Genomic DNA, 72,089 nt, shown 5'->3' on the forward strand with positions numbered 1-72,089 from the left:
CATGTACATTTTTACATTAAAAAAACACGATAATTTATGACAGTGCTGTGACGAGGGAGATATTAAAAGTCAAAATTAACAAATTACTGCATCCTGAAACAGCATGTGAGTTAAAATTACCCATCAATATACCCTCTTTCTCTGTGATTTTAATTTCTACCCATGTGTGTCTATGTGTGTGTGTTCCTACCAGTTCTGTAAACCTCAAACAAGTAGGAGGAAACTGGCCTGTTATACTGTATGAATAGTATAACTACTGTGGGATGGTAACCACACATGCACCTACAAGAGGAGCATTCTCTATTGTAACTGTATAGTATTGTATGTAGGGGTGTGGTCGCACATGCATGTTTACTTTGTTCATGGATTAAAGGCCCTAATTTAGCTATATTTTTATTTATTGAACTTAAAAAAACAGTGGTAGATAAACACAGAACGAGCTGAAAACACGGCCCTTGTGTGTGTGTGTGCCAGTGTTCTAGGTGTGGGTTTCCACCAGGACTCATCTGCCCAGGTTAATGCTGCTGAGATTTAGTTGCCCCTGGATACACCCCTGCCTGTCTGCATACATGTGTTGTGAAGCTTCTTTAGCAGAGCTTCAGACCACCCAGGGGAGAAAGCTTATTGTCTGCATTCAGCCTTTTGATGAGAGGAGCGGAAAGAGAACAGTCCACACCTTGATGTGCTTTCTCTGTCAAAGTAAGCTCTAATTTAGCTATTAAATCTAAAATGAAGCCTCTTTGAGAAATAGCGATGACAAGCATGATGGTCATTAAGAGGCAAACAAGCCTTAAAACAAGGAAAATTAAACAATTTCTCTATTTGTTATTTTAATTTTTTTGTTATAAATAGTACTTTACTCTTTTTATAGCTCTGATCAATTACCACATGATGATGACAAATACATGAGCCTATAAAAACTGCTGTAAAATGGCTGTAAAGGCGTTTGGTCTCATTCTGAATGTTCATCACTTATTATTTAGCTACATATATTTCCTAACAGTATTGGCTGTATCACATACATATTTCTTTATATAGTTGCAGGTAATTCTGCTGTGTGTTTTAATGCAGTAGAAATCAAATTAATGGGAATGACCTGTGAGAAGATTGACTTTTATGATCATTTTCATGCCCCTGCATTGATTTAGTAAAGTTAAATTCTCTAACTGTCCATATACCAACAGATAGACAAGCAGACAGGCAGATGGATGCACACATTCACCACTCGTCAGTAGAGCGGGGACCATAAGTAGCACTATCTCACAGTATTAGCGAGAGATCACAGGAGAAATCAGATTAGAAAAAGAGGGAAAATGGCAACACAAATATTGCCTAATATGATCTCGTACATTTCATAAAACGAGTGACATTACATGAGGCTAAGCTCATAATGACCTTGCTTTTTATAGGCAGGTTGGGGTACAGTAATCTGATTTAGCATAATCTCCTACAATCTCTGATAAATGCTTACGGCATGTATCTCCCAGAGAGGTCAGACCCTATTGGTCCATTCTGAGGCATTACTGACATCTGCTGTCATACATATACACAGGGCCTAGTTCACGTACAGCAGGACATCCTTTGGAATTTCTCAAGTGAGCTCACATCCTTGGAAGAATTTAATGATTTAAATGTGATGGACTAATGCTGGAAAAAAAGTATGATTTGATGATAAAATATAAACAGATTGTTGTAATGCATTGAAAATAAGGATATGGGATATGGATAAAGTGTTGAAATAATTAGCCAAAGTCAATGTCTAAATGGTTGAACTAGCTAAGAGTAGTGGATAACGCAGACTTGACCAATCTGACCCAAAGGTCGTCCAATTGAACTGTATGAAAAAAAGTATTGTGACAGCAATGCTTTTTGTAGTGTTGCCAACATCTCCTTAAAATGAGTTCATCTGATAGAGAGGCTCTGTTGGGACATAAAAGGCTGGGAACCACTGCTCTACAGAAAGTCACACCTGTGATCTGCACTTCTGTGACTGACAAGTGAACCTGTGGAAGTAAACATGAATATGTCCGCCTGCTCTTCCAATTGCAGAAAATGTTATGGTAAAATAAAATACCAAAAAGTTTTAAGTTAATCAACAGGGCAACATGCAGAATACCCTTTTCTCTCCTGTTTGGGTTATTCACACAGAACATGCACAGAAAATTGGGAATGTGATGAGCAAAGAGCCTACTTATTTGGTGATTATCCAAAGGGCCAAAGTTAAACCATTGGCTTATCGGTTTCTGAAAGGTGACATCAACTCTAACATTTTTGGCCTGAATTGGCCAATAGATGTAGATAATATTAATAATCATCGTCCCGCTACTATCACTATTATTAATACCAACACTGTTACTATTTCATCCATTAGGCCCAAAGCTCCAGATACTGCTACTAATACTAACAGACCAATGTCTCAATCTATGCCTGATAACCAGACTATGATTTCAATTGCTTTTATATCAAACAATTGTTTTCTTTTTTTTTTTATCATTCATCTACATTAATCTGGTCACATTCTGGGTCAGATTTCACAGACTGCACCATACTTGACCTCAGTGTGAACTCTGCCTCCCTTCACTTCATGTGTACAGTACCAGCAGAGCTGAAGTATGTACCTTACACATCTGCTGGCTTACATCAGCTGACACACCATTAACCAGCTGCTTTCTTGGCATGACACAGGCCCCCTGGTGGTGAAATTGGGTTCATACAGTCAAATGCTTTACAAAGTTACAAATGGGCTACAGAGGGTTGATCGGGTGTGTTTCAGGTTGAAAAAGTCAGTTTTTCACAAATGGACTGAGTGAGTGGTGAACAGCTCTTCAGAGCTCTGCTCCTCTGCTCCTCTGCATCTCTCTCTCTAGTCTTTAGGAAAGGAAGGATTTCATTTCAACACAAATGTCACAAATCAACAAAGCTTTGTGCTTCAGTGAAGGGTCATGGTAGGTCAACACGGCTTTTTTAATGCATATTTCTAGACTCAATCAATGCAACATGTACTTCCAAAATTTTCCTCATTGCCACTATGGAAATTAATTCTTTTTGTTTTGTTTACTGCCTTTTCAAGTCATGAGTTGCTGTTATAGTACTGTCAATTGTTGTTACTGTTTTATGCTCTTCAGCATCACTCTAGTAGCTTATTGTATTTCAACTGCAACATACAAGTGACTGAAAGATCAAATGGTTGTTGTCCTGAGTGAGCCCAGCAACAGGACAGAAAAAGCAAGCTGATTAAAGAAAGTCATCATCATTATTTTGTATGAATGTAGGATTTACAAAGCCATTCTCTTGACTATATTACTTATATTTATAGTCACAAATTATAGCAAATAAACATTTTCAAAACATTTCCATGTGTAACATTCTCTGTCTTCTTGTAGTGAATGACCTCTACATACTGCATACTGTTTTGATGGGAATTAGTTTCTGTTTAACATTATTTGAAGGTGAGCACTTTATTTTAAAATGCATTTACGATTAAAATTCAATGATGAACTTACAGTACATGTATAATGATGACACACTGACAGTAAGTACTAACTTTGTGTTACAGTAAAATCCTTCCAGTTGAAGTAATATAACACATATATAACAGTATAGATCTAGTGTACACAGCTACTGTATGGCAGAATGACATGTTTAATTCAGTTCATAAGTAAATTAATTCGTTTGTTAATTCTGGTTCCATATACAGTATACACAGTATAACACGTCTTTGTGTATTGTGTCAGTGTGTGTGTGTGTGTGTGTGTGTGTGAGCAGATTTGCCTGCTGGCTGTCGTCCAGGTACCGCAGAGGTTAGTCATCAGTGGTGGAGACCAAAGCCATCAAGGTGACTCTATAAATGTTCCTCTCATCCCCCTTCAAAGTAAGAGTCACACACGTCTGCGCCACCTCGTAGGGCTGAAACACACGAACACACACGCACATTCTGTCATCAAACCCCAAGTGACACAACTTTAAGGTACTATTAATTCATTCAAACATTTCTTTATAGACTTTCTTCTGTAAATGATCCCTTTCCAGTTCAACAGTAACGAAAATCATCTCCTGCTCACCTTGTGTCCACTCTGAGGAGTCCACATGACAGTGATGGTGCATTTGTGGCCGGACTCCACAGTGCCTTTGCTGGGCTCCACACTGAAGCCTTGCTGCTGAAGGGATGCCACATTGTCCCAGTAAAACTCACCGCTCTGAGAGAAACAGAGATAAGATGACCAAACAGACACACAGCCAACACTACACCCTGTAAAGGTTGAATCCTTCACAGGGTAGCTGTACAATATAATGAAGATTTTAATAAACAAAATAATAATAACTTTGCATTTTATAAAGTTTGTATGATTTTTTTTATCCCTGTCTGAAATAAGCTATTAACCCTCTTATGATGCACCACAGTGCACTTGTTGAATCATGCATCAGCAGGCAGTCATGTATCTGTGCAAACCTATTGCCTCTGTTGTTCCTCATGGTATCACAGTACCTTCTTACTGGGCTGTGTGGAGCGGATGCAGCCAACCTGCAGCTCCCCCACTGCAGGTGTGATGGCACCCCCGCTGTAGCTAGCCCGCAGGGTCACTAGCACAGAGATGCTGGGTTTCTCCATCACCTCTGACTCTGCTAGATAGAGACAGGGTCATATCAGCAGCTTTATAAGTTTTATCCCATTTACTACAAATCATAAATACTTTCAATTCACTTTAAAACCCACAAGACCAGAGTCAGTGGAAATTTCTGGCAGTCCATTTGCATCCCAGCTAACCATTTTGCAGAAAACATATGGAGAGATTTAGAAATTTGAATGCATTTTTAGTAATGCTAGTGGCATGGCTCTAGGGATGACAATGTCCATCTGTCAGTCGGTTGGCTAGTCTACCACTTTGGTCCAGACTAAAATATCTCAACAACTATTAGATGGAAACTGGATGAAATTTTGTAGAGATATTAATTGTCCCCAGAGGATTAATCCTAATGTCTCTGACTTCATGTTCAGGTTCATATTTCAGACGGATTGTCATGAAATTGAGTACATACGTTTGGTACAGACTTTCGATACAGCTCCAATCATGCAAAATTATAATTTTTTACTTTAGATACTTGCAAAACCAGAATAAATTAAGATGGTGAACTTGGTAACATTATACTCACTAAAAATTTTAGCACTATCACTGTCATCATGGTAACATGTTGGCATGCCAGCACATTTTGCCAACACACCATACCACAACTACTTCCTTCTTCAACACACTCCAAATATACAGACTTCAATGCAAATTTTGCTGGCTGTCAATGGCAGTCCTTCAGGTTCAAGACATATTCTCCTGTCCCACAGGAGTCTTGTTTCTGTGACACAAGGTCTTATCCAGCTGCTAATGTCATTTTTATGCACCAACCAACACTTTCAATGAAATTTAGTAAAAAAAAAAAAAAAGGTGTGCCTACTTTCACATGTGGATTTTGTGGTGAAATATGATCTTACTGCTGGTGACAAGCACATGGGCTGTCAGCATGCTATAATTAGCATAAATGACTATTTCACATATTCTGCCCTTGCTTGCATAAATCATGGAATGTGTCTGGGAGTTATTAATCACATTTATAGTGTCAGTGTCTTTATTTTCTTTGCCAGACTCGCCTGTCGTGCTGGAGCTTTCACCATCTTAGGAGATGTGCTATAATAATAATATTATTATTATATAGTATATACATCATTTCCAATATACCAGCAGTGAAGGAAGAAGAGAGGAAGATGGAGGCTTTGCTACCTGTGAGGTGAGTTTGACTGGTCATCAGTGGAGGGAGGAGGGATTCAATGGGCACTGTCAACATGTCTCCTCCATACAGATACATGTTATGTGAAGAGGCAGCACCCTTTAGATCCATCACACACACTTTACTCTGAGAGACAGAAAAGACACGGCATTAAGGTAGTTATGTCATAAAGACCAGAGTGAAGAGAGGACATACAGGTCACACTAAGAACATATATGGAGGACACCATCTTGCCTGGACCACGTAATGACTTTTACAAGAAGTGATTAAGTCCAAGGTCAGGTTGAGTAAAGAAATGCAATTAAGGCTTAAAAGTGTGTGTGAGTCTATGTGAGTGTGTGTGTGTGTGCGTGTGCGTGTGTGTGCACATGGTGTTCTGCTGACCTTATTCATGAGCTCTATGGTGAGTTTGTCAGAATAGTTGACAGACGGGTGGTCAGGCTGAAAGGTGACAGTGATGTCCTGGCTCTGTCCTGGAGCAATGCTGCCCTCTACTGGCACCACACTGAACACACTCAGTCCACTGTAGTTCTGGGTTCCTGTACAGGATACAGAAGATATACTGTTATTATTACTATGTCTACTGCTGTTATAGCTCATACTAGAACAGCATGGGTTTTTATGTCCGATGCCACAGTTGATGTCCATAATATTGCTTATGAAGCCATACATATACTCAAACTACACTAATGACAGTACAAAGGAAGAACTTCTGAGTCACTGATAGCTGTGATGCTTTGATTATAATAAAGAGATGGTAACAGTATTAATCAATGCTGTCACTGAGAACAAAAGACCCTCTAAGGCAAAATTAACACTCAGTGGAGACCTCCTCACTGATTAGAATTACAAAAAATATACTACTGCCCGCTTGATATTGGATGACTATATTTAGGAGTTAAAACATCCAATAACTATATAGGTATCAGCTGACAATATTTTTTTAACATAAACACTGTAAACAATCTTGTTTTTTTTTTAAATTAATGTGACCATGATACATACAGAGGAGGACATTTTACAGTTGCAAAATCACCCTGCCAGTGCTCTCTGGTGGACAAACTGTGTAACGGTGACAGTGATTCCAAAATACCACAAACCTGTAGTCAAAATGACCCAGGGCTATGAGAGCTAAAGAGTGGACACAATGTTGAATGAACATGTTGAGCTCTATATCCTTTTTCATTTGGAGCTCTAGCAGCCAGAGGGTCCCCAATGAATTGGCGAAGTGAAAATTACATCTTACCCACAGTAGGTTGGACCCGAGAGTCTGTGTAACTGCCCAGCAGGATGTGCACCCTGTCAGCTCCACCCTGAGGCCTGGAGGGAGAGAGGCTGGCCAACAGCACCCTGAAACCTACTGCCACTGCCGAGCTGTTCTGCAGCTGCAGACAAAACAGGGCTTAATGTCATTACCATGGCTACCATCTCCCCAAAAGCATCAATGGAGTCAGTTCATGTTAACAGTCAACACACTTGCAGCTCTGGAATTAATTACAAGATTTCTTCAAAACCAACAAGATTAGTAATCTTGTTCTCGTACTCCTTCTTCTAGTCCTTTACCCACTGGTACACTCTTGACTGACCTTTAGGACCTGTGAGGTGGTCTCCTTTTCCAACACATAGCCAAAGTCAAGGAGTCCTCCAGGGTGGGACAAGGTGACAGCAGGGACCACACCCTCCCCACACAGAGCCACCTCTAAGGTCATTTTCTGGTTGTGGATCCCCAGAGTCTCACAAAACTAAAGAACAGTGGGAGATGAGTGGGTAAGGTTTTACTCATTCATTATATTACTGTTTACTAAATAATCTTTTATGCGGTTTCTTGTTTGAGAGGTACATTGACAAATCAGTGGATTAACATGGAATTTAACAATAATTATGGTTAATTTGCTAATTGACTTCCTGGGTCATTCATTGGGGGGAAAAGTGTGACACACTGGTGATAGGTGGATATGTTTCTTAAGATTAAGATTAGAAATAAGCCAGTGATTCATGATAAATTCAACACTGTTAACCCACCGTTTTCTCCAAAGTTGGACTGAAGGCCAGAACCAGAGTGTGTTTTTCTCCAGGTCTTATGCATCTGAGAGCATTAAGAAGGGAAAAGGGACCATGCACATCCAGCACTGATGACCTCAGCTTGCAAAAGGTCAAAGAAAAGCAGTGGTGAACAGTCTTTATTAGTATTTATTATTATTTTTGGTAGTAGCCATTTAAGACATATTTCATAGTGGTATTTAATATCTGGAGATGAAATAACTAGTGTAAAGAGATAAGATTAATAAGGTATGAATTCTATAAAATTTGAAATACGGTAAATCTGTTATTGACTATGACTTTTTCCTGGATTAACCTCACAGGCTACATGTAGTGTTTGGTTTTACAGCATACGATTGTTCAGAAAAGGACAATTGTGAAGTTTTAGAAATCATAACTTTTACTTTAACATATTTTATTTGTTGACATATCCACCCATGATCACAGGAAGATTTGTTCAAGTGACAGACAGGAACTGCGAGGAAAGCGAGACGGACGCTGACATGCAACAAAAGTGGCCCTCCCAGACTGTCACAATTACACCCTGAGCCCACCAGAGCACCTTGTCTCTGAGATTTCTGCCTCCATCTAAATACAATGATGATGAACAGAGTTTCATTGATGATGCTCACAGCACTGGAAGTTTTCATGTAACATTTTCAAATGCAACATCCATCTCCTGGGGCAGTGTCCTCATCACTCAAGATAATCCACAATACACACTGTGAAGAGTTTTCTGCAGAAATACTTTCAACAGAAGTCCATATATTCAAATTCAGACACCCCTGCTGCATGTCATTCCCCATTTCTCTTTTCAGTACTTGAAAAAAGAAGCACAGCAGTGGACTTTCAGCAGTCATTTGTCATTGCTGTGATAACCACAAACTCAATTCCACTCACCACAGTTGAACCGAGGTGGAGGCAGAAAGACTGTGTGATGGTGTAAACTTTTAGAGATTAGTGAGAATTCATTCATGAAATTAACATTACTCCTCGAAGTTGTGATTAATAACTAATCAGAATTAGATTGTAATGATTAATCATGATCAGGAAATGTTTTTTTACTGATGATAAGATGTTGGAGCAGACTTGCAGCACAAATAAATCACTCTAGAAACTATATTTAATATTATGACTATAGAATGTGCAGATGTGTAAATTAATCAGAAGATGTTAAATCTATTAGCACTGACAGTTTAAATCTGACCCTTGATTCTTTAGTTGCAGCATTTTTGTTTCATGTGTGTTGACTTAGAGAAGCTGAAGAAAGGATACATCCAAAGACTCCTTTGAAATATTCTGAACTGTAAACCTCTTAATCACTTTCTCCCCTAAAAATAGGAGACACAAACACAAAACAATAAATATATACAAAAAGGTGTGTGAGCTGAATGCATGAGTAAACACTTAAAGTATGTGAAGAACCATCAAACTACACAAACATTCAAAATAACTCACCCACTGCCACCTTATGGAAGTCTATGATACTGTGTCCATTGTTGGATATCACCACTAGAGAGGGCTGGACAGCAGGACACTGCAGCTTCAAGTGGAGTGTATTGAAGGGACTGAGGAGATATTGGACATGACAAGCTATGAAATAAGGAATCTGGTTAATAGCAGTTTGAGTCAGAAGAATATCATATAAACAGATTAAAAATGCACACCATTCTAAAAAACACAATGTTGGATTAAAGGAACTATAGGAACAAAAATGACAGACACCTAAAGTGGAAAACATTCTCAATTTAAATGCATGAATAGCCTCGAGGAATATTTAGAGACTTTCCATTAAACTGAACTTTACATACTGAAGAAACGAATGGGAGACAGTGTCCAGCCAATGTGTTCAGTGATACATTCTTTTCTACAGGGGACAGACGGCCAAATCAAACTGTAACAGAGAAAGTAAGCTGCTTTTCTGATGTGCTGGATGTGAACTGATGTGTATAATTGGACCATAGCTTTCTTTGAATATTTCTTGAGCTGCCTCAAAAATATGAACTGAGCTTTGTGAAGTTGTAAACTCTGCCCAGACATTTCCACCACAGCAGAAATCTTGAGTTTTGGATAAAGTAAGAACATGAGCTTGGCAGCAAACAAAAAGACAACTCCACACTTACTTCATTTAAGAAGATAGATAATGTTGCTAAATGGTGTACAGCTCCAAAATTCAGTGTTAATTAGCAAATTAACTGAAAAGCTAAAGGTCTTAAAGAAATAGTTTGACATTTTGGGAAATATAAGAAATCTTATTAACTTTCTTTTAAAGAGCGAGATAAAAAGACTGATACCAGTCTCATCTCTGTTTAGTAAATATGAAGCTACCACCAGTAGACAATTAGTTCACCTTAGCACAAAGACCGGAAACGTCTTGCCTCACTCACCCTAACAACTTGTTACTAATACTTTTACTGCTCAGTAAATAACAGGTTTATCTTTTGTATACAAACTGATGTGTAAAAATGTGTTGTGTGTGTATATAGTTGTAGATCCATCTTTGTGAGATCCAAAAAAAGCATAGACCTTACAGAGTGAGGACATTTTGGTCGGTCCTCACAACTTTAAAGGGCTGTTTGAGGGTTAAGACTTGGTTTTAGGGTTCAGGGTAGAATTGGGTTTTGGCTAGGGTTAGGGATAAACATTTAGTTATGATGGTGTGTGTGTGTGTGTGTGTGTAGGCAGGTGCGTGGGCGTGCAGTTACTTCCCTGTGGCGATATGTTTCTTATGTCTATTGAGAACTGTATGAAGGCTCAGTGTTACCTCCATGGTGGCTGGGCTTGTCTGTCTTCCTCAGGGGGGTCTCCGTCTGATATAAAGCAGGGGATGGTGAACTCGCTGTAGCGCTGAGTGAAGGAGTACAGTAAAGAGTCTCTGGCCTCCTCATACAGCTCTGACCTAGAGGTAAAGGACCCCTCACATTTAATTGAATCAACAAACAATGAAATCCTTTTCATTAAGGTCCTCCAGCTCCATTGAGATCATACCAGCTTCACTAAGATACTACAGTATGTGTAGTGTGATCACAGCAAAGTAACAGAAGTGGGAATGCTGATGAAATTACTTAAGCATTGGAAGAAGAAAGAATGTACTAGTAAAAGCTTTGTGTGTAATTTATATTTCAGTGTTGCTGGATTTCAGACTTCTGACCAAGTTATTAATTGGGTACAGCTTGCTTTCTCACACAGACGGGCTTTCAAGCAGGATGTGAAAGATATTTTCTAAAGAATGATTTATTCTCTTTTTGCAGTTTTAATCTTTGATATCTGGCAACAGAATATTTAATAATGAATTACTTCACTGGCATTTCAGTTCAACAAACTAGACATGTTTTCCAAAGTAATTTGGGATACAAAGTAAGGATTAAAAAAAACAAAACTCCTACCCAGGCTGTATGTCGGCAGGATGTGGTGATTCAGTTAGTTTGTCTGTCTTTGGGTCGTCTGACACTTTGCTCTTCTTTGGATTCGCAGGTGCTTGTTTTCCTTTGCTGGGTTCCACTGGGACTTCCTTTTTACTCTTACAACACACATAAACATGACTGATGGGTTCATACTGCAGTTAGACAAATGTAGCATCTACAGTCTGTATAAATATTAGTATGGTTGCCTATGAAAATGAAAAAAATATCTGTAAGATGGTGAAGATGTCTTCACATCTAAAAACTTGACCCTCATGCTAGCAGATGGGTGTGCCGTTTTAGATGGGTGTGTAGTTTTACCTCTTGTTCGGCGTTTCTATTCATCTCCGACTCCTTCTCATGGAGCATCTTGGCTCGGTGGAGGAGACGCAGCGCCTCATCTTTGATCTCCTGCTCCGACAGTCTGGGTCTGAACGTCACCTGAACCAAGCATCTCTAAAGAAAGAACCGATTTTGAGGATAGGATGATTAGTATGGTGTGCTGAGCTGTATTCTACAAATTTCCAGGATTTTTTTGAATGGTATTCAGATTGTGATACTCTTGTGCAATTTGTATTTAAACCTCTCATTAATATTTTGATATAAATGAGTTTTGGGCAGTTTCCTGTTGTGGGGTTTCTCTGGAGTGGACTCATTCAAGCGGACTAAGGCTTATAATCCCCCTATTTTACAATTGCAGACTATTTACTGGATTTCTCCCAGTGGGCCTGTGTTATCCAATTGGAAAATACTATGAATAATGATAATGAATACAGTGGATTAATCTTTTCTATAAACAGTGCATGAGAGTATAGGAAAGTGTTCCACTGTCAGCTGTCACAATCCACAGCAATAATGTGCAGTGATGTTCAAATTATCAGAACTTTGAAGTGATAGTGAAGCACATGAATATAAAATTAAAATTAAGATTCACTGTTATTTTCACTGTATTATGTACTCACTGACATTGCAGCACACACTGCAAAATAAAAGGCACTTGTGCACTTCCATCAGGTGTCCAGCAGAGTGCATCATTACGCCATAAAGGTCTATGTTGTGAGCTAGTGGCAGCTATGATGGTTGTTTGTCTCACTGTAACTATGTATAGCTGTATTGCATTGAACTCAGGCTGCAAGATTTTCCTCTGAGATGTGTCAGCTCTGTAATCATTATGAGTGACACTAGTTACTTCCAAGTCCCAGGTTTGGTTTCCTTACATAGTAAAATCAAAGCTTATGTTCACAATTCTGGTTAAGGTTAGAGTTAGAACTAGGAGTTAGATCAGACATAGTCTAAAGCTTTAATTATGGTTTTGCAACTAAAACAATGTGAGGGCAAGATTTTGCCCATGTAAAATGAGAAACACAACCTCAGGAGATCAGGCTCCAAAGGACATAGACAGCAGGTGGTAAGGAGCAGAGATCTAATAATAATAGAGCCAAAAATTCTTCAGCTTCACCTGAAAGAACTACAAACATTGATGGTTTGGACAGGTTATCACAGTTCATATTAAAGGAGCACTCCAATTTAATATTGCACTTTTATAAAGTTGGGGGAATTTCAAGAGACACTTTAAACAATGTGGTCAAAATAGACGCAGCAGGGACCTACATGTCCTGACTTTTAGTCGGCGGCTTTAATGGGTCCTGTCTCATCATACATTTCCCATTATACAACCACTGGTATAAACATGACTGCTCATGTTTGGAAATAGACTGACAAAGACTGATGGTCTGCACACTGTATGTCATGGTCTTCATCAGCTGATGCAGTTAGGATATGGTTAAAAACTCCAGAATAAGCTAGCAGGTGGATAGCATCTTTTGTTAGACCCTACCTCCAAAGTGCCAGTGTCTTTAAAACTGCATGCCCCCCAGCTAGGTACAAATCAATTATAAATTATTAATTAGTAATATATAATTAATAAGGAGTTATAAACTCATAGTCACCAAACTCAAACTTGTCAAAGCTCCTCTGGAGCCGCAGAGGACAAAACACTACTGGTTTCACTCCTCAATTCTTGTGAAATCTGTGGAGTGCCCCTTTAACATCAGTGTAAACATAAGATGTGTTGTACTCCACCTCTCCTGGGAGCAGGCGTCCTGCGGAAGGTGTGATGCTGATGTCTGAGTCCTTGGGTAGGGTGAAGGAGAACAGCCTGGGTGTTACAGGAGCCATGGCGTCCTTGACCACTGGAGTGACCGGTTGTTTGGACTGGTTACGGTCGGTGTGATGGTAAATCAGGTAAAGTACGGCAGTGGAGCGGTCACCTACTGCCGTGGCCCCAAACTGGACCAGAGAATGGGAGAGCTCCAGTGGAGGGCGGACACCCACTGCTCGGCAAGACACTAGGAAATCTCTGATGCCAAAGGAAAATATGTTTGGTTATGAATGAATAAATGTAGAATCAGGTAAACTGAATGACATCCACCATATCAGACATCACCAGTCAAACCAGACTCCACCATGCCATTAGCCAAGGCCTGATTAAAATGAACATATCCATATATATGAAATGTGATAAAGATTATAAGTCAACCTGTTAATTCCAGACTTGCATCTGAGCTGGAAATTGTACTCTTTGGCCTTGTTGGCACTGAAAATCAGATCAATCTCCAGGGTCTCTTGTGGGAGCAGAGTACCAAAGCCGTCATTAGGCTGGACCTCAATAAACTGCGGTGTGGGAGAACACAAACAACACAAACAGCTTAATTTTCTAAATAAAATGGCAATGCTTTTTATGAAATCAAACTAGATACTATTTGTGGTTGTAATTATCTTCACAATAGCCTTTTGGTGTATTTAAGAGAAAACTAATCAACAGGGTATTCACAGCACTGCAAAGTAAAATCACAGAAGTTACTCATGCAGTACCTCTGGAACACCTAAGAAGCCAAAGTCCTGAGGCAGCAGGGACAGGTTGGTAAGGCGAACGCTGCTCCTGACCGACTGGTAAATGGAACAGTAGCCAAAGTTCACCTCAGTGTGGTCAAACTGCAGGTCTGAGGAGGTCACAACTGCTTGGACTGTGAAATGGACAGGCTGCACCTGAACAAACAAAGATGAAGCATCTTTACAAACCTTTGTCCATTTTTCTTTGAGTGGAACATTTTCATCAACATCAATGAGGAAAAATCCCTTTTCTTCATATGTTTGGGGTTTTTTTGCTTTAATGCCACAACATTGCATTTGATCAACATGCTCTTATTATCTTTATCTGTAAAACATCAGGATGCTTTGATTTACATTAAATCTTGATTATACCTGTTCATATCCAGATTAAAGAAAACAACATTAAGGAGAACAAAGACTGCAACAACATGAACATGGGACTAACATGAGCTGATGTTTCTTTCATTAAAAAAATAAGCCTTCTTTAGAAGTCTGTGGTTTCACAAATACAAATATATGCACTTTAAGTATTTAATGACTCAATTTCCTGTTTAAGGTGAGGCCAGGTTTAGTCCTCTGAGCTGAAATGCTGAAGCTTTTATGCTTTTATAAGTCATCCTTCATCATTGAGCAGTTCAGGTACAAGACGCGTGTGTGAGCATTTCGAAACAGAGTGCAGGCTCAAAGTGAGATTTAGAAATTTAAATCTTGGCACCAAACCAAGTAACTGTTCAGCTGACTCAAAATAAACTACATTTTGTGTGTGTGAGTGTGTGTTCATAGTAATGAAGGAACATGTCAGTCAGTGCAGCAGTGAGGCTCATTAGTTCTTGGACAACAATGGCGCTCCATGGCACAGAGTCTTTTCCTTGGGTTTGTTGACATTAAGAAAAACATAGACCATCGTCAGCACTGTCCTTTAACTCTCCTTTAGGTAAATGATATATTTAAGGCAGTAGTTAATAAAATGAAGTAATCTTATGATTTTGTGAGCAGTGTCTTTTTTATTCCTCAAAATATCATTGCTCAGTGGCTGACCTTGTTTACTGGTGACTGTGCCATTGCTTTCCTGGCTGCTGTAGTGTCTGGTGACCATACAACAGTGTGTGTGTGTGTGTGTGCGCGCGCGCATGCAATTGGTTTAATGCCAGGAGCTCAGGACCTGGGGCTGGGGGCAACAGCTTTGGTGCTCCACAGGAGCATCCTGGCCCAGTCTTTGGCTCCAGTCTAGGGGCTGGATGCGGACGGAGAGGAAGGTGACAATATGGCAAGAAGACAGACCAGATTTAGATTTACTGAGAAAGAGTACTGGCATCAATGCGACACGAATGTTTAAGCAGCTGCTCTGTTTTGTTTTTTTTTTATAAAAGGCTGCTGCTGACAAGTTGAAGGAATTCAGTTGCTGTAAGCACTTTATTTTCCACTTCAAGGTCTTCTGAACTGATCGTTTTCATATTTCAAAATGCAAGTTTTGACCTTGAAGAAGATATTTACATTTGTAGCTTTGAGACGGATGACACACCGGATTGCAAATAGTTTGTTGCATGTAATAATATGAACTACTGCAATATTTTGGTAAAAATACATTGTTAAATAGAAACGTTATATATTTCACTGTCATTAGCTCATCAAGACAACAATTAAAGTGATGATCATCTATCAATATTATATTGCACCAAGATCATTTTGGCCATGATGAAACTTTAAGAAAGCTCTGATCAAATATTATTTAGCTGTAGAAAAGACAGCACCTGTAGGAAAACAGCAAAGGCTTTTACTTCAAGGAAATAGGGTGCCTGAAATATAGTAACTCTATTGCAGTACAATACAGTACATTCATATCTTATATATTTTTGCTTGGCATCAATATATGCTGATATATGATGTATGTGAAGGCACACTGAAATTGCTTCCTTCATTCAGTAGAGATTGTAAACAAAAGTCCATGTAGGAAGGCATGAAATTTCATAAATATTATTACACCACTAGAACAATAAAAATGTATGTTACTATATCATATATACTTGATAGAATAAGAAAATAACACATACTGTAAATTCCTGCTTACCCATTTAGAGCGTCTGAAGACATTTTTCAGTAAAACAATGCGAAATAACCTTTATGCTCGGCTTATTAACGCCCATGGAGTAACTGGGCCTTGGAGGTGGGAGATAATTTTAGCTTGTTACCAGCAAAATGGGTTACAACCTTCAGTGGGTCTGTTTCTGTTAGCGACAAAGTAGGACACAAGCCCTGTATAGCAGGGTAAGTATGCTGTTTTCAGTATCACAGGGAGTTTTACTGTAAAACAGAATGGATGTATACAAGTGTATAGTATGATACAAACCTGGCCTGCTACTTGGACTGTCATTGGAACCTCCAGGACTCCTGTACCACTGTCAAAAAACGTCTTGACATCTCTGGATAAGGAGCGTCTATAAGAGAGACAAAAAAAGACAGGCACAGTGTGAGAACACAAACTATTCTGCAAAGTTCTCACAAAAACGGCTTCATCTTAATCATGAACAGAGGAGAGCAAAGACACCAATTAGAGGTTGAAAACAATCACATAACTGAAACAGTGATTTTTAATGGTTTCTAATTGCCCCCCCAATATATCAGATACCAGAAGTCAAAAGCCACGAGCCACTGTCGAGCTGTTCAAAGAAAGATAGAGACGCAGACCCTGAAGACCCATTACTTTACTTTAACCCACGACTGTAGGATCGGCTCGCCAGGGAAAGCAGGAGAGAGATGTAGAGCGCGCCTCCACACCAGTGTAGGTTGTAGCCATGGTGATGGGAGACGTAAGTATGATTCAAAGAGGCCCAGTAGTCATGCACAGGCTTATGTAAAACTCCAGTCCCTCAGTATCCTCCAGTGCTAAGAGCTGCTCTCATGATAGCGCATATATGTATATATACATACACACACACAGTATATGTGTACAGTATGTATATATAGTTCATTATCATGTAAACAGAAGTCAAATGTCAAATGCAGTTTGTGGCTCAGATCCACCCCCACCTCTCACTTTCAGTCTTCTTTTCCCAACACCCTTCTCTTTTCTCCCTGCTACTCCTTGCTCTTCCTCCCTGTTCCTTTCCTATCATCTGTCTTCTCTGTCTTTCCCTCTTTATGCTCTTAATGCTGGTTGAAGGCTAGAGAGCTAATACTGTAAATGTCAGTGGTTTTAAGGCACTCCAGATGTCAGTGTGTTTTTTTTTCAAAGCAGCACAACCAAGCCTTGCCTTCAACAAATCTGTCAGCTTCAGTTTCAAGGACAGGTTTGGTTCTACATTTCCCAGGCGTTCATTTCTGCACGCAACTGCTGTAAACACGCCGTTCTACTACGACACCCTCAATGAGTCAAAGCTAGATAGGTCACTTCCTCACACGTCAAAATTAATCTCTGCATTTACAAAGAGGAGTAATGAAAAAAAAAGCATTTGTTATCCTCTGTAGCTTGACCAATGAGCGCGGAGGGTGTATTTAAGGAAGCACTCTTGTTCTGCCTGCTAATAGAATCGCTGCTGGAGAGTCACTCTTGAATTAGCTTGGCAGGGCAGAGTGGAAAAGCCTGGTGGGACGTCGCCAGGCCATATGCTCAGGAGAATTTTGTGGATGGATGGGGTTTCAGATTTGTCAGTGTCCTGCACAGATTTACTTGTGTGCTCTTTTTCTACGTTGCCAGATTATCCATAGGCTCGTCCAAAAGTAATTCTCCTCCATACTCTTTAATGATATTTGAGATTAGCAGAGGACATGTAAAACTGAAATAGTTGTTCTAACATTGTGGTAGTATTAAGAGAGCTGTAATGATTATCGCCAAAGGCTTTAACCAGGAACTACTGAAATATTTATTTACATGTCCATCCTTAAAGTCGAAGTCGAAGTGATAATCAAAAGGTTTACATAATCCACGAGAGAAAAAAACAAAAGACATATTCAGTACATCTTGGCATTGATTCTACAAGTCTCTGAAGTTTACTGGAGGGATGAACATCATTTTTCCAAAAGCTATTCCTTCATTTTGTGATTTGATGATGGTAGTGTAGAGCGCTGTCTGACACGTCGGTCCAAAATCTCCCATAGGTCTTCAATTGGGTTGAGATCGGGTGTCTGTGAAAGACATGGCATGTGATTCATTTTCATGAAACGATGCATTGACCCCTCCGCCCCTTTGGATGGGGGCACTATCATCCTGTCTCTCAACTCATTTTTCAGGTTTTTTCCTTAAATTTGTCACCTGTCTGCATATACATACACACACACGCACATGCACACGCACACACGCACATGCACACGCACACGCACACACACACACACACACACACACACACACACACACACACACACACACACACATCTATACATACATACATAAATAACATATTAACATATATATTCTTTTATATTTTCCAAAATGGACTCCAGCTTGAACTTCCCTTCACCATTAAAAAAGTGATTATGAAAAGGATTACAAAACGGATTAAGAGGCTTAGAGATTTGTCATTATGGAGAAATGGACGGGAAAAAACTACAGTCAAAGATCACTAAAGAAATCCTAAAAATCACGTTAACCAAACAGACTGTTTTGTTTGCTTGTCTTCTTGCAACTCATTGCACCATTTAAGTTTCTGATACTGGTGTGAGTGATGAACTAGCAAGTGACAGGACTGGTAGAGTTATTCTGTGTAATCTGTAGTAAATCATCCTTGTAATCTCCCTTTTATCAGCTGGAACTGCCCGGAATGGACATACTGCTCGCTCATCAGAGATTACACCTAAAACCACTCATTCAAGCAATCCCATTCTAATGATCTTGTCATCAGGTTTGCGCAGCAAAAATATGAAACAAATTTTCCTCCAGTCTTTTTAAAATCTGTTAAACTGAACTTCTCCACATGCAATGTTTTATCTAACCCTGGAAGCTGGTTTTCAAAACTACTGCACTGTGGGAAGAAATTCTGCACCTCGTTTTTAGTCCAAAGACATGAAACATCCCCTATTTGTTCAGCAATTTAAATAGGTCTGCTATGACTATGAATAACAACTCTGAAACTGGCATATTTCATCGATTATAATGAAAAATTATACCCGCTCCAAGCCGTAGCTTACACGTCCACCAACTGCAGCTTACATGCCAACAGAAATCAACTAACATGAACATCAGGCTCATAGGTGAAGTCAAATAAAACTGTAATTTGGATTATTAGGTTCTAAGTGCCCATCTGAATGTAACTGCATTCCTCTTAGCTGAACAAGATCACAAACCTGAGAACCACTGGCCTTGATACAGAAGAGGGGATTATGTGGTGTATGGAACAATGATGAGGATATGTGAGGGAAATGTGTGGGCTGGATGGTGACAAATAAAAGTGGAGGAAGACAGGCAGAGAAGGATGAAGCAAAGGAAAGACGGTGAAGGATGTGGGCAGGTTGAGCGCAATCCTCCAGAGCAGGAAGCAAGAATGTGCTCACCCTCTCCCAAAAGCCCGAGGAGAGAAGGCAAGAAGCAAACACCTGTGTAAAGAATGAAAGCCATGAGTCATTTTAGAATAGAGATTTAACAGTGTATGAGTGTGTGTGTGGATGACACAGTGAGTGAAAGCAGTGCTGCTAATGAGGATTTGGAAATTCAATCATGGGCTCAGGCTGGGAAGACTTGGCAGTGCCACTTTAAATGACACACAGCTACTGCAAAAAAACAAAGGCAAACCCACCAAAAATCAACAGATGGGAAGGTCAGATCCAACCATGACAGAGATGACACATAAAGAAACACATCTTCCTGACATGTATGGTTTTCGTAGCTTTGCCCTGCATTTCTATTAGGTGTTGTAACATTGGACTGAGCTAGTTCCAGTCTGTCCCTGTGTCCTAGCTTTATCTTTACATTCAAGTCACGAAGAGAAGCATTACTTTTCCTGAAGATAAATCCCTTTAAATCTAAAAAAAAAATGCAGAAAGTAGTTTGACAACACTTATCATTGGTTTGAATATTTATATCAAATATATCTGCTATTTCCAGAATCCCCAAAGACTCTTCTTACCATCTGGACAGAGAAATATTCCAACTGCACAATAAAAATGACACTTTCCCAAGTTCCCATCTCCGTTCCCTAATCCATCTAAAGATGGCAACCAGAAATGGCATAGAACTTCTTTGCTTGATTTGCAATATGTGAACCAAAATGAAAAAGTTTTATCATCAGTTATATTCGTCTACAGTAATAACTTATTAAATACTTTGGTCCATTGTAAGTAGTTTCTAGTGAACTGCAAGCCATAAACTAATAACTTAACTGTATCATCCCATATATCTGATAAAATACGGATATCTTGAGTACTCCAGTGAAAAAAACACAGGGTTAAAGATAACAATTTGGTATTCAGAGCCTTTTACATGCAGTTTAAAGATGCTTGCATGTTCCTGTCATATTTATTTGAAAGCATATATGCCTTTGCCCAAGAGAGAAAAATGGCTAAAGAAATACTGCCAGGAAAATGGTGACAAGAATGGACGAGATCGTCACAGCTGCACAGGTTAATGTCGTCGTACAGATGTAACAGCTCTTAGTCTGGCAGATTTCTTCAAAACAGAAACTAATTCCAGGAACTGCTAAAGTTAGTAAGATCTCACACAGTACTAATTGGTTAGTGCAAAATAACAATCCCTCCCAAAGCAAGGCAAATATAAACACAAAAACAGTGCAATACAGACACAATATTACAGTTGTAATAAAGTGGAGTTATAATTTACCAACAACAGTGTTGTAAATGAGTGCACAGGGAACTGGGTCTGGTGTCTTAGGTTATGTAAGCAGAATCAGGGGTAGCATATAAGCAGTGGTGGATGGTGGATGCATAGAGGGATGAGAGGAGTTTGAGAATAACAGAGAGAGGCAGAATAGATGTAGTTAGAGGGGAAGAGAAGGAGCACAGAGACAGAGGATGGTAGAGATTGAGAAAACCAGAGAGGGAGAGAAGTATAGTTAAGCAAAGAGGTGAGAGGCCAAGAGAAAGAGAAGTATGTGTGAGAGAGTGGGAGAAGACAGCACAGAAGTGAAAAAGAGAGACAGAGAGAAAAAGTGTGATACAGAGGGAGTAGGGAGGGGGTGGTAGCTGTAGCTGTGTCAGTGCTCATGAACGCTGCACCATCTTAGCAGCAGCACGAGTAATGCTTTACTCTAATCCTTGCATTAAATCCTCTGCCTATTCACTAAGGCAGATTAATGACGTTTTCCCACTTTCCCCTCCTGCCCCTTGGCTGAACGATGACCAGTGCATGCCCCTAACTTTTGTCATGTGTGTAGAAAATGTCCTTCTGTTTGTGTTTTTTCTCCCATCAATATCTTCTCAGCTATCAATACACAAAGCTGCTGTACTGTGAAGGGAAAAAACGGAGGGTGGGTAGAAGAATACTAGCGCCCACGCTGAGTTTTTACATACTGCACGCCTCTCATATCTGCCCTGGGGGTCCCCGGTCCGCTCTCCTGGCATTCAAACCGCAGTTCAACTCCTGCCTCTCCATCTAAATATAGAGCCTATATTATTGTAGAAAGAATTACCACGTCCTTCAAAGTCATTAGAAACCATTATCAGAAGCCTTTGTGCCCCTGTGCTCAGAGTGCAGGTATGTTGGAGCAACCCTTTTCTACCTGCTGGCTGTTGACTGTCTGTAGGTTGCTGCCATTTGTAAAGCGCTTTTATGCATTTGCTAGCTACCAAGTTACCTCTTTAGCGTGTGTGAAGGCTGCTCCTGCTACTTCAAAGGAAAGTTGTTTTTTATAGCTCGGGTCTTATTCTCTGTGGACACAGTTGCTCACAGACTATGGTGAGTACAGGTTTTGTTGTCCAAATGGCAAACCTGTCTGACTATCTCACTGCTCATGTTTCTCAGTCTTCTTTTTAGAGATGTTACTGTGTCCAGATGTCAGCAATTAACATTACGATGTTATTACTACTGATAGAAAGGACCATCAAAACTACAAAAATAAGATCCAAGTTGTAATAAACTAAAATGAACCTTTAAAGCTAAGAGTCCCGGTAAACCCAGATTTTGTCTGTGTGCATCAGTTTTTGTTCAACAGGAAAACCACAGTGCTTGAAAGATCAGTGGATGGTGAGTCTGGCTCAAAACATTTGATAAGTCTCCTTTTGGACTGATACAGTTTGCACTTTCACAGAAGGTTGATCGAATCTTAACAAGCTTACAGTTCAAAATAAGATTATGAATGCTCCAGTGATTCCATTATCATTGCATCCTCTGTGTGTCCTTTCTTACCTTGGCAGGAACTTTAGTTGGGCATTAAAACTTGATTGAGCCTGGATGAAGCCGGTCTTTGGTAAGATCTCCATGTGTTTCCTCATTTCCGGACACACCTCAAAAGTCACCTTCAAGGCTGTGTTGGCTCTGACATACAAAGGATAGGATTTTATTAGCATAATGCTAACACACCTGGTGCATTCATATGAGACGCGATAGTCGAATAATGTGCACACAGAAGCACTCAGGCAGTAATACACAGGAAAATTGTAAAATCTAAAGGGGATGATTGTCGTTCCACCAGGCCTGTAGTGGATTATCAAATGTATGCCTTAGCCACTTGGTAGAGACAACAGTATGATATAAAGATGGTCTCTTTGTTAGGGCAGCAACTAACAATTATTTTAACGATCAAGTAATCCGCAAATTATTATTATTATTATTATTATTATTATTATTATTTTTTTTTTTTTACAAATAATCATTTAGTCATTTGGCCAACATAACATAACATCAGAAAACAGTCAAAAATAACCATCACAGTTTCCTTCAGCCCATAGTGAGGTAGCTTAGCATAGCTTGTTTTGTCTGAACAACAGTCCAAACCCTAAAAATAATTTAATATAATGTAAGACAAGGAAAAGTCAACGATTTTACCATTTGAGAAGTGATCAAAGAGTCATCAAAGGTTTGGCATGTTTTCTTGAACTATAAAAAAATTGATTAATCATTTATAGACACAACTGCTAACAGATCAGCTAATTGCTGCAGTTTTAATCTTCTATTCCCACAAATGGAAACTACACATGGTTAAGGTCGTAGAGAGAATATAGTTAAATGGTTAAGGTATGGTTAGCTTTATTTAAGCATATAGATAGAGACACAAACTCTCTGTCCGTCCATGTGCTACATGTCCATCTACATGCTTACTTTTTACCTCTCTTCATTGAGTTTAACCTTCTTCCTGCCCTGATGTTTGATGTAAATCGAGTGCTGCAGTATTGTTGGACACTGAGCTGGGTCAATCAGAGTGAGGATTCTTTGCAGCAAGTGTCTTTAGAATGTGTATGGTGCAAGGGTAATTTGATGACCTAGAGTTTTTGGGGTCCTCAGGCAAAATCTTTTCCCTTTTAGCTTTGTGATACAAGACAATAATTAGAATATATCATTGGTATGACTATTGCCATTGACACTTGCACTTGCAGCAACAAAAAAATATATATTTCTGGTGCTTTACCCAATGGACATCAAATGTCGAACCTCTTATCCCGTGAGAACTCAGCAAGGACAGTGAAAAGACTTTTGTTTGAGTGACACCTACAGAAATTGCCTTGTGTAGAGCGATGTACCCCAAGTCCATATCATTTAGGTGACCCATTTTCCAGGAACTCCAACAGATGGTTGTGCCTGTGGCTACAAGCCTCAGTTATAGCTGAGGTTTGTGATATAAATGGCTCTTCACCTTGGGAATTATCCAACCACACTTACACACTTTCATAATACAATGACAGTACAAACACATTGAAAAAACTCTCTGTTTGCTGGAGGTGTTGTGCATACACCATGACCACATTTTGTTATGTCTGCTTTCATCTTCAGAGATACAAAGGTAAGTGATGAGCAAGCTAAGGCCAAATAGACTGAGGGACCCTTCATTTTCGATTCCCCTGTCAAATGAAATGACCCATTTTGAGCGAGGTGAAACAGATGGTTGTTTCCCCGAGGCAAGGACTCTCATGGACACTTGGGGGATATTAAGTGCTATCTTTATTCTGGCCAAATGATAACCTTCAAATCACTCTTGGAGGAATATTCATGGATACATAATAATTTAGGATAATTAGGCATTTTAATTAACAGGGGCATTTAGCTGATCCCGTCTTTTTTCACAGGCTGCCTGTGACCAGCTTATTTCTGAAGTAATGTTTAATCATTTAAAGGTGAGTTTTTTGGCAATTCACATAATTTGCTTCCTTGGGATAAAGAGCACTGTGATACTGATGATGTTACCCTTCATACCCTAGTAATATTTTTTTCATTTGGTCAGGGAAATGATTTCTTAAAGTTAGAAATGAGTTTTTAAAATCCCTTTGAACATTTCCTTACAACGGCGTGATTCCAAAATTGTGGTTTGAGGAGGGCCCTCTACTGTTGACAGTGACAATGGCATCAGAGTACAGAGCCAGGTCCATAAAGAATGGTTTTCCCAGTTTGGTGAGGAGATACTGAATGATGCATCAGTCATTCCAGTAAGTACCTTGACTGGCCTGCACTGCCTGAACTGTAATGCTGACTGAGAGCCAGGTCTTATTGTCAAGCATTAATGGCTGACCTGCCTAATGTTCTTGTAATAACTGCTGTCAGGTTTAAAAATCTTGTGGGAAGCCCTCCTAAAAGAGTGGAGGCTGTTGCAGCAGCAGATAAATACTTATGTGTAAAAACTTTCAGTGTCCACATTCTTTTGGCCACTTCACCTCGCTGTTGAAAGACAAAAAAAAAACTGAGTGAAAGGCACCGATACAACAATAAACCAGGTATTTTCCCTGGGTCTAGTTTAATTTACTATTTTTGCAGCCTACAACATTGACCCACATCTCTCACTCATCCACAGGCTGTTTAGTAAAACTGACTTCCACGCCCTGAGTGCACACCCTTTTTGTATTTTAGTCATTGATTTTTATCAAAATAACTCTCTGGAACTTGAGCATGACATGATTCCCTTCATGTGCTTGTTTGAGGCAGTTTACTGTAACATTCATCTAGCTGGGAACCTTTTGCTGTATGTCATAGCCTCTTCTCTCCCCATGTTTCCTGTCTCGCATCTCTACACTGTCAACTGCCAAATAAAGGCAAAACGCCCAAAAATAATCTTTAAAAGAAAAAGAAAAAGTCTATGGGTGCAATTCTTCAAACTGTAGAGGAAGAAATGCAGCATATGGGGTCTTCTAAAGTTAGGCAAATGATTCAACAAGCTCACTGTGCGCAGACACTATTAAGAATAATGTAACAGAGAAGCAGCATAAACAACATTGGTTTTTTTTTCAGCTCCTGCAATATTCCTAAAAAGCTGACACTTGTCAGAGCAACACTGGCAAAGACGCATAATAATCACTGAGGTTTAGTGGCAACTGTTTTCAGGTCATGTTGCAGAGAAACAGCTCATGTTGAGTCTACATGCAGAGCTGAATAACTGAGTACATGGACTGTGAGTGCCCACAGCTACAGCAGTGCCTCAGCCCTTTCTTGAATGGGCCAGGTGGCTGTGCTTGCTTACTCCACATGTACTCCAAAGCCTCGTGGGATACCAAGCCTTCACGGCAAGGGTTCTAGGCAACCATCCCCACATTGCAGCACTGTCAGCTTTATACTAAATAAAATATTTCAAAATAACCAGCTGGAAGAACAGGTTTTTTCCCCTATCATCTATATATCTATTCCTCAAGCCAAAGAACACAGGACACAGGATGGACTAAGAAAAGGTGCAGTGGGGATATTAGAAATGCAGTAAACAAAGAAATGGAGGACAGAAGGTTTTGTGAAGCTGGCTGGTTGTGTTTGTTTGTGGCCTGAGTTTGGACAGAAATACTCAACTCCCCAGGAGGTGCCAGTGGAGGAGGGTTTGAAAGTCCAGGTTGAATGTTTGAAAAAAAAAAAACCAAAAAAAAAAAAAAAACCCCCATTGTTCCCAAAAAGAAAAATTCTGCCAACTTGAGCTCAGAATATTCCAATCATTGGCTCACAAGCAGAAGTCAAACACCGCACATTTTATAGACTAAAAAGTCTTTCAATTAGTAGGAGACATATTCAAATCACTGGTTCACAGACAAGACAGACATATTCAATTATGCGTGCGCTGCTTAAAGAAAATCTGTCACAAACTATGGAGGACTTGTGGGATATCTGCTCATCTACTCAAAGGAAAAAGTGACAAATTGTATGATGAAAGAAGCAGCTCTCTTATTGTTTCCCCCAAAAGCCTGCCAAGTTATTTTGTGTTCAAATTACTGTCTTGGAGGCAGAGTGACATATTGCCTGGTTTGCTGGTGCAAGCTTCAGTATTTTTATTTATTTTTTATTTTTTTTACTTCGAAGCTGCTGTTCACACTGATGCTGTCATCGTCATGTTGTCACATGTGCTGGTTTGCCAGCGCACCAGATGGCAGTTGTCACAAATACCCCACCCCCACACATGCACTGCCTCCCCCACATGATGTGACACAATGACTGACTAGGTGGCGGACCACACGTCTGTAAATGTTACTGCCCTCATGTATTCTTAACCTCCTGTGTGCATCATAATGTATCACATCCGTAATCAAAATGGATTTCCTTTTGTTCTATGCCACTGTGTGGACCAAAGAGGATTGCGGGGATGGGGAAGCTTAACACTTGGTCCTTTACATCATCCTCTGTCTAGGAGCATTTATCAGCAAAGAAATCTCTGTTTTATGTTGTCTGTACGTTTGTAGAACATTTCAATACAGTGCTTAGTTCTGAGCGTAGTTAGGCGGAGAGTTTTATGTTGGGCTGGCTGAAAAGTAAGCTGGCCATGTCAATTTTAAGGGATTTCCATGAGCCGTTTTTCTGTGAAAAGGCCTGCTTTGGCTGAGACTGAGTATGTAAGAGACTTTTAGTATTGCATTCAGCAGATAAGCCAGCATGCTACGTCAGCAGTCCGTGCTACTTTTCCAACTCCATTCCAAGGACGTTTCCAAGCGTGACAACAAATAACATGAAAATATGGCATGCACCACTCATTTCTGTAGTGGTTTAATGCAGCCTCTGAATTAATTACAGTTACAATAACTAAAATAACTAAACTAATGCTGAAATAATGTATGTGATGCAGTTCATTGCAAAGATTTATAGCTTCTAATTTCAGGATTTTTTAAATATTCTACTGGTACGTAGGAGACTTAAGTCATACAAACAAGAGGGGACAAGAGGGTAGTGAACCCCCGACACAGTGTCAACCAGGTGTAATATGTACTCCTCAGAGTGCATATTACACCTGGTTGTGGATTTTAACAGAGTTTGACTTCTTGGTCTGTTCGAACTGACCTGCAGAATTTTTTTTAACTTTCCCTTACTTCATGCTAAGGTACTAAGGTGTCGTCCAAAAGAGCAATAGCACTCACTGATTAAGCCAGTCTGCATGTATAACTTTAGGTGAGGGTGAGGGAAGGAAGCATCAGCATTTTCTGTCCATGTATTGTCTCTGTGATGTTAGAGGAGTACAGAGAGACACTCTGCAGTATGATGGAAATTTCAAATGCTACCTGACAGCCTGGTAATCATGGCAGTTTATTGTTATTTTCTCTTATTTAATATTGCCTCAGAAATGCTGATATAATGATATAATTGTTATGTAGGAGGTGAACCAATAGGGCATGTTTAATTCAGTTTGTAATGGACAACTGTGCTCACTTGAAGTGGCTTGAAAAATCATAATGAGGATAAATGATTTACTAACATAATGTACAAATTGACAAAAACATGCAACATTTATGGATAAAAATGATTAAGTAAAGACTCAGACTACTTTTGCCTTGGAAAAGCCCTGTTACTGTTTCTGTCATATATGCAGAACTATGTGTACTGGACCGTTGTTGAAGTAGAATTTTGGTAAGTTTGACAAAAAACATTACACCATGCACTCAACACAAGCACTTTGTTGAGTTCAAATATTTTAGTTCCTGACCTTTGAACCCAGATGTGTTACTTCAAGACGTGTACTGTGTCCACAGTAATTTTTGACTGTCTGTCCCTTCTAATGAGCTTGGATTGGTGACTGCTGTTCCCCGTTGCCAAAGCAATTCATTTTTTGGCATTTACAGTCGTGACTTTCCAGACAGTTGCTTCCGCCAATAACACAGCAGCTATTCTGTTTTTTTGTCAAAGCTCAACATTTGCCTCATGTTGCCTTGATAAACCACATATAGAAATCGAGATTTTCTGACACTGTTATCTGGCATGAAAATAAACCCAACTATTCTATGTATTTACAGTTGCAGAATATTGGTGCCACAGGGTATGTGTCATATGGAAACTTTGCTCTGGAATTTGTTTTCCCCAGTCGTACACAATATATGGTTTTCTATGCACCAACTGTCTGCCTACAAATGAATTTACCTGGAGACAGTCTTAGAAAAGGTCTGAATCTTTCATGTGAGTTTCATTTACACACTGTGTGTCTGGTGGCAAACATTTTGGTTTCATTTAAGAAAACTGCTCAGTAAAAACTACAACTAGTCCTGCACAAATGAAAGGGTGGTGATTTCTGTGCCATTTCCTTTGGGAAAAAGCTGTATATCTGTGTGTGGTTGTTGACCATCTGCTCAAGCTGTACATGAAAACACATTTCACCCGACATTTATGCTCAAACGGATCGCAAGGATAGCACTTAATTTTACGGGCACCTTGGTTTCCCAATATTTTCTTTGAAATTAACAATTATATGATTATATGATTTCTTATAACTCACACTTCAAAAATAAAGCCAATTATAAAACTTTTCATTTTTTACTTCAAGCTTTTAAGACAAAACATTTGCATATAACATTCTGGGTTTTCACTGTGAGTTGTGCAATGCACAGAAAAAGATTTTTAAGTACCACAGCACAACTTCAACCTTCTAACAATTTCTACCTCAGGAGCCCTTTCAGATATATGACAAACCTGTCAGCCACCTGAGGCTCTGGATCCTACCTGCTTTGGAGAATGATACTGTCTTGATAGAGGTGGTCAAATATGCAGATCTTCAGATCAATGCTGGGCTGAACCACCCATACAGGAATGCTGACTGCGGTTCCCCTCACCTGGATGGGTATCTGTTTGAACCAACACATTTTCATTCACAAAGGACTTACATAAAATAACAATGCTGTGAACAAAATCAACCAATGTTTATGTCTCTGTAAACTTTTAAAACCAGTTCCCTTTTCTTGTTTTCTATATAAGGAATTCAGAAGATAATACATATGTTGTGTCTCACCGGTTTGCTGGATAAGTTGGAGAACTTGATGTGGAAGTCTAGTTTAGCTTCTCCTGGGACAGTTGGACTGAAAACAACCTCCAGTTTGATGCTTTGAAAAGGTCCGATCTCCCCCTCTCTTACCTGAGGGGGCGGGGCGACAAATGGCAATCAGAATGAGCAAACATTTGATTTTTAAATATTTCATTTTATAGCTCAGTACCTCTGAGAAATATTCTACAAGCACTCTGCAAGAGAAATGTAAAATGATCAGTTAACCTTAGGAATGAGCATCGGATGATCCCAGTGGTGATATAACACCAGACTATGAACATATTTTCACTGAGCTTTATGAGCTTTCTCTGTTTGAATTTTGACGGCGGTGTGGTGCACACTGGACAGAGTTTAGTTTAACTGTTTTACTTCATGATACAAAACCATTTCTATCCATGCAGGGAAAGCTGAACTCACTCAGATGTGCAATTTCAAATGGCATGCAATTAAACTACAGTGAAAGGCAGTGTGGGTTGTCTGCTCTGCTACAAGGCATCAAGATGGTGAGAGCAATAATAATAAAAAAAAACAAAAACCAAAAGAGAGGAGTAAGTCATTCATGCAGCAACTGACTCAGTACTGTGGAACCATGATAGCTTGATGGATAATCCACCATTTAAGACACCAGCCTTCAACCGTACAATGTGAAAGTATCAGTCAAAATGACAATGATCAAGCCGTGGGCATGCAGTACACACACCCATAACAAGCGCAGAGGGAGAGGCAATGCACCATTAGCCCCCCGCCAGAGAGACATAATGAACCCCGAACAACTCCAGAACTTCACACGGGCCACAAGGCACACACAGCATCAGTGCTAAAAAACAGAGACGCAGACTCTTCTACAGACAGAGATAACTGTCTCATCAGACACAGAGCAGGTGTCCCTCAACTAGTCCAGTTACAAAGGCTCAGATCCATCAAAAGCAATTCACTGTGCTAACGTCTTCAAATATGACACTAACTTCATACTAACAGCTACAGGGGTGGTGATATCATTGATGCCGTGATCCTGAACAAGATATTTCCGCAGCTACCAAACAGATATATAATCTGGTGTGGATACTTATGGTGCCTAGAGGATGATTACTAATTGATTAGCTCTTAATCCAAATGTATCTCAAGTCAGTCTACAGAAATGCTAGCAGCTGTGTGAGCTAAATGGTAATGCCAGCATGTTGTATACAGTCCAGTTATTAGAATCATCCCAAGGGCTTTCCATAGACAACCACTGGTGTGTAAATAAGTGACACAAAGCAACCAACTGTATCATATGCATTTTATTTTAGGCAGAGGACATTGACTGGCCAGTACCCAATACAGGCTACAGCTGACTCCTTTGATGATTTTTGAGGAGCAGTCACAAACCAATTATCTTTTTACACTGTATTGTAAAAGAGGTTTACCAATAAATTTTACAGGTTTTTCTTCTTTTTCTGTAAAATAAAGTTCTTCTTTACTAGCTTTACTAAAATTGATTTCATCATTACAGCTTAAAGCAATAGTGTTACAATAAGACAAACCTGAGTATTGACAGTATGATCCAATACTCACATTTCCCAGACTTATCTCATTGGAGTCCGAGGGGCTCTCCTCTACCTGGGCTTCTGCACTAGTGGACACACAAGCCTCAGGAATAGCTCCTGGACCTGCAGCTGAAGCCTCTGACACTGCCACACAGACACACACAGAGCAAATCACAGGTCATTTTTACTGCTGAGTGGTTGAGTGGCCCACCTGCCTTGAGGAGCTGCCAACGCACTAAATGCAACACAGATAAAATGGTGTAATCCCTGCAGTGGGTAGATGAAAGAGCAGATTTGTGAGGGTTATAAAAATTCAACCTGACAGTGGCACTAGTGAAAACTCATAAGGGTTACCATAATCAGTCTTTTTCCTGTTGGCAGAGTGAGTGTGAACTTCAGATAGTCTGGAAAAATGTGAGGGGGATGAGCAGATAGTTCATCAGAAGCTGACAGTTTGGTGTGAAAATTAAAGTCCTATTTCTTCCTCTTATAAGCATGAATCAGAACACTAAATTTGATATGGCCTTTAGTTCAAAAGACATCTGTGATATAAAAAAACAAACACAGGCATAAAACATTAACTGCTGCAAGCTTCAGTCCAAAAAGCAACATCAGCCTGAAAATTTGGCCAAGAACACCCTCTCTTAACAATGGCAGATAAAAAAATTAGACAGAGCCACTTCAACACAGTTCTTCCAAAGCTAGCAGAGGAGAAGTAAATGACTGAACAGCTTATCAAAGCATCAGTGGAGAAAAGTGCTGAGTGCAGCGATGAAGACTTTAGATCTGAAAGAACATAAAAGAGAAGAAGCCTCCTTGTCACCAGCCGTGAGAGCAAGGTGAACCCTCTGCTTTCTTTGTGTGTGCGTGTGTGTGCGTGCGTTCTTTTGCTTTTCTGCTTACAAGCACCAGATGTCCTAAGAAGAATAGAAAGACAAGGAAAATCTAACACAGCGAATAGATGTTGTCAGTCCTCACCTCCCGCAATTCAGTGGCTGTTTAGAAAACACTGATACCTATAAAACATTTTCAACTCGTCTGCAGTGGCTAACTTGTTTTTTTAGACAGCACTGACTTTTTCAATACTCTGAAAAATATCATAGAACAAGACTAATGGTCTACAGCTATGCTGGTGGCTCTGTGAGGCGGAATTCAGGCATAGTGGTGCTTTTAGCTACATGCTAATGTCAACATGCTAACATGATCACAATGACAAACCTAACTTGGGATGATTAGTTGACAAAATGTTTACTGTGTCCACCCATCTTAGTTTAGGGTTTTAGCACTAAATACAAAGTACAGCTAATGCTGATGGAACCGTCATTAGTTTTGCAGGTATTGGTTTATTTGCAGGTACTAAATGTACTTGTGTTCAGGGTAGAGCCTTTTGACCAGACCTGGACGATTTACTCTGACTGTGCCACTCATCCATGCCTTTTATGTATTGCAAGCAGGTAAACATTGCGCAGTGGGAAAAGGGAAAGAGACAGTACCACGTTTGGCAGTACCAGTAAGGATCAGATGGGTTGGATCTTAAAGATGCAAGTACAGGTTCAGGTTTCAATTTTAGATCCATGCAGAACTCTAAGTCAGGGTATAAAGTGGTGTCAAATAATTATTCTGTGCATGTGTGTATACGTATAATACCTTCACCTGGTTTTTCGTGCTGAGATGCTTCAGAGAGCTCCTGACTCTCTTGCTTTGGTTGGATTTCTCCAGTGCCCATGGATGCAGAGCTCTTCTGACTGTCAGATGTTGAGCTTTGATTGCTTGTGTCCTGTCAGCCAACAACACATACATATTATTTAGATTTTATACATGATAATTTATTCACATGACTATCTTCAGACCCAGTCTCTAACTTTAAGTTCCCAAAGTTTCATCTGTAGCTGTAATGAAATTATTGCACCAGACCATCAAAGAAACAGAAAGTCCTGGCATGTGTGGGCAGAGACCTGAGATGGCATCTGGACGTGGCTAGCTTCTGAACAGAGACATGTGGAGGTATCCATGTTGAAGAAGGTGCCCAGTGCACCTTTGTTGGTCAAGGTGATAGTCCGTGAAATAGTCTGACCCACCACGTGTGAACCAAAGTCAATTAACTGGCTGTCAACCTCCAGCTAGAGAAAGGATATATTCACATGCAGTAATTATCATCAGCAGTGACAAGCTGCCAGCTTGAGCACATAGCTTCATTTACATTAATACAAATGTGAAGTGATTAAATAAGATACAGAGTATAATTATATTGGGGTAGATAGGCTGTCACTGTTGTTCTTCAATAATGATTGTTCCTATTAGTACTATATTATTAGCAACTTAAAGTTACAACGATGTTGGCCAACAAAATCCATGTTACCAAGCATTAACATGCACATATTGCAAGAAAAGAAAATCCTTTCAAGACAGAACAATATGAGAAAATAGCAAGGCATAAAAATTACACAGATAGTCATTTCTAATTTACTCACATCACATTTCTTTATCGTGCATCTGACCGGCACAGAGAAAGGACCCACCGCTGATGCAAACTGGATCTCTCCTTCCAGGTCCTCATTGATCTGCAGGGATCAGATAATGAAACAATGTGTTGGTTCGTAACAACACCGGCTACGTGACATTTAGTTCAGAATAGGGGGTTGACTTTACATTAAGCATCAGAAATTTGGTTCCAAAACAAAAGATTTGAAAGACAGTGGGCAGAAAGATAAATGTGTGATGACTTGCTAATAAGAATCAGTTGTAAGTCGTATGCACAAATCTCTGTGTGTTCTCTCTAAGACTATTTAGGTGGGTCATTTTTTACAAGGACTCACAGATGTTAGACTGTTTTGGATTTATCATTGTTTATGTTATTTGTTAACTAACCTTGTCTACACACAGCGTTGTTCCGCTTTGACAAAATGCTGTTATACAGAGGCAAATTTCACATTCATATGAGTTCAAACAGTGTTACAGCCACTGAAAAAAATGATTTATTTGACCCTATGAGTCTATTAAGCATTCAGCATTGAAGCATGTAGTGTAGGTGGGTTAGGAGAAGTGATGCGACTAACCATAGGTTGGAAAACAGTCTGCATCTCACAGGACATCCCAGCAGATAAAGAACCTGGAGGATCAAAGCTGAAACACAAATTACAATGACATTTATAGATATTACACAGTTAAGACAAAGGTATCATTCATCATATTTTATTTGATAGAAATTCTTCTATTGATTAACCCAAAGTAAAAGCAGTGTTTGTTTGTATGTTGGTACATCAAGTATGAGTCTTTCCAAGGAGGTCACCTGTACAGTAATAACACAATTTTAAACCTACACTGAATGTACATGGCTCTGAAGTAGAAAACATGCTGCATTCAACAAAAGATCAGCAGCTTCAGATGAAATGCTAAAGTAGGATGAATCTCAGTGGAGGAGATAAGCAGAAGACAACTAAGGTCGAAAGTTAACTTGATGCTCAAGCACAGAAAACAAAAAGACAAAGCCACTGTTCCATATGAAAAGTAGGCCTGGTATTATGGTCTGGTATTATTTCACGGCCAAATCCTACTACATGGCACTGCATACCATAACAGAAATCTAAAGTTTATTTCCAGACCAGAAAAGCAACATGAGGACTGTGAGCTATTTCAAAGCAACATGTGTATCTCACAGCACACGTTTATGCCAACCCTAATGCTGCCCTGAGGAGCCTGATAACTTGCTGCCCTTCCAGAGACACAAGAAGAGGGCCGATCAATATGCATGTGGCAGGCAGCCAGCCAGAGAAGCAGGGCGGATTCTCAAAATTCAATACATAAACAAAAGTCAGAAACATGCAACCATGAGAATAATTAGGAAGCACGAAGTTTTTTGTTTTTTGTTTTTGTGTTTTTTATGTCAACTCTGTGTCAAACTCTGTGAAAAAGGAGAAGGAATATCATGGTCTTCCTCCTCTGGCTATCACGTGCTCCAGTCAGTAGCACACTACACGTATTGATAGCGTGTCTCCTAGCAACGCCAGTTCTCCTGTGTCAATCAAACACTGGCATGGGAAAAGCTGACACTGTTTACACAAATGTGTCCAAAAACAATTTTACCCTCTTTTGAAAAATAAAAAAGGATGTATGATAATTGAAGTTTCATAATAGAATTAAAATTTTTGTTTAACTTCAAAACAAATAAAGCCACAAAGCATCTGTTACCACATTGATCATAAATGAGCTGAAATGTGTTTTTAGTATCGATGTAAAACACAAAAAAAAAACAACAACAAAAAAAAACAACTGAAGACAATATTATTAGAAATGCGGCTGCTGAAGAACAGACCTGCAACACAGACATGATAGAGACATGACGCCAGTGGAATATGTCCAGTGGACATAATGAGCTGGGTCCTGTAGCTACAAGCTACTACGGCAAAAACACAACACTTCACTGGAAATTGTATGTAATATATGTAGTATGAAAAGATGATCGGTCCTACAAAATGACAATAGCCACAAAGAATTTTCTAAATTGATATGAACCTCTTCTGAAACATGGCCTGAACAGCCATGGAACTCAAAAGGTTGCATAGCTGGAAAAAATTCTCAAAAATTCCTCAATATTTGCAGCCACTTGAAAATGGAAAGTTTACATGAAAAAAAAAACTTTGACAAACAGTAAAACTACAACATAATTAGCAATCTGTGCATACTGTTATCAGCACCCCGTGGGCAATGGACCATTAGGTCTGGTTTAAGCCAGCTGTTTGAAGTTGTTGGTCCAGCTGTCAGGTGAAGAGCTTGGAGCAGGATGGCTGAAGCCGCCATCCAGCTCACCACTGTGACCTGGAAGTGTATGAAAGCACCTGCACCTGGCTGGGTAAGTCTGATGGTAATGATAAATGTCATATTGAACTTTTATCAGAATTTTATTTTATGTTTTATTTTGTGGCTAATTTCCTTTGTTATTGGTACCATTCTTCTTTCCTAGCTCCAAGGTGGTATGAAAAGACGTGAAGAAAAATAGAGCAGTTCACTTGGGACTAAATGCTGAATGAGGCTGTGTTTGAAAAAGCCTGCTACAGCCCTATATAGAGAGCTGTAAATGAGGCCATACTGTACAGTATATCCATGGCAGTACACTGAAGTGATGAAGCTGAGACCATGGCAGTACAGTATTACTGACTATACCATGTGTTCTATTATACATTCTGGTTGCTCCTCATTGGCTTCTCCTACAGTAGATCAATAAGCTTCCTCAGTTCATTATTCAGTTCAACAGAGTTAAAACACCCTCACACTCACAACTGCTGCTTAAAGCTGAAGCATCAAAACTCTGATGTTGAGTGTGAGTATTACTTGTACGATCTTTCTACTTACTTCACAAAAGTGAAATGGTCTGTTTACATGTGGTGGCTACAGTACTTAGATTTCTGCTTGCTGATTAAGGAACCGTTTGAAAGTCATGACTAAACAGTTTCTTAAGTTAATTTTGTTTGGTTGTTCGGGCAGGTGAGAATGATGATATTCAATTCACCAAAACAGCAACAAAGCTGCTCAAAATAATGGGGAGGTGGATTATTTTAATTACAAATAAGCACAGGCCTATAACGGGGTATAAAGCCCAACTGCAATTTTTACTGATGTTCATATTAAATTATTTTTGCTGGAGTATTAGACAGACTACCAAAGAGGATTAATAAAAGAAGCTCAATTAAGTGCAGCATGGTTTTCTGATGTCAGTCACAGAAATAAATTTTCCTTTGACAGATTTCATGCATTTGAGAATATAAAAAAGGCCCCTAAAAACTATCTTTAGCCAACTGGTTTCAACAGGACACCAGCCATAATATTGGTATAAATATGGCTGTCAAGGTTTTATTTCACAGTCACAAAGTCTGTCAGACAAATCAAAAGGCTGACAGACCACTTTACTAAGAACGATGTGTCAAACAAGGTGAAATCTTCCAGCTAAAATTCAGTTGAAGTTTTGCATGCAAATCCCACAGACTGCAAATCTGAAAGAATGCAGTTTTGAACACAGCAAGCACAGGAAGTCCTACTGCTCACTCAAATCGAGTGATTTATTTCCTTTTGTGGGATTATTACAGTAACAGTTCTGCCATTGCTTGCTCTCAAAATCTGACGTGTGCTAACGAATCTGTCCCTGAAACATCCGTCCTTTATACTTTTGTGTGAAATTTCTCAATTTCTCAGTGAAATTTGGTGCAGACTTTCATGTTCCCCACAGGATGAACTGAAATGACCTTGGATCTGTTTTGGACTCATGGAGACCTATGTAACTCTCACTGTAGCAGATAAAAACATCCAATTTAATGTCAGCTAGATATGAAAGATCCTTTGTACTTTGCTCCTTAAACAGTTTTGTCATTAATGAACTTCCATAGACTGGATGGAAAATGAAACCCTGTATCGTATCCTGGCATGGCTTGGACCAAATTAAACAAACATGTAGGTGTGATTGCACCTTCAGGTTTTGTTGAGTACCACCATTTTTACTACAGTCTCAGGCTTTATCTCGCAGCTCATCTCAGGAACATACAGAACACAGAGGGGGGCCTTCCTCTCAGCCAGTCATTTGCAATACATGCTAGGAAGTGACACTAATTGCGAAAAACACAGCTTATATACAATGGCTTTTCACCAAGTCTGGCAAGCTTGGGCTTTTGTGGTTTTTGTCCCAGTAGTGAAAAGATGGGGTGGGGGTAGAGGGATGGGAAGCCAGTTTTAGAAATTCAGGGGGCGTACAGGGAATCATAGGCTGGTGTGAAAAAGCCCAGTGTGTTCATGGTTCATGTTTCTCTCTCCTGCTGTTTGATGTTTAATGTTTTTAGCTGGGTGAGCCACGAAGGCTTTGGAGTTGTCACGACTGATCTCAATATTGTAGCTTTTAATGTGTGAATAACCAGCAGGTTTTACACACAGCAGACAGTGAATAGTAAAAGGAGGGAGTATGAAAGATACAGTGGCATAAACAGGTGCATCACAGTTTTCAAATTTGAGGTTTCCTCATACCACATTATATTATTCCTATACAATTTTACCAATGATGCTATTACAGTTATGGCAGTGGTTGGATATGTAAACATCATATTGAATTTACTCAGTGAATACTCAGTGAGATGTACATATACACAACACACCTAGACCTGGATTAAATGATGGACCCAATGAATTAGGAGGAATCTAGCCAATCTAACAGCTTCTGCTGCCTCTCTGATTACTGGAAGACGACAACATTTAAAGTGAGACAACGTAACGTTTGCTGAACAGCCACTGCAGTTGTAAACAATTACAGGATAATGGCATATTGAATTTCCCTACATTTCCCTAGACTCTCTTTAGTCAGTTGTTTTAAAGACGTCATAAGATGATCTGACTGAGAGTGAGTGGAATGGTACCACTGGTGGCTGGAAGCTCTATTACAATATTATTTCTTCAATAAAACTTTTGTGTTATTTTGCATGTGCCTGACATCACTTTTTTTCCCACCATGTTACTCACTAAAACGATTGCCCACCATCTGGTGAGTTCAGACTTTCAACATTCTTCACAAAATTTAAGAGCTGCAGAGTAACTAAAATGTCCAGGTTTTGGGAGATATCCATCAAACACCATGATTCATGGTATCATGATGATTTATCAGGACTAGCCACCATGAGGTACTGGTCATAAGAGATCATGTAAAGCCGAATCCACAAAACCTCAGACTGTACTGAACAGCATGATGGTGTATATTATGGCTTATGAATTTAACATTTAATTAGTAAGAACTACAGCGTTTTTTTCTTTTGTATTATCTTAGGTTAGTTACATAGTCACACTGTGACTATCCTATCATCCAAGACAGTAAATAATTAATAGAGTGTCAAACTGGTGCAGCAGGAAACCAAATAAGCTTTGTCACAATGAAGGAAATGACAGATTTTTTTGTATCTAATACTAATTAATTTAAGGTAGACAAATAACAGCAGGCAGCACCTGTTGTTATTATCTTTAACCCAATTTGAAAATTTTCATAAAATCATATATGTATACCAATAAATAAAATATGTATAATCATGTCACATCTGAGGAGCGATTTACTGCTCTGTGTCTCGGTGAAGTAAAAGGGAGATACAAGAGAGTGTGTGGGTATAATGTACTGTATACAGTATGTATGCATTCAACCGTTTGCTAAGAAAGTGTGTGTCTGCTACATGTGAGTTAAGAATAGAGGAGTAGAAGGTGATACGTTCAGACAAGTGGTCCAGCATGAAGGCTTAAGAACAGCATCAGTAGTTTCCAACTGACCCTGCTGTAGCCTGGGTGACTCTTCACTCAGTCAGGCAGAAAGAAGAGAGATGAAGAAACCACATCAAGTCATGAGGGAGCTGATGGGAAAGTGATACACAGTGAGTGACCTGGAGAACAATGCATCTCTGCTCGGCCTGTAGGCTGCTGGCAGCCTGAGAGAGAGAGAGGAGATAGCAGAGATGCAGACTGACTCATGGAGCCGTGTCTCATAAGAGGAGCTGTGAGCGTGGTGATCTAAGCTGGCGTCCATATGTGGGAGGACAGGATTTGCTTTCACGTCCACTCCATCGTCTTTTAAAATGACAAGAAGTGGTTGTATTAAATTCCAAAGTGGTGATACATGAGCAGATGTTTCCATGTGATAATTGAAGCAGTTCAACCTACAGTGGGTTTATAGAAGCTATAACATTTGTTACTCTAAACATGTCTACCTCTAGTGTTGTTAGAATAGAAAAACAACGTCCTTGAACCCAAATTTTAATAGATAATCAAAAAACTACAATACTCTAACCTATGAGAAAACTGTGAACAACAACTGTAATTCATTTTGTATCTTTATTTGGGTGTCTCTTTACTATCTGTGAGACAAATATCAGATAGGATTTAGTTTAGGTTCTGGTGGGTGCTATATTAGTTTGTCCCCACAGAGACTGATATGTCCCAGTGTGATACATAGACCTAAAACTGGAGTTGGTGGCTTCTTTCAAAGCTGTAGTCTGCAAATTCTACAAGGATTTTCAACAATTTGGGCAAAGAACCTTTTTGTGTTTCTACCCAGTATCAGTTTAATCCTTCTGCAAGGTTAAACTGGAACTAATTCAAACAAGCACGTAATTTGTGCAAATTAATTTGAACACAACCCACTTTGGGTGGCAAGCTTGCAGGTAAGTCATTTGAACTATTGTTGTTGAATTTTACAAAGTCAGCCATCAAACCAAAATACTTCCACACACATCTTCTAAGGTGAATTGGTGTTGTGACTATTCAATCCGTGTGTCCTCTTCTATTTTTATGTATTAGCCTGGTTTGGGTTAGTTAGGTTAGTAGGGCACAGACAGGATCTGCTTTTCTTATAGACTGCAAATGAAAAAGTAAAAAAAAAATAATAATAATAAATAAACAAAAACACAAAACCTGGAAACGGGGGAAACAGTATACATCTATCAAAACTTAAATAGAATTTAGATGAAAGTAGAAAATGACAGAAATGATTTTCATCATGTTCTCACCAAAAGAGAATTAAAAAAAACCTCTTATTTTAATGAGTGGCTTATTTGGTGTTTTCATCTTAGCATATATGATAAGCTCTATCATATGTGGGGATACGTGCACTGATATTTTTGTTTTAATAAAATATGGTATTTGTGTTATATATTTGGAGTTCTTGCTATCCATATGATTTAATAAAAAAATCTTAACGTCCACTTTCAAGACTTTACCAAACCTATAAAAATGTAAAAATCTCACTTGATGGAGATAAAATCCTTCAGCTGAGCAGAGACCCCGAGAAGCTTGCAGTGGTTAGTGGAGTAGCTGATGTTGGTCAGGACAAGTTTCTTCTTATACAGTTTCTCCACTTCAAAGTCCTAAAACAGACCATTTACAATAATTAAAATAATTATTTCACTTTTTTTGCGTCAACAAAAGTTGAGTAATCAAAACTCGACTGTTAATTAAACTTAAATAGCTTTAATGGGAAACACAGACATAACATGTAAATCCATTCCATTATAATTCTTGTCTGAAGTGATGTTGTGTGTGGTACCTTGAAAAGGATGACCTCTGGTTTACTGATGAATGGAGACCCGTTGAACTCTTTTCCATGAACTTTTTTAGCAGCCATGTTGAGCTTTCCACTGGACATTGCAGGTTCTTCCTGCTTTACTTCTGTCTGCACCAATGTAGTTTTCTCATTCAGGAGATTCTGTAACCACAGTGAGGCAACAGCAACAATCACTATAATGAGACTGTAAAACTATAGCACCATAACATAAATTGAAAATTCACAGCCCTAAAAAAGGCCTCTTCACATAGAACAAAACAATAGATATAAATAAGACAGATGCAGGAAATATTAAAGATGCTAATTAAAAGTATTTTGATAGTATATCTGGTAACTATGATATAAAATCCAACTTGAGATGGAAGATGAGTTTTCCAACATTAAAGGTGAACCAAAAGAGTGTTGGGAGGTTCAGTGCTAAATTTATCTACATATGAAACTGTGAGTTTTTAAGGGCCCTGCTTTGCTTTTTATGGTTTTGCCATCTTATCTCTATGCTATTTTTTTCTGTATTGTAAAGCACTTGAAGTGAATGATTCATCTTATTAGCTTTGTTACATTGCTGTGCTCATCTATTATACTAGCCATTACTGTGTGAGCATCAGTCAGATCTGTATGTTAGGAGGGGAGATCACTTCCACTCGACCTGTCACTTGCTCAGAACTCCGAGCTGTAACACTGTGCTCGCTCTGAGGCCTCAAAGGCACCAGCACAATGAGAAGTGATGCCTGTCGGCCCACATTTCAAGTGTGCAGGGGGCTGGATGAGACAGAAAACCAACTCACCTCCAGTGGCAGTGAGCTACAGACACTCCTGTCTCTATCAAGAACTAAGGTGAAGCAGCCCTTGAGCAAGGCACTGGAAGGCACCTAGATTTAAGAAAAGTCAGAACTAGTACTGTCACTGCAGTCCAACTCTGATGTGATTGATATGATGGAGTTTGACTGATTACAAGTTTGCAGCAGAACTCAATATGCACTTGTGGGAGGATCTTTCCCACACCATAGTTTTAGGAAATATTTGGGTTTCTAAGAAGGTCTACAGTGTTCTCAGAATGGATTAGAAAGTCAGTGCCAGTTGCCTACAGGCACTCAGTGTACTGAATGCTAATGTGTTAGTATTACTCAGGACACAGATATCAGTGTGATACTTCTATTGTAAAAAGGAAAAAATGAGTTGACCAATAACTCTTTGTAACCCTTTAACCAGATTCTCATAAAACATTTTGGTATTACCAAATATTACTGGTAAGAATTGTCAGATAATCTGTTCTTGAATGGTCATTTGAGTAATCACTAATAGCATATTAATTATTTTTATTATTATTGTTGTTGTTGGTTAATTTACGAGTCCACTGACAAATAAGTTTCAGCACTAAACACTTGCAATTGTGATGCAAATTCTCTCATAATTTAATTCAAACAGTGCTGGAAAACAGAAGAGCTCCTATCTATAAATAGTGTGAGCCCAAACACTTGGATCGCTCAGGTCTTTCAAATTCCTTCTGCTCTGGGGCCTGATTGTTGGCCCAGCAAGGGTTTGGACAGACATGTGCTACCTCTGTGACACATGGTGTCATGGTGTCTCTTTCCACCTGCCAGAGATGAGTCTCATTGTGAGCATGCGGCAGTTCATGATACAGCCCCTCCACGTCCCACGCTCGTACTACAAGTCTCTAGCGTAAGGACAAGAACATGATCCCTCACCAGTTTCCCATCTGCAGTCTCTGACAGGAACACACTAACAAGCTGGGGGTGCAGCTACTGGGAACTGAAACTGTTTTGTCCTTGTCCCTGCTCATGAAACCTTAGACTACAATCTTCAACCAACCTGATTAAATCAGCGAACAAGAAATCAGTGAGACCGTCTTTGTTGTTTACATCAAAACTGCTAAGCAGCTATTTCAAATTAATGAAATATTGTGTTTCAGTGGAATTGATTATACATCATGTTTAAGGTGGGTAATTCATCTACTCAAAAACATGCAATGAGCACATGCATAGAAAAAGGATATGTCGGCTGTGAATGGGACAAGATTTATGAGTGTTTAATTTTAGCAGCTTGCAGGGATTTGCTTGTGGATGGCAGTGGCTGTTATTGTACCGCACCTCGTAGTTCTGGTCCCACAGCCCAGAGAACTCAGGCTCAGCCAGGCTGTCAGCAATGCTCTGGTGGTCCACTTCCTGGTGCACGGTTTCTTCCAGGTCCTCATCATCAGAGGAAGCTGACGATGAGCTGCTGCTTTCACTGAATTCTCTTAACTGCTGGACAATTTCACAAACACATCAGGTCATAGTGCACACAATCTCTTTATATATCACAGATGGCATCTCATATGTTAACAACCACTCACAACTATGGCTCGCTCCTCTGTGGCTGCTGGGGGGCTGGGATCCAGGTAATACAGGAGCTTTTCTCTCGCCCTCCCTAGAGATGGGAACTTGTCAGTGGTTGAGAGTTCAGGCAGCTTTGACTGGTGTCTCTTTCTGTTCTTTACCAGCTGTTCCTCCTGGAGGATTTTTGCTACAATTGCCACCCTCTTTGACTTCTGCCTCTCTTCGAATTCCCTGAGAAACGCAAATCAACAGCGCTGCATTATACTGAAATGGGGTCACATATTCCTCAGCACACAGCGAGAGAAAACACCTACACACTGCTGCATGGAGTGGGAGTGGAGAACATGCACGTGGGAGAGGAGAGGAAAGGAGAGAAGAGGAGAGAAGAGGAGAGGACGCACTCTTGTTTTTGTTTAATCTTCTCTAGTTGTTTCTGTTGGTGCATATGCTTGATACTGTTGATGCCTTGGGCCTGCAGGGATTCTCTCAGTTGTCTCTGTTGCTGTTCTTTCTTCTGGGCACTTGCTTTGGCTCTGCGCTGTTGGACCCGTAAGGCCTCCTGAACAAACAACACCAGATTAATGAAGCTATATATGACCTCATGCAACCTGATGCATTCAATTCATGATCTGAACTAGGAGAAATGAATGTTACAATTATATTTTCTCCTAAAATTTGAAATGTACCTGTTGAATGTTCAATTGGAAAATACAGCAATAAGCATGACAGTGATACCACTGCAGGATCATAAGTCAACAACAGCATACACAACCCAGACCTGGATTTACTCCATTGAAAATGTAGTCTCTGGTTCATGGCTATCCCAGCTAGGAGGAGAATTTGAAATGTTTTAAATCAGTAAATCCAGGCCCTAAAGGTGTGTTTTGTAAAAAATGTAAAATGTATTTCAGCAAGCAAATGTAAATGTAAGTTTGTATGATGTATAATGAAGTTCACCAAATGTTACAGTATGGTTTAACACTGGTTGCAACACTGGACGTTTCAACAATACTGTCCAGCTGTGGCTATTACTCTTAGTCAGGTGCACATGCACAATGGCAAGAAAAAGTGTGTGACCCCTTTGGAACAACCTGGTTTTCTGCACTAACTGGTCATAAAATGTGACCTGTTCTTCATAGACATATGGAAAATATGTTTAAGGTAATAACACACAAACAGTTATAATCTTTTGTGTCTTTATGCCACACACCTATTAAACACTCAGTGCTGGTAGAAAAAGTAAGTGAACTCTTAGATTTGGTAGTTGATTGGGCCTCCTTTGGCAGCAGTAAACTTAAACAAGAGCCTCCAGTAGCTGAAGATCAGACCTTTACAGCTTTCAGGAGGAATTTTGGACCTTTCTTCCTCACAGAGTTGCTTCAGTCTCAGCTGTATTCTCAGGATGTCTGGTGTGAACAGCTCTCTTGAGGTCATTCCACAGCATGTGTACTGGGCTGAGGTCTGGACTCTGACTGGGCCATGGCAAAAGGTGGATTTTCTGTGTTTGAAGTCATTCTATAGTGGATTTAATTCAATGTTCAGGGTCATTATCCTGCTGAATCACTCAGCCCTTTCTGAGCTTCAGATGGCAGACAGCCACTCTGACATTATCCAGTAAGATACCTGGATAAACTTGGGAATCCATTTTACCCTCAATGATGGTGAGCTGTCCAGGTCCAGAGGCAGCAAAGCAGCCCCAGTTTTTTTTTTTCTAAATATCTCTAACACACACCTTACTAAGTCCTGACTCCAATTACACGTTCACATACTTTTTACAGCTTACACTGAATGTTTGAATGATGATTTCAATCTAGACAAATGCAATAGAGATTTGTGTATTTGTTGAATTAGCTTAACGGCACGCAATAAATTAGAACACACATGTACAGTAAAAGATTAAAACACTTTTTTCATAACCTCTAATTGATAATTAGGTATATATGTTTACATTTCCACTAGACTGTAAGCACATATAATCATCAGACATTCGGTTTCGTACATGCATTTATATATACATTTACACGTGTGCATGTTTGTCATGCACTCATAATGTGCTTACATCGTCTTTATGATGTCTTAGCACAAATCAGATTAGATTAGTTAAATTGTATCATTATGCCTTTAATGCATTTAGAATTTATAATGCATCACTAAATATGGTTTGTTCTTAAAAGGCTATTCACAGATGGACTTAGAAATTATCTCACTATTCATTGGAAGCTATAGAAAATGTTAATACTTAGAGCTATGGCTTGTGTTTCATCATTACTAAAACAACAAGCATTATTCTGTAGTATCAGCATGGGTGGCTGCTGTTTCTTACTTGAGTGGCTGCTATGTTTGATTTCAGAGACTTGACAGCTTGTAACCTCTTTTCCTGTAACTCCTTGTTCTGTTGCTCCTTCTCAGCCTCTTGCTGATGCATCCTGAATGAAACAGGGACAGTCATCACAACATGTGAATGGTCAAATACAGAATGAGAAAAACACAAACATGATATTGCTGCTTGGAAACAAAAGTTCCAGGAGCTGAGCAACACTGAGATTAATTATCATAAAATCCCAGAGAAATTCTTTATTCCCTAGAACCATATTAATAAACGTCAATGCCTTTTCACACTTTTTATAGAGAATAACATTCAGTTCAGGTTTCAGATCGTAAGTGCTGACTGGGAACTTGGTGAAAGATGGGAAACATGGTTTTCCCTGCTCCTTGAATTCTGATGACCATGCATGATACTCACTTAAGGCTGACAGGATGGTGAGATAAGCTCATGGCTGTTTTATATTAATACATATAGGCATTTATAAAAACTTCAACCAGTCATTCTATTTATATGATCAGACAAATCTTATTTTTGGGCAAACTAAATTTATGTGGAGTGGTAAACAGAGGAAGTGATCAGACAAGGGAGGAACTAAACAAAATAGAAGAATATATTTAAAATCTATGGAACTTTTTCTGTGTCAAGGAAAGACTACAGATATGTCATCCTGTGATTGGCTTGAAGCACAAAAATAACATTAATCAAAAATAGTGTCCTATTATATAAATAGACAATTATGCTATTTTGCTTGTTGGCAAGTTGTCATGATTTAATTGGGATAATCCACTCAAAGCACTGGTTATTGAAAATTACGCGTGCTGCCAGGGGGCGGATTAGCACAAATTTGACACTCAAAATAAACTACAGCGCCTATGCTCAAGGTAATGAAGGATCACATCATCCAATGCAACAGTGGAGCTCACTGATGCGTATTTAATAATTTTTGGACAAAGATGGAGCTCTGGTACAGAGGATTGTTGTTTTTGGTAATATCACCAGCCTTATCCTTTAACACTTCCCAAACCCTTTGCTTCAAATATGCTAAATTTCATGTACAGTGTATGTATGATTTCTGTTTAGTTTTTTTTTAAATTTCTGATATTTGGGAAGTATCATAACTAACATGAATCACTGCACATACCTGATCTGCTGCTCATTTTCTGCTTAAATATTGCTGTGTGAATTTGAGCTCTTTCAAGTATCTTGTCAGCCCCACTTGTAATATGTTTTGCCAGTATCAGTGAATGATCAATAGGATGTGTCAACTCTCCAATGGGTCCTCTGAGATTCTTCCTATTCTTGTTCCACTCTGAGCCCTGTTTATTGGCTTAAAAGCTGATTACCTTTTAATGGTCTCTTTCAAGTACTTGGCAGCTATCTTGTGGTTCGCCCGGCGCTCTTCAATTTTCTTCTGACATTCATTCTCCTCTTTCTTCATCCTAGCTGTCTGTTTACTATCGGAACACAATCACAGACACTTAAATGCATATCAGTCTTTACATGGTTATTCACAATTCATTTAGCTGATTCCCCATGCAGACTGTACAGACTTATGAGACCTCTCATAAAAAGAATCAATACAAAAACACAATAAAATAATTTCACAGGAAAGAGAAAAATACTTTCATGGTGAAGTGATACTCTGAACACACATTAAGGCATAATGCTGTATTTGATCTTACTTCGGGGCACAAATGGATAACATATAATGGTTCACTGTGTGCATTATCAGTGGCATTTCACTTAAACTAGATATCTTATCTTTTACTAACTTGTTTGTATACTAAGATTAATGCTCAGTTTTCTATTTATAGAAAAGCAGTGCTTCTCAAACAGAAAAAAAGAATCAGTTTAAATGAAGGAGGTGGTAATTGTTCCCTACTCCCTGAGATGCTGCATCTTGAGCTGCAGGTTCTGGCTAGCTTGCCTCTCCTGCCTCAGCCTTGCTGCTGCCTTCTGGGCCTTAAGGACCTGGAAGGCCCGCTCGTCCTCCTGCACCTCCTGCCGGAGCGATGAGTACCTGCCAAGCTCCACCTCCACCTCACTCAGCTCCAGTCTGAGGAGCCAGGACATAGAATGAGATGGATGTAAGAACAAGAAGCTAAAGATGATGACCAAATGTATTGTGAACAGTCACCCACCAGAGATAAGAAACAAGAACTATATGGGGGTTTTGAAGCCCAATACTGATTTAATTTTGCACTTCAGTTTTTATTGAAATTATTATTAATTAGAACAGCTCAATCAGCTGAATCAGCTGGTCTGAGAGGCAAACATTTGAGTCAAACAATGGTTGTTGAAAAACTCTGTGAAACAGTAGTCAGGCCATTTAACACATACAGTGATTTCCCTTTGAGACAGGATTCCTCACAGGTTTTGAACAAATTAAGTTAAATTGCCCCAAACCACACTTGATTGACTTTTCTGAATAGTCAAAAATAAAGAAACCTTTTGTTTTTTTTTAATTGCAAATAAAATTATTAGACTGGCTGTCTTGGTATTTTTTCAGTCACTTAAATCAGCGGACAATGTGTCACTGTAGAAGAGTGGCACACAACTATTGTTTGGAGAAGTTAGGCCACTAATGCAAACTCAACAGCAGCTCCAAATAAATGCATTTGTCGGATGACATTGCATCGCATTGTGGCAAAAGCTGAGTCAGGTTCAACTTTTTTGCCAGATGACCCTGCATCTCTGAGTTTGCTGTGTCACTGTGTTAATGCAATGGTCCCACTGAAATAAATGAGGAGGCTACTTTTTTTCACAGTGTACTAATGCCTGTCAGAACAAGACCTTTCTGTCAAACCATTTTCCTCCCGGACTCACTCTAACTGCTTCAGCTCGGTGTTGATGTGGCCTTCCAGCTCCTCTTCACTCTGCAGCTTTTGACAGAGATGCTTATGCTGGGCTCGTAAACGAAACACTCCCACACTGCAGGATAAAATAAACAAAGGGTGGAAAGCAGAAACATCTCATGTATGAATTTTAAGTGGAGACCAGCCAGTGTTTGTCAATTCTGAACTCACCTGTTGTCTGCTGCTTTCTGTCGCTCTATCTCTTTCTCCAAGTTATCCCTCTGCTCCACCAAACTTTTAATGTTCTGACGACAAAGTTTCAGCTCTTCTCTGAAAAAAAAACAAACAGAAACACCCCAGATCAAAGTCAATCAGAAGGAACATTTTCAAGGCCATTAATATGTTCAGAGCAGCAGGCTAATGGATTTCCTTGTGGCCACTGCAACAAAAGGAAAGCAATTCTGTGGCCAAGGCAGTCTAATGAAGATATTGAAAAGCTGAGAGTGGACACACACACATCTCAACAGCTTTGAATTGTTCCGTGTTCTTTTTGCAGTTTAATGATGTGCAATACAACAATCTGTGACCGGGGGGGAAAAACTGTCATAAAATCATGGCACATGAAACAGTAAAAGCTGCAGATTGGTGAAAAGCCAGGTGTGCTTAGGTTCCATTAAACTCATGTTTGATCAGAGCGCATTACAGCTCCACACTGACCTTTGGTGTTTTGTGCTAAAAGGAAAATGACAGCCATTTTTGGTGGGTACTGCATCACAGTTCATCGAGTGCTTAATGGCTCGCAGTGCAGACAAATAAAAAGAGGGAAGAAAAGTGGGGAGAGAGGACATTATGGGAAATGTTCTCTCTACAGCTGAAATGATTTCCTGCAAATTGCTGAATCAATTGGTACAGAAATGATTGGCCCTGTATAAGGAGGGCAAGAGGGGAAAGACCTGAGACAGTGGAATAACACAGAAGAAAAATATTTCCAGAAACCAAAACGATTGGGAGAAAATTGTGTTTCTTCTTGGCAAGGCAACACCTGTGTTTTCTGGTATTCTTACTACAAAACAAAAAGGGAAATTTCTCCATTACGCACACAGACTTCAGTCAAGTCTATCTAGGTTAAGGAGCTACTGTGGCTCCAGAAGTCTGTTGTTTGCCAGGTCCAGACCTGGCTTTCAGCACGTCATGCTCCTTCTGTCGGTGAAAGCAGTCCAGCTGGTCCAGGTTTCGTCTCAGCTTGAACATCCGTGCTGTCTCGGCATAATTCCTCTTCTTACCATAATCGGCCGTAACCACAAGGTCACCATCACCATCTTCTTCTCTTGGGACAGATGCACAATGATATTTAGGAAAGGTCGCATATTAACATAAAGTCTGACTATGCATTTTAGACATACATAAAATCATATCACAATTATGCCCAGAGGTGTTTACATAAAATGTCAATTTTCAAAAAATACAGAGGAGATTACAGGATCAATACATAAAGATTTGTATAGTATTGTTTAAAAAAAATAAGATTTGCAGAATAACAAAAATACCTACTCAGACAATTCTTCAAACCAATCCAAATCAGGGGGAGGAGTAGGTTCCTGGTCTGAACCTTCATCTGAAACATATACCTATATTAAATAAGGGTATCCCAGTGTCTTAAAACTAACGTAAACTAGACAGTTATTTGTATATGTATCTCACTAAAAGCGAATTAAAAGAAGAAGATATCTCAGTCACTACAAGCATCAGCTGTATTTTGCAAACAAGACAGCAAAAGCAGCTGTCACTCACCCTCAATGTCCTTATCAGTGCTGAGGTGGACACCCAGCAGTCCACAATTGTCTGACGCCTCATCAGATGGACTTTCCCTGTCTTCTTCGTCCATTTCACTTTATATATGAATAATGCAGGCAGACAAACCTAACAAGAATAACAAACATTGGGCTAAATGGCTTAATAAAACTTGGGTAATAGGCAATTTAACGTCAAGTTGCCCACTGAATCTCTACAAGACACTTTAATGTACAGTAGCCTACTTAATCTTAATAAAATTTCATTGTTGGCTCATGATGCTAATCACAAACTGCGCCGCCGGTCTCCATTTTAAGTTGATATTCCATTTTAAAAGGTTTCTTGATAAAGTGCATATATGCCGATTCAAAATTGGGCTCTCGGTGAATTGCTTTAGAAATTAAATACGATTTGAGTGCGTAGTTAAGTAAGTATAAGTAAGACAAAATCCAATGACCAGATTTCTGAATGGAATTCGGCGTGTCGTGTAAGTTAGCTACTCAGCACTTGCTAGCTAAACTTAGAAAGCTTGAAAGCTAGGCAACTAACGCAAAATTAATGCTGAATTTAGGCTACATAACATTTTAAATTAAAAACTTCGTTTAACAAAGAAGTCACCTCGTTTATCTAGGCCTTCCTTCTCTTGGCAAAATATCTTCTCAAAATTACTTTTTCTCACAGCAAATTTAATCCGCCATGTTTGTTAGTGTTTCCATGGAGACGGGACGCAAGGGGCGAGGCTTTGACGTCCTCTCAGCCGTCTAGCGACTGAGCATTGAACTGAAACCACCTGCCGGTGGCAAAATAGGAGTCCTGACTGTAATGACAACGAAATTTGACACGATATGATCAATAAAGTCTGTCGAAATTACCCAGTAAGAGGTTAAAAGAGAGTAGAAACCAGTAGAAATCCCATTGTGAATGGCAGGGGAAGGAACCTTTCTGAATTCTGTCAGAGAAGGAATCACTAACCCACTGTGTGTAGCCTACAAAGCTGTTGTACTTTTATTTGCAGGGCTGCTTAAGACGTTTAAGCTGTCTTTCTTTCTTTACACGATAACAGTGATCTTCTGTGACTTTTCCAACTATTTCTGTCTCCTTTCTACAATGCTTCTATATTTTCCCCTCACCATCACTGGCCTGCTTATTTGGACTGATATCAGTCAAGTCATACACAGCAGAAAATACCTCAGCTGGTCCAGAGAGAATGATAAATCTGTGTGTTATGCAAAATCTTTTGTCAAGCATGCAAGAGTGTACAGCCCTATCTGATTTACACTGGAAAAAGACTTCCGTTTCTAGTTGATCAGTATTGCACATCAGACTTTTTACTGGAAAGCTTCTCCCTTATTTGAAATAATAAAGCTTTCTTTCAATTCATCATAATGTTGAAGAGGAATTCAGAGGAGGAGGGAGGTGAGAAGTGTGTGTTCTGCTGTATAACACATTGCAATCTTGTAATACAGGAATATTTCACATCACCATGGGAGACTGAATAAATAAATAGTATGAGTGTGTGTACGAGAGTGTGTGTTTGTGATGTAGGATAGCGGGCAGGGTTTGTTGGAGACATAAAGGCAGAGCAAAGTAACTGCGAGGGAAACAGACTCCAGCTGACACAGAGAGGAAAACAGAGTGAACACAGAGAGATGGAGACAGAGAATACATGAGATAGGATGAATAAACAGAATGAAGAAATCCTTTGTGTTTGAGTGACACAGAGAGTACAATCCTATACAGTGCGCTGCAGCGTGTACTGCAACCTGGTATGTTCATATCTAAATGACTTGCAGTCCAAATCCTAGTGGAGGGTCCAGTGGGGGTGGGTGGGCAATAGACAGTGGCTTGAATCCACAGTGACTGACTTCAGGCCTATCTCTGCTCCCCAGGGTGAGGCAGCAGAAACCAGGGCAGGTGCACTGCTGCAACTATGCACTGAACTACTCTCCCCACAGCACATAAAGAGGTTACTTTAAATGAGGAAAAAAAATAAAAGCCTGCAAATTTTGTCCTAATGGAGGATGAATTTCTTATTATAACTTAAACATCCTATTTTTGTCTAATCAGACTGAGTGGAGCTTAAAATGCTTACTGGGATTATACCTCTAGGACCCACATAATGCTTATATAATATAATAAATCCCTTGAAAATTCATGAATAATTCCTCTGATAGAGAGATTAGTTTGTAAGTATTCTGTTCTGTTTTTTCCTCAAAATCTGTTTTGATATTTGACAGTTCTTTTTCATGTGGTGGACACTTGTGAACCCCCATGGAAGAAGAACCTAGACATTATTAGATTATAATCATAAACATTCCGTTAAAACTGGGTCAACGCAAAGAGAACGTAGTTCATCAGCTGACAGATCATCTAATCTCAAACTGCAGGTGCACCACTCAACTTTGAAATGTAAAGAGAGATAGCAGTGATTAAAACAACAACACCAGCAAACAGAAGCACCATTAGCAGATTTGAGTTTATGCAAATTTACATTATGAAGGGAGGAGGACTAAATGTCATTTAGTTTCTTGCACATGATTGCCTCAAGAACTTTTTCATCCAGGTATTTTTTTCTACAGTAGCTTTGTTTGGGGACACTAATGAGATGATTTGGGCTTGAGTGCGAATAAAATGTATAACACAAGTTCGAAAGACATTATTTTGCCATCACCAGAGAGGGAGGGTCTAAGAAAAGGTAGTATTAAGTTGCATTGTGGGAACTGTAGTATTTAGTATTTGTATTTTGGAGCGTGAGCCATTGACAATTGACTTTGACAATTCTTTTTAAAATTGTTTTCACCAATTTTGTAAACGTGTAATAATGAAATACCACTTTATCCATTTACATAATATGAGCTTAAAAATGTAGTATCTGCTAATGCTTATTGTACAGTCAGTGTTTTTTTTTATACTCCTACAATACATGGATTTATAGTGTATCTGTAGCGCTAAATACAGATTTCATGTGGTTTATGTCCCAATGGTATCTCCACTATGGTTCCTGTGTGTTGTGCTCAATAATGACAATATTCGGTTGGATGCTTTGCTTAATAGGATTATTTTCATGTGGTATCGCTGTATTTTCAGAATGTATTTATTTTTTGCCTTTTTGGGGTATTTGTACACATTTGCTTTTTGAAAGTAGTGAGATGACAGAAAAGGTGGTGGAGAGGAGAGACAGAGCTGTGGAAAGGCATGTAATGAAGGTCTTTGACTAGACAGTGCCCTGCTCTTTAACTTCTACATGCCATCATATCCTTGAATATGACTTTTGTGTTAGGGGTGGGCTTATTGTACCTGATGATATTTTATTTAATCTCCACTGGATTCCTACAGAGACTAAATCTTTTCAAATGAGGATCTTTGGTCCCTGACATGAAAAAATGTTTGATAACTTCTGTACTACAGTAATAGGACCCCTATGATAGAAACAGCCTGATCCACATGTGCATTAGAACAGAGTTATATTATATAATCGCCTGAGGTGGAGGTGTGGAGCTAACAGTGAAGTTCCTCATTTTCTCTCATTATTCTGCTGACCAAAAGCCCATGTCAGCTGGGGGCGGTCAGCTGTTCCAGACTCCCATGAGGAATTATTTAAATTTATTAGAGCTGACCACCCATTGTCCCCATTGGAGAATCCATACTAGAGAAATGTACTTGATCTGACATGAGTTTGATGCCATGAAAGTAGACTACCAGCTAGTCTTTATTGGTGGGAGAAGGTCCCCTGAACCAACTCAAGAACCTGTGGGTACCCGCTTTGGGCCCCTCTGGGTCCCTCGGTGTGACAGCCTATGCTGTTTGTTCTTATTCCACCAGAGAGAAACACAAGTTTATGTGAGACTCTAATTACCTAATGGAGATTATTCTAATGTCTGAAACATTACATAATATCAAGTCCTGCGTTCGTGACAAGCTTTCTTGTAGCCGCCCCCCGCCCCCACCCCCAGCCCCCCCGCCTTCCGTGGCCAGATTGAATCTGACGTTTAGAGGCCAAGCATAGGAGGGATCGACAGATTAGTGAGTCTCTCTCTCTCTCTCTCTCTCTCTCTCTCTCTCTCTCTCTCCATCCCTCTCTCTCACTCCATCTCTCTCTCTCTCTCTCTCTCTCTGCGCTGTTGCTGGGGGACAAGCGGCGGCGGCGGATCGGTGCGTTGTTGCGGTCGAACCAGGAGTTTCTCCCCTTTCCTTAAGGCGCTCCCCTCCTGTGCGCTCCCGGACGCGGAGGAATTGGGGAGCCGATCATGGGGTCATCATCATCACCATCATCGCCATCACCTTCAGCATCTTCGGCAGTGTCAGCGCTTCACTTTACTTTCTTCTCCTCCGCGGCGCCGGATCACGAGAAGAGCGCACTGAAATAAAACTCTGGCTCTGTGGCTTTATCGTCGATTTCCAACCCGGGGAAACTTTTCTTTTATAAAATTATTTATCACAAAGCGTGTGGAATGGAGATCCCAACTTTCCTGCTGTCGAGTCTCGCTCTGCTCATTGTCGGAGGGGATATTTTCACCAGGTGAGATCAGCCTTGCGTTTTACTTTTTGCAGGTGCCTCACTACCATGTCGCCGCGTAACGCAGTGCGCTCCAAAATATTCAGTAGGTGAATAAAAGAAAGTTGGATGCAGCATAAACTCATAGGTCTGATCAGAAAAGGCAAACAACCACTGGAAATCAATACTATATCACGAGGAAAGCATTATAGTATCAACACCTCTCCCTGTGGATGGTAAACTGAGTAATACTATGCATAACTATGTATTGCACTGGACAATCAACAACCAATATCACGCAAAATCAGTTATCCTTTGGAAAAATAAACCTTAATTAATATTCTTCCCGCTCAAAAAACGCCAGTCAGTTTGAGTCCTCCTTGCTTTGTATCGCCTCCCACGACTGTACCTTATTAATATTAATGTACATTACACCTAAAGCTGGGTAAATTGAATTTACATCAATTTACACTCTACTCTCTTACATTAAAATACTTCTCCACATCCTCAACCTGAAGTCTGCTCTCTGCTCTGCTTTCCCTCTGGGCACAAGGACCTGATGACACTATTTGCATAATGCATATGCATAGGAAGAGGTGACTTTTTTTCTTTTCTTTTTTTATGGAGACGCCTGGGAGTTGAGGTGAGTGGGTGAGTTTTTGTGTGGCAGATAATGTCACCCACCTCCAGGCCTGTTGGATAGGGGTCAAAAATCAGATGGTGCCATGATAGACAGGGATAGAAGAGGCCTCAGTGTCTGTCCATTTGCAGGACCAATACATTTAAACAGAGGTGCTTCCTTGTTTTATATAAGCAATAATGCAGATGCCCAATTTGGAGAGAGGGAGAAAAGGGAGGGCTGCAGGTTCTGTTGAGAGAATCAGATGGACAGCTGCCATCAGAAATGCTAACACCTCCTGTGTGCAGGTTTAATAATTAATTAACCAATCCTATTCAACCAAGCGCCTAAACTTAGGTGAGATAATCAAATAGTGAAATGTCACCCAGTGACATTGGAATTTCATCCAGCCATGACCCCATTACACAGATTTCTTGAAAACAAAACAGTATTTTTTTGTTAGCTGAGTAAACCAGGTGTATCTGAACCAGATGGTGAGTTTTAAACTTGCTTTAAACTTAATATTTATGTTTTCAATAGAGGCCCGTCGTACCTTCATTTGCATGCAATTGAAATGCCCTTGTGCTCTTGTACATAAGCTTTCACAAGCATCCAATTCTTAGGATAACCAGCATCAGTCACTGAGCTCCAATTTTCCCAAAGCCCTTATGCCTCCACAGAAAAGGGCAAGGGGTGAAGCTGTTTAAGCTTTGGGTGAAATTTGGGCAAATCACTTTCTATTGTCCCTCTTGGCTGTTCACCAGTAGAGGGAGTAATAGCTATTGTAATTGGATTTTCCTGCCTGTAGTCACTGCTGTTATTATTATTTTGTTCTCAATACAATGCAGAGTGTAGGCTTTTTCTTGCACCTCATTATGTGTCGACTCTTTGTCTCTCTCTCTCTCTCTCACACACACACACACTCTCACACACACACTCACGCATGCACGCACGCACGCCGTCATGCACGCTCACACACTGCTGTTTTGCCTTTGGTGGCTGAAAGTTGCAAACTCCTTCCTTTCCTTTTTCCCTTTTCTGCTCCCCCTCTCAGAACAGAATTACACTGGTTCTCTTTTTAGCTCCTCGTTTATCCATTTCATAAAAGTTGCCTTGCTAAGTTATGCCTTGCCACCTTTGGTGTGGCATGAATTTCACAGCTTTTCTTTCCAGCTGAAGTGTCACTTACCCTTCACTTCACCAACACAGTCTGCATCTAATTGATGGTGTAATACCTGCAACAGAGACAACAAGAAACACAGGACTATAAAATACTGTAGCCTAGTGAAGGACAGTAGTACCTTAAAACAGAATAATGATTGTTAATAATATACAACATAGCAGCAAATTGTGTGAAGATTGGACTGGTTATGGTTGCAAACATCTCAGAAAGCAAAGAATGTCATTGGTTGTTTTAACCTCAGTGGACACAGGATGAAGTTTTTGGTTGCTGAACTATATTAGTTAGTCAACACATTATTGACATATTAAACAAATTAACCATCAACAAGACACTGTTCTTTACAATCTACTAACAGTTTAAATACACACAGTCCTGATGCTGTAAATACTTACCCATCAAATGTGTATTAATCTGAGGTTGAAGATAGTCCCCAAGACAATCACCATTTACTCTTATCTGACTCACTTTTGCCAAAAACTACAGTGCCCAGCTGAAAGAAACTATATGTCTGTGAACAGATTTATGTCTTCAATAGGAGTCAGTGGATTTGGGGCTTACAGTCAGGGAAATCAGGAAAATATTGAGAGACCGAAACTGATGGCTTTGATCAGTTTAAGGGATTTGTTAATAGTCACAAACATATAGAATGACTCCAGCCTTATCCTTTAATATCTATATACCTTCTTCACTGCTGACATTTGACCTGGTTTTAGCAGGAAAGCATGGGTGTAACTAATAATGGATCTGTTTCATTTGCAGTCCCAAATGCAGTCTTGAGTAATGTCATCTAAAATACCTGCTGTGGCAGAAGTCTGTTGTTGGATTTCATGTTTTCATTTAAGCAGTTCACTGGCTACAATCCTGAATGAGTTAACAGTTTGTTGCTAACCTTGTTGACTACATAAATGATTCCTGCAGCTGCATAACAACAGAAGTCTTTGAATGGTTTACCAGTGGTACGTTTCTATGTTGAAACAGCTGCATAAAGTGTTGAGTCTGCAGTCTTAATATAGTCACAGTTTATTCAGCTGTGATTGCAGCAGATTAGTCAACAGCGAGGCTCCTATCTGGTCAGCAAAGGTGAGAACAGGGACGCAGATCAAAACTTCAGGCAGCATAGATGATATGAAGGTGCTACCACAGGAATCTGAGTGGAGTGAGACTTTAAAAGTAATGCTGTCTGTCCAGTTGCCTGTGTGACTAAGTCAAACATCATTTCACCACACACCGACACATTATTGTTGATGACAATGACTGTCAGGATTTTAACCTATAAGCAGAGCCTTTTATTGTGGGTCAGTGTGGTTACCACCAGCTGACAGGAAGTGGAAGAGGATATTATAGTTCATGACAGTAAGCAACTACAGTAGTATATCAAAGGTCAGGAAAGAGGAATGAGCAGCATCTTTGAAGGTGCCCATAGGTGAATTAAAGTAGTGTCTTCTGTGGTTAGGATACATGGTGCAGAGCAGAGTGCACAGAGAGGATCCCCTGGTGGATTAATTTAGCCTTGCATGGGAGCTGCAAAAGTTGAGTGGTGACAATTTCATCATATTTACCAGTCCTGTAGAGGATATTAGTTTATCTAACAAGGTGAAAAGAGAAGCTCAGTATCTCGCTTTAGCTTTTCAGAAAGACAGGCAGGAGGAGGTGGGGCTGTAGACATGTTTTTATGAGGACACACGAGTGATGTCCAGATTATAGTTTAGCAAGCTGCGGTAGCAAGATTTGATGCAGCAGGATTTAATCCCAGCCTTCCATGATCTTTCGGGTCTGTCACACTTGTCCTTCCACCTGCACTCAGGTGACACAGTCCTCTTGACTAATCCATATGAGAGGCTGAGTCAGCGGATAAATCCCTCCTACTGTCCGGAGAGTACACTTCCCAATAACACAGTGATTTGATCATGTTCCATTGGCTGCATGAAATGGCTCTAAAGCCTGGCTCTGCTCTTGCTGCAGGGTGAGGTGGTGCAGGGACACTTCAGTGCTTAGCACTAAAAGCCTCCCACTCAGTTTAAGGTGACGCAGCACATGTAAACAGCGAAAAGAAATAGTTTATTCCAATCAGTTTCATTTATCTGATGAATATGTTCACAAATGTTCAAACTATGATGGCCTAATACATATTAGTTCATTTGATTAAATTGGGTTTTTATACTCTAAGAAAAGTGCATAAACTGCACCATGTTCAGTTTAAAATGGAAAGAAAAACAACCCTGCAGAGTCAATTATTTTGAAACATTGATATAGTTAGCACACATAATACAAACACAGAAATCAAGGAATTGTATATTTTTTCATTGAGCTGTTCATTTCACAACACTGTTGTTATGGTCGTAAGCACCACTCAAGACCACTGAGGTCACGTCCTCTGTATTTTGGGGGAAATGTTGAGAAACAGACAATATAACTGCCAAACATTACAACTGAAAATAGTGAACTGAATAAATAGAATATTTTAAAAACCCATATAAAAAAAATCATAGAGTAAGGAGTATTAAGTATTAAAAAATTAAGTGCAGAGTGTGGGGTCTGTTTATATGAGCTCAGAACTGGCCACGGCCCTGATTGCAGTTATGATCGAACATTCTTTCTACCATTTCATTTAAATTTATCAATGAATTGCTAGTAAATAAAATAAAAAGAGTCAGGACTCGCATCACATGTACCCAGGGTCCAAAATAATGTCTTCAAATCACTTATTTTGTGTCAATAATCAAAAAGGAAACTTCAAATGTGTTCAGTTAAAAAAATTGTACAAAAATAAAGTATAAAACAGAAAAGCTCTACCAGCTGTTTGCTTTTTTGCATAATAAATTATTTGAACAATTCACTGACTTTCAAAATTATATTTCATTAATATTCTGTCAATTTAATCATTTGACTGATCTCAATGAATGACTGCAAACTATTGAGGAGCACATTGTATAATTATTATTTTTATTGTATTATTATTATTATTATTATTAGTTCTATATATAAAGTAGAGCTCCACAATAAAAAAAACTAACAGCTACAGGATCTTTCATGTGCTGTGAGCAACAGTACGTGAAAATATATTCTGTATGGTTTACTGCTCATCCTGTAATCACTGAAATAACTGTAAATAAGTATCATATTTGTTTTCTTAGTTTTGTCCAGTAAAGGAGCATAGTGTGATGGCAGCATGATGCTCATACTGTACATCCAGTGTTGAAAGCTGTTCAAGACCAAATGTCAGTTTATTTAAATTTGGATTTTTCAGGCTCTTTAAAATAACAGAGGACACTCAGTGACCTGAACATGAGCCCTGCAGCATTCTGATCTCTGATCAGGAGAGACCTTTACTTTACTTTACTGTAAAGCTTCTCCAACAGCAGCTCTGTACAGTATGTTTATTACGTAGACTCCATCACTCTATTTTATATATGGCTCCATGTTCAGAGATACTGTCCTATCACTAAAGGATCGTGGTTGAGACGCTGCGTCCCTAACAGCTGTCCTTTAGCTGACCTCTGACCTCACTGCAGAAGAAGGAGGGAAATGTGATGATAAAATTATCAGCTTTTATATAAAAAAAAAAAAAAACATTAAACAATAAACAGCTTAACAGAGAAAATCCACAGCAATTTGCAGCAGCCAGTCATTCCCGGTCAAGTCAACAAAATCCTTTTTTTAGAGTCTGACAGGACAGAAATGACTCGTCCTACAAGAAAAATCTGAAGGTCCACATGGCAATGAACTGGACGTGATCCCTCGTGTTATGACAGAAGGATAGTCAGTGTGTAAAGCCTACTGTCAAAGTACTGTATACATCACACAGTACCTGAACCACAATAGAAACAGCTGGGACAAGCAGAGCTGCTCCCAGTGTCCCAAGTCATTTCTGTTCAGTTTGATCAGTTTTCAGAAAATGTTAAGGAATTCATAATTTTAGTCAAACTCAGCGTATTAATTTGGCTGAGGATAGAGGACAGATTACAGTTTAGAAAAAATGTTTTGAGGTTTGTTTTGATTTGAACTCTTCAGTTGAGACTGTGGCTCAACCTGTTCCAAGTATTTTTCTGCTGGAAAACGTAGTTTAAAACGAAAAGGTAGTTTAAAACATAGCTAAATTGTGTCTCTGTTTATTCTAGTTTGTTTCAAATAATATTTGCAGTACCATACAATTTTAGTTTTTGGTACAGCAAGTAGATTACATGGCTGGATAGATTTCAACTCAAAGTAAAAAAAGTAGAAATACGTACATGCCAGTAATAAACCTACGAAAGGTATTTCAGTTTCGAATCCTGAGGCTACATCCCGCCTACACTCAGCAAATATACTGTTCAGCAACTTAAAATTGAAACGGTGAATTACTTAACAGTGAAATAAAAGAGTTAGTCATTCTCTGGGGTTCCACAAAAGGTTCCTCAAACACAGTGGAAACACCCTTTAAAGGACTACTGTCTGTCCTGTATGCTGGGACCAACCTTGGCAGCAGCATATTTGCAAGGTTGCAAAATGTTCATACTGATCAGTAAAACATTCACTGACCTTGAATTTCATTTGTTTTCCACTATAGCTCCCAAAGCAAGATTAATGTTTTTATGGTTATGGTAACTCATGCATGTGTGTGACTCAATGCACATTGCTGCTGACAGCTTCACGCCATTACCACTAATCGATACATGGTAGAAGTAATACGTCACAAGATGCAGCACTGCGGCAACAACGGAAAGAAATAGGAAAACTGCTAGCCGCTAGCAAACACGAATGTGAACAATGCAGGTTTTTAATTCTTCATTCTAGCAGTCTCAGCAGCCAGCTCTTGTTCAACTGTTATGTAAAAGTCACACTACGTAGCATTATTTTTTTTATTTTAAAGACTAGACTAGAAGTTCCAGACGCCACAAATGCACATTTAATTTTTCCTATTTCTTTCATAATTCTACTCTATTTTCCTATTTCAATTTTCTATTTATATTTTCCTATTCCTTTCAATCATCTACTATAGAAGAGGCTGGAGCCTATCCCAGCTGACTCTGGGCGAGAGGCGGGGTACACCCTGGAGTGGTCGCCAGTCAATTGCAGGGCTGACACACAATATCTCCCTTCAATTTCATTTATCAATTTTTCCCTTTGCAGTATCTTCTGTTTTTCGAATACTTACCATTTTCCTTGTTGCTTATATGAAAGTCTTATAGATGTGATTGAGATGTGAAATACAGAAATGTATGCTAGGATAGATCAATAAGGATAGATAAATAAAAGAGTAAAATTTAAATTCAGTTTCAGTTCATTTATCAAGTGACTGGAAGTAAAAAAAAGAAACGTAGGCTAGTGTTAATTTAGATATTAAGATATTAGTGATCTTTGTTGCATTTGGGACTCCGTATTTAAGTGTTTAATATGAGTAATGTAGTCAATAAAAAAGAAGTGTTTGCTGGATATAAAACAGCCCAGACCCTTCATTATCTCTGAAAGCTAATGCACTGCAAACACACACACACACACAGTCATTTCAGTGGTGTAGCTGTTTATTGATCCACCACTTATTTGTGTTTTGTTATGATTTATCCAAATGAATTCTGGTGTGACTGTGTTGCAGTGTGCTGCATTGCTCATCTCAATCTGATGCCAATAAAACAAATGAAACAGTGAGGAGGATCAGGGGACTGACACTCTGCTCGTGTTCAGGTAACTAGCAGTGTCAGTGTATAAAACTAATTAGGCTTGTACGCTGCGCATTACAGTCACCAAAAAGACGCCATAAATTTGAGCGAGGCTGCCACTATTTGTCTTTCCTCTCCTGCTTCTTCTCTCCCCATCTGTTTAATGTTAGCTCTCAAACAGACGGGTGCAGATCCAGGCCCTCGGGAGAGACATTTAACAAAAATGAAATATAGAAAGAAGAGCTGCGTTTGGAAACACACACTCTCAACTGTTTGTCATGCATGGAGGGGTGAGAAAATAGAGAGGTGCAAATGTTTAGTAAATCTCCCCAGAGAGCAATCAAATGTTCAACCCTGTGCATGTCTTTTAATGGTGTACAGTCATTTCTTTTTACTCGGAGTGCTGCATGTGAGCTGTGCTTGTGTTTGTCTTTTTCTGGTCTGAAAACCGTTAACTCAGGTCAGGGAATCAAGAAACAAAAACACAGGAAATAAATGTCAGTTTTGCTCCAATGTGGCAATTAGAGACCAAAAAAAAAAAAAAAAAGGCTAGAAGGTTTATTCTGTTGATAAAAGCTTTCACATTTTCAGGGTCTGATAGTCTGTCAGATTAAAAATCCTCTGGAGCACAGGAAGTGAAATGCTTCTGACACAAAGAGCTGTGTATGAGCAGCCATTAACAGATAAACAGCAGACGGTATGTAAAAAAAGTCAAAATCCATTAATTAGGCATTCAAGAAAAAAGTTGTACTATTGCCCAGAAACAGTGAGGGGAACTGAAGTTACATTTTGTAATCTGAAACTATAAATACAGCTTGTATCTGAATCATTTTTTACAATCGTGGGAAACTGCATGGACGAAAGGCTTTAAAAAAGCAAAGTCAAACAGGACATGTCAGTGAGTCAGAGTAAACCCATTGGTCTGATCACCACAGACACAGGATACAGTAGGCTCCTGTAAAATTCATATTAAATTACAATAAATAGACTAATACAGTAGGATTTCATCCCAGCAGACACACACTTCCACACACTATGTCGTCCCTCAATACGAGTGGGCCAGTTTGACCTTGGCGTGCTAACGGATTTCTTGAAGGAAAAGCTCTTTATTTCTAAATATAGAAACTGCCAATTAGTGAAGAAATCCAGGAGTCACATAGTGATTAATTAATTCACTCAGTTCTCCCATTTATTTCAGACATGACAGTGATGACCAGGCTAAAAATACATCTGCCACTTCAAAATGGATCCACTCTGGAAATGTTAATGACATGGCAGAAATGTGTTTCTTTTCATTACAATTTGAATAGAGAAGCAGGTATTTTTGTGGCACATTGTTTTGCTGCGGAGGTCAGTTCTCCATGTAGCCGTGGGTGTAATGTTTTGCTCTCTAGGAGGTCGACTTTCCTCAAATGTCAGCCTTATTTCAAAGTTCACTGAATGGCTTTCCATTGTTTGTCAAAAATAACACCTTCGATCAAACCCCCATGTGGTCCATTTCCCTGGCAGTGCCACCACTACCCTGTGTGACTTTGAACGTCACTGAAACCTTCGACTTTATTCAATTTATTGGCTGCACGTCAGTCAGTTCTTTCAACACCGGAGGACAGCATTGCCTTCAAAATCAAGATTGTGCACCACTGTGTATATCTGAAATTAATTGCTGATAAAACTCTGTCTGAATTGAATGACAGTGTTCTATTGAAACGTCGCCACTCATGACAGGGTGTAACTGAGTTGACATTAACTCAGATACACAAAGTACACTGTGCTGTGTATCTGCATGGCGTCTGTTTACAGACCCGTTGTTTTAGAATGCAAAACTGCCACCTGGTGGTATCATAGCTGTGCTGCTCTTGTTGAATTCTACACTGAGGCTGCTGCTGTCAGTGTGGGCTCTGGGTGCCCAGCAGTCTTCTGGTATAAAGGGACACCCCTGAGGCCTCCCTGGAGCCCTCAGGGGTGTCCCTTTATACCAGAAAATAGTTTTAATTTCACTATTATTCCCTCTTCTGTGAGGAAATGGAAAATGCATAAGTGCTGTTTGAATCAAGGCGTCATTCTCTTAAACTAGAGACAGAAATGGAAAAAAATTTGCCAACTTGTTCAGAATACAAGTTCTTAAATGCAGCTCTGTAGTCTAATGAGAACCTGTTTTATAATTCACATAAAAAGGTTTTGAGGCTTGTGGACTCAGGCACAGCGTGATGTTCAGTCTGAGCTATGTAAAATCTGAAGCTAGCCTGATAGATTTGGATCTGCTGTCAGCTTCCTTGTGGAGACATGACTGAAGAAAAATATGCCAACCAGGCTTTAACCGATGTGACTTTTGCACGCTATTACAAGCACAGATTTTTGAAAGGATACAGCTGAGGGCTGGTATTTTGTGCTGACATTCAGGAGCTTTGATCATTTTCGTGCAAAAAATCTCCAGCAAATGACAAGTTGTTTTCATGACATGCTGCTAATGATAACACATGGTCATTGATAATAAAATAAAAAAAATTCATAGGAATACTTTAGGACACCACAATCTTACTATTACTCACTGTTAGGCTATGAATAAAGAAGCACAAAGAGCATACTTTATTCCACTTAAATCTCTTTAAATATTTCATGAAGCACATAATTATATGTACGTTTCTTCACATTATTGTAAGTATAAGAGACTCAAAGTAATTTTTAAATTCAGCAATAATTAATTCAACAGATGGGATGAGATTTAGAAAATGTGGATCTATACCATATGGTAACGCATAAAATCCACCAAAAATTAATAAGTAAATGTGTTTCTTTCTATTTTTTTTCTTTATATTATGTGACTTGTTTGGTGAACATTCACTTATTTTCAGATTGCTGTTGTGCATGAAATAATCATACAATAAATGCTTCATATTTGCAAAAAGCACAACTTGAGTACATCTACAAATCTACAAATAAATAAAATGATTTAATAGCTTTGTAATATTTAGTTATTTCTTTAAAATTGAGTTGGGTATCCCTCCAGGTTCTGAGCAGAGACTCAAATTTAAAGCTGCACTAATCAACAGTTTTACATCAACAATGAAGCAAATGACTAACTGTAATGTGAAGAGGGTTTCTTATAGTGAGCAGAACCACAGAAAATTATCACCAACTTTGTACTTCTCTTCAACTTCTAGTGGCATTTTAGTCTCTTTTAGCTCATTGTTTTGGTTTCCAGGCCTGATTTATTGTTTGGCTGACTCTCACCAACCTAATTTCTAGCAGCAGCAGGCAGCTGTTTTCTGTGAAGAAGCTCTGTTAACTCAGTGTTTGCTACCTGGCCAGCACCAAATGGCACACAGACAAACTTAGCAATTAGCTGGCAATCTCATGAAGCATTTAACAGCTAGAGAGATAGACATTTTTATCTGTAGCTGGGGGAGACCAAAACAGAGTTCATAGGAGAGTGAATAATATATATAACACAACTCAAAATCAATGCTAAAGTTGCTCTGTATCTGCTGAATGTGTAAATAGACATCTAGTTGCTAACACATTTTCTATAACAACTTTAAAAACTAATAATGTTCTGAAATGTCAGTGTTATGTTCATAGCTGGTTCTGCTGCCATCAGGTGGCCAAAACTAAACAAAATAATAATAATAACTAACAAAAATAATAAAGAGCGTCTTTATGGGGCAACCTTATAGCTCTGGGTTCATGATTTCTTTTAACCCAAAGCTGAGGCCATGCAAGGGCCAGAAAGATCTGCGAAACTAATTTTGTCTCTTATTTGAAGGTTTGTTTTTTAAAAATCTTTTTATGTTCCTGACCTTTATGTATCTGAGGCTGCCAGGTTTTCCTGAGGACACATGGTGTGGCTCGAAGACCGCTGAAGGCTGCTGTGTTTGCTGTTTGTCTCCTTTAGGGCCATGCTGAGTGACATTGGGGACTATGTAGGTACAGACATTGAAATATCCTGGTTACCTAATCTGGATGATTTAATGAAGGGCTATGCGAGAAATTTTCGCCCTGGGATAGGAGGTGAGTATGAGATCTACTGCTTGTGGCGTTGGGTTGCATTTCACCCCCTCACATTTACAGCCATCCTTAGCATAACCTGACCCTGAATACACCAACGTGGATGTTTACATTTCATTTTCCAGTTCCATTATCTTGAGAGGTGTCTTTATTTTTTGGTTTTCTCTTGTACGACATCAGAACAAATCTGTATTTACCTTATGCAAATCTGCTTTGACTCCTCAGTAAGGTGAATCGTTTGTTAAGGACACACACAAAAAAAAGCATGTAGGTGAAGAGAAGCTTTGCTGAAGGGATTATCGAGGACGATTCCCTTCAAGGACAAGAGGGAGATGGGTGGTGCAAACAATGTGCACCCCTCTGGAGACTTTGCTAAGAATGGCTGCAAGATGTGAAACATCCAATGACCACAGCGATAGATTTCTCAATCTCACAGCTTAACTCAGCTGAGCAAAGGTGAAAATGTGGAATAGGTGCGCTGCTATCAACACACACTACACGCCTACACTGATCATCATAATGCAGCATCATGTGGTCACTACATTCCTATTGATGTAACATTATAATGTGAAAATGAAACCCAAAGAGCTGTTATGACCATTGGGGAATCATGTCTATTATTTGGGATAATTCCCTTCATTCGACTCATATCTCATAGCCTTTTATGTGGAGTTATATTTGTGTCATAAAACATCAAATGAATTTGATACATACACTGATAAAAAACAAAAACAAAAAACAGATTCGTAAAAGAAATAACATTCACAAATATGACTTTATCACAGATAAATAATTTTTGGAACAATCCAGTGGATGTCACATCGAAGTTGATGCACACTACAGAAACTTAGTTTACAACCCATTTTGTGAAACAATTTTAGCTTTTTCTTTCTCATACATAATTTGGATAATTATATTGTGGATCTTTTTTCCCCCAAAATCTTGCTATGGGGAACTCAGAAATTGATTTCCATAATTTGCAAAAAATATTTGTGAACCAAAATATTCTTTGGATGTGTGAATCCTATTGTGTTTTGGAAATCATTTTTGCATTATATTCATTCATCCATTATATTCATTTGGCAGATGTTTTTTTCCAAAGAGACTTACACAATAAGTGCATTTAACCTCCGCAGCACAAGAGTAAAAATGCCATTATAAATTGGAAGTATATCCTCAATATGACCAATGAATGCTCAATTATTTTTTAAAGAAATGATGCATCCACAGTGGCCCAGAGAACTTAATAAACTACAACCTAAGAGAGCACAAGCAAATGAATACAGCATCTTTATGGCTTCTGAGCTCTTTTGGCCACTATATGTATAAGTGAGTATTAGGACAATTTCCAGGGTGCAATACATATTTGTGGATGTTATTTGCAAATGCATTGTTACCACATTTGTATGGCACACAAGACATTTGTGAATCTGAGTGTTATGAGAAGTTTTATGAAACAAAAATTAATGCCACATTAATATAAACACTGCAGTGCATTTACGGTAAGACTATGCAATGCAAAACTTTACCATTTTATAACTAGTAAACATACATCTGTTAATAGTGTATGTATGGCCAATATATTGTTAATCTGTGCACCTTCATTGGAGGATACTATGTAAAATGCTTATTATGGCATCAGGTGAATGACAATGCTCATCTGAACTCTCTCTCTTCCTGACCATGGCTTAGAGTAAACCTGCCACTGTTAATCACCTCCCACCATACATCTAGTGTATGGTCAGTTGAATATCATTTGCCAGAAATGGAGATGGGATGGTGTTGAATAGTGGGGAATGGTAATGTATGATTCCTTAATGTTCAGTATAAATAGCTTTTTCTGTTCTGCATCGATGAGCTCCCTTGTGGTTTCTGCCCTCGAGCATCCGATCACAGAGGCACACTCCATGCTAATCATATGGCAAACTGTTAAGTGAAAATGCTCTGGAGTGTGTGTGTGTGCGCGTATATGTGTGTGTGTGAATGTTGGCAGAAGCTCACTCTGTGCGAGTCCATGAAAGCCCAGTGCTGTTTATGAATGCCCACAGTGTGATGTGCCACTTAGCTTGGTTAAACTGGATAATGCTTAATCTCTACGCACTGTAGGAGTGTTTGAGACGTGGGAGGATGGTGGGTGGGAGGGAAACAGATGGGTGATGGAGTGAGGATGGGAGGGACTGATGGATCCAGAATGAGCAGAGATGAGGTGTGTGTGTGTGTATGCGTGTTTGAGACAGGGGTGGGGCAGGTGTGCCTTCTGTTCTCACTTCTCCCCCTGCAGGTCCACCAGTGAACGTGGCCATGGCTATTGAAGTGGCCAGCATTGACCACATCTCTGAAGCCAACATGGTAAAGTATACGGTCACTTCCTCCTCCCTTTTTCACTGAGGTTCTGTATCATCCCTCAACTTCACTACTGCGGCAAAGATCAAAGATTTCCTATTTGCATAATCCTGATTTATCCCACTTGAAAGTACTCAGTGTGAACATGTGTGACACGTTGGCTGAGTTGTTAGATAATTTGATACTTTCATGGATTTTGTGGGGTAAGAACCAAATCTAGTGGGACAGTATATGTTATGTGTGTGACTTTGATTCTAGTCCAAACAAATCATTCATTCAATCATTTTTCTTGCTTTAAAATAAGAAATACAGTCCAAAAACCAAAGCTGGAAACTAGCAATACTTCATAAGTTCTTTTACAAAACAGGAGAGCAATAAGTTTGATACAAATGACACCAGAAACTGTTTTAGAAAACAGAAGTACTCCTAATGATGAATAAACTCACGTTTATGTGTAAAATTGGTCGAGTTTCCCTTTAAATTATGTATTTATTTGATTCTATAGTGACAGAGACTTTAATCTATCTGATATTAAACCACACAAATTAGCACTGGGCTCTGTTTTCATCTTTAGCAATTACTTTTGATACAAAGTGAACTTTCGAAAATAATATATCTGTTCATTGGTCCATTGTCTTGAAATAAAGTCTGTTCTCCCATGCCCATGACTCAGTGTTTTGTGTGTGTGTGCATGTGCGTGTGCGTGTGTGTGTGTGTGTGTTGCTCCTGGCAGGAATACACCATGACCGTGTTCCTGCGGCAGAGCTGGCATGATGACCGCCTGTCCTACAATCACACCAACAAGACACTGGGGCTGGACAGTCGCTTTGTGGACAAGCTGTGGCTTCCAGACACCTTCATTGTCAACGCCAAATCTGCTTGGTTCCACGATGTGACTGTGGAGAACAAGCTGATCCGCTTGCAGCCCAACGGAGTCATTCTATACAGCAGCCGGTATGAGAGAACAGATTGTTGTCTTCACTAGTCAGATTTAGACAATCAGACAACACAACTGAGACTCTTTACCTCTTTAGCATATGTCATGGAGCTATGATGTCAACCTTTTTCTTCTAAATGAGCAAGCTCGTGCTAGTTTCAGATTTTCAATATTTTTTTTGAAAACTCTGAAAATTGCAGAAATCCCTGACATTTGAGAGCACAGATGTCTGTTATTTGCTGTCTTTAGGCATGAAAATCCCTCACGATCCATGCCATAATCTGAGAGTAAACTGTTACTACTTACTCTGTGGTAACTTCTTAAACTTAAAAAAAATCTGTGGTGTGGTCTGATGTGCTTGTGGTGAAGGTGAAAATAAAGTTAAAGTGAATGAAGGTGAGTTATCTGAAGTGAATCATCAAAACAGCTAAAGCGGGAGTTACTAATAGTAGGCTGGAAGAAACTGTGAAGGACAAAAAACAAAACAACTTCAATCACCACATCTGTGGTTAAGGTTTGGTTTAAGCAGTGAAACTTTTTTGCTTTGGTTTAGGAGTTTTTAGACTGAACAGACTGCTGTCGGCAAAAAAGCTCTGATAAATCCACCATATTCCACCTGCTTGGCATCAAATAGTAAAGAGACAAAGTTAGAGACTAGCTGATGAACATAGTGGAGAATTTAGCAAATAAAAAGTCAGACATTTTTCTTAGGAGTTGATAGACACCAGACAAGGGCTAAAAAAACCAGAACTAAACCAGAACTAAACCAGAACGTCCGCTGTATCTGCTGGGTGAGTAATTCTTTTCTAAAAAGTTCATATTTGACCTTATTAGATGACAATATGTCACTGTTGGATTCCCACTGTCCAAAACTCAGTTTGTTATCCTTTTTCCGCTTACTAAAGCACTGAGCTCGTGTTCATCATCAGCTGACGCAGCTTTCAGCTAACAATACAAGATTCTAGTTTCACTGGAAAGATGCCAGATCTGAATGAAGGAGGGTTTTTCTGGAAAATATGGTCAATTGAGTTTCCATAAAAAAAATAATGGCTAAGGGACAGCTATACTGGTGTCAGTCAAGTTTAGATGACTCAGCTCTTTTGTTACTAGAATCACTTCGACAGTGGCGTGTGACATGGACCTGACCAAGTATCCCATGGATGAACAGGAGTGTATGCTGGACCTGGAAAGTTGTAAGTTGGGATTTGCCTTTAACTCCACCACACATCCTTCAGGGGAAAAAAAAAAAAGATTTGCTATCTTGAGTTACTGCTGAAATGTTTTATGTCCAAGTACAGTGACATCTATAAAAGGTCACAGTTGCAAGCTCCCTCCCTCCATTCATCAGTGCGAGGATGAAAATGCTAATGTGCTCAGCAACCTTCACATTACATATCTCTATATTAAATGCCTGGTTGTCATCTGTTATGTCACTCCAGACGGTTACTCTTCAGAGGACATTGTGTATCACTGGTCGGAAAGTCAGAGACACATCCATGGCCTGGACAAACTGGAGCTCTCCCAGTTCACCATCACAGACTATCGGTTTGTCACTGAGATGATGAACTTCAAATCTGGTGAGCATTGATTTTGTTTTCTTGCTTTTCTTCAGTGCTTGCTGTCAAGGTTAGCTCTAGCACAAGCACTTTGAAAGCCCCTTGCATGTTTCTGTACTGTTTTATGCATTATGTACTATTTTGGGTTTTTGGATTTGGCTTGCCGCTTGTGTTGGAAACCTCTGTAGATTCTTTTTGAAGCAAGAGCTTTTTTTTTTAACTTCAGGCACTTCTGTGATTATATTTGATGCATAGAGGGAATGGATCAAGCCAGGCTTGCTGCTGAGCCAGGCAGGAGGTTTAGGAGATGATAGAGGCTGTTGTGAGGAGGACACAGTCTGCAAGACTGCTTTATGTCTTACATCATGAAATGTTGCCACTAGGGGCAGAAGCGAGCAGACAGACAGGCTCTGATATCAGTGTCTCAGAAGAACAAACAAATATTTTCAAAATAGATAATTAGCTTCTTCAGTAAAGCAACTAAACTCAATGTCTGTTTTCTTCTTCCCAGCGGGACGATTTCCAAGGCTCAGTCTTCGCTTCCAGCTGAGACGTAATCGAGGCGTCTACATCATTCAGTCATACATGCCTTCGATATTACTGGTTGCCATGTCTTGGGTGTCCTTTTGGATCAGCCAATCAGCAGTCCCCGCTCGTGTATCCCTGGGTTCGTATTAGTTTGATGAGACCTGTTTTAACTTTTCTGAAAATTTAAAAGGGGTAACTTGAATGAAAAATTGTGCTCACTGATCTGTAGAAAGGTTAAACCATGGAAGTGTTTTATTGTGGCGGGATGGTGCAGCTTCCTAAGGCAGCTATTAACCTTTCAATAACAGGATGACAAGTCAATGACAATTTTGCTATTATTTGAGCCTTGGGGCTATCAACGTAATGTATGTCCTGGTGGTGGCGCCAGAGAAAAGACCATGTGGTTATTAAAGTCAAAATGGTTTATACTTTTTCTATTTTTGGTTCTCATGACAATCTGACAGACGATGAGAGATCTTGTCCTGAAGAGAGATTTTGTCCTGAAGGTGGTACTAGAAGAAAGCCTATTAAGCACTA

General features: G+C 39.4%; 2 protein-coding genes across 2 annotated transcripts in view; one reads left to right on the forward strand and one right to left on the reverse strand.

Annotated features, from left to right (window-relative positions):
* Positions 1-3,417: 3,417 nt before the first annotated feature.
* Positions 3,418-50,344, reverse strand: cfap74 (cilia and flagella associated protein 74). Its single transcript, XM_041059301.1, has 38 exons — positions 50,251-50,344; positions 50,011-50,074; positions 49,634-49,786; positions 48,691-48,789; positions 48,491-48,595; positions 47,547-47,720; positions 47,008-47,118; positions 45,662-45,764; positions 43,740-43,897; positions 43,356-43,569; positions 43,111-43,266; positions 40,985-41,143; positions 40,687-40,805; positions 33,990-34,056; positions 33,405-33,494; positions 32,860-33,053; positions 32,587-32,702; positions 30,962-31,077; positions 29,375-29,497; positions 29,089-29,210; positions 22,399-22,527; positions 16,456-16,543; positions 14,091-14,264; positions 13,756-13,889; positions 13,299-13,575; positions 11,538-11,672; positions 11,202-11,335; positions 10,580-10,714; positions 9,274-9,383; positions 9,091-9,146; positions 7,798-7,917; positions 7,362-7,517; positions 7,022-7,160; positions 6,160-6,314; positions 5,769-5,901; positions 4,487-4,623; positions 4,062-4,196; positions 3,418-3,906 (listed from the first exon to the last, which is right to left on the reverse strand). The coding sequence occupies exons 1-38, from the start codon at positions 50,342-50,344 to the stop codon at positions 3,802-3,804; spliced, it is 4,989 nt and encodes a 1,662-aa protein (XP_040915235.1). The 3' UTR covers positions 3,418-3,801.
* A 4,357-nt stretch (positions 50,345-54,701) lies between these two features.
* The window catches only part of gabrd (gamma-aminobutyric acid type A receptor subunit delta), a 19,462-nt gene continuing 2,074 nt past the window's right edge, over positions 54,702-72,089 (forward strand). The window contains exons 1-7 of the mRNA XM_041054449.1: positions 54,702-54,769; positions 66,076-66,191; positions 68,470-68,537; positions 69,265-69,485; positions 70,579-70,661; positions 70,908-71,045; positions 71,536-71,691. Of these exons, the coding sequence (XP_040910383.1) occupies positions 54,702-54,769; positions 66,076-66,191; positions 68,470-68,537; positions 69,265-69,485; positions 70,579-70,661; positions 70,908-71,045; positions 71,536-71,691 (850 nt within the window). The remainder of the gene's footprint in view (positions 54,770-66,075; positions 66,192-68,469; positions 68,538-69,264; positions 69,486-70,578; positions 70,662-70,907; positions 71,046-71,535; positions 71,692-72,089) is intronic.

The sequence above is a fragment of the Toxotes jaculatrix genome, chromosome 2 (assembly GCF_017976425.1).
Source record: "Toxotes jaculatrix isolate fToxJac2 chromosome 2, fToxJac2.pri, whole genome shotgun sequence".
NCBI classification, from domain to species: domain Eukaryota; kingdom Metazoa; phylum Chordata; class Actinopteri; family Toxotidae; genus Toxotes; species Toxotes jaculatrix.

What these genes read in the sequence shown, in the direction of transcription:
- cfap74 (XM_041059301.1), bottom strand. Translation starts at nt 50,344, where the DNA reads ATGGACGAAGAAGACAGGGAAAGTCCATCTGATGAGGCGTCAGACAAT. An exon ending in ATGAGATAAGTCTGGGAAAT is followed by an intron (nt 29,498 to 30,961) that starts GTGAGTATTGGA and finishes CCGCCCCCTCAG; the next exon opens with GTAAGAGAGGGGGAGATCGG. An exon ending in CAGTCAAACTCACCTCACAG is followed by an intron (nt 4,624 to 5,768) that starts GTAGCAAAGCCT and finishes GTCTCTATCTAG; the next exon opens with CAGAGTCAGAGGTGATGGAG.